Below are 72,089 nucleotides of genomic sequence, written 5' to 3'. Positions count from 1 at the left end.
ATTCTTTTTTTGTTTTCCTAGAACTGTTATCTCTACACAGATACTGTGGGAGTCCTGGACAGGACAGAAGGAGAGATTCCTGTCTCCGCTCATCAGGGAGCATGGAACACTCCTGAGCTCAATAGGAGGAAGTGATATTATTTGCAGATTTCTTTTTTTTAATGTTTATTTATTTTTTTAATATATGAAATTTATTGTCAAATTGGTTTCCATACAACACCCAGTGCTCATCCCAAAAGATGCCCTCTTCAATGCCCATCACCTACCCTTCCCTCCCTCCCACCCCCCCATCAACCCTCAGTTTGTTCTCAGTTTTTAAGAGTCTCTTATACTTTGGCTCTCTCCCACTCTAACCTCATTTTTTTTTCCTTCCCCTCCCCCATGGGTTTCTGTTAAGTTTCTCAGCGTCCACATAAGAGTGAAAACATATGGTATCTGTCTTTCTCTGTATGGCTTATTTCACTTAGCATCACACTCTCCAGTTCTATCCACTTTGCTACAAAGGGCCATATTTCATTCTTTCTCATTGCCACATAGTACTCCATTGTGTATATAAACCACAATTTCTTTATCCATTCATCAGTTGATGGACATTTAGGCTTTTTCCACAATTTGGCTATTGTTGAGAGTTATTTGCAGATTTCTTTCTCCCAGTGGTTTCAGTTGTACTAAGGTAAAACTGCTTGACAGAGTAAAATCTTTCTGCAATTGTGACATGAAGAGTCCAATTTGTGTTGCGAGAATCCTTTCCTCAAATGTGTATGTAGCTTTGATCAGAATTATTTCTACTATTGAACATAACGACAATAACATTTAATGAACACTGTTTGACATAGGGCTAAGTGCTTTACAAAGATTATTAGTATATTATAATTAATCCTCACAAAAACATCATGACATTGCACTCTTAATAGCCTCATCTAATAGGTGAAGAAACTACAGTGTTGACAGTTTAGGCCAGTCGATAAAGTTAAGGGGCAGAGCTGGAATTTAAACCTAGGGCATGTTTTCAAAGTGCTTATTGCTGATACTGATTCCATGCCTCAGGTTACAGAAGCTTTGAAGTCTTTGCTCAGAAGCAAATACAGCTCCATGTCTCCTAGAAGAGACCTAAAAGGATCTGAAAATCCTGACAGTTTTCCTTTGTCTTCCTTGCTTTTTATTATTCCTGTTGCTTGCAACATATGCCTTAGCAGCTTCTTAACTTCCCTAGTGGGATAGTTGGCAGTTTGGTCGTAGAACAGCTTAAGACGTGGGGGGATGCCTGCCAAGGTCCTTTTAGTTCTGAATGTCTTTAACTCACCCACCCCACATAGCACACATTTGGGTTGTGATTCATACTTTAGTGTCAGCATTTAGCCTAATCTCGGTGTGATGCCCCTGACTTGTCACTTTGATATTCAATGGTTAATAGGTGGCATTGATAAGACATGTTTAAAAATCAAGTGTGTTGATGTCTTAACTTCTGTGGACAGTCCATGTTTCTCTTTTACAATGAGGTAAGGAACACCACTGATTATGACCTGATTGGTTAGTAATTCAATATTATACTCCTGCCATGTTTTGCTGGTTCCCCAAAGCACTTTTCTCTCTGCTTTGGCTAACAGTAACTTAATAGGTAGCACAACAATTAAATAGCAGAATTCAATTGCAGCTTTCAGTTTTATTTAAAAGACTTTTTTTATTCTCAATAAAAATTTACCTAATCACGTGAAAAAATGGAGGGAGTTTGAGAATTATATTTAAATAATTATTCTGATATTTTATTAGTGGTATATCCATAAAATAGATGGGAATTCACTGTTTATCTCAGTGAAAAAACTCTAGGATCAGTCCCCAACATGGCTCTGATTCCATTACCATATAACACTGATAACCTTGTGCATTAGTTGGTTCTATAACAGAAGACTGGGTGGCTAAAAGAACAGAAATTTATTTCTCATAGTTTTGGAGGCTGGGAAGTCCAAGATCAAAGTGCTGGCAGGTCTGGTGTCTGGTGAGGCTCTGCTTTGTGGTTTGTACTTGGCCATATTCTTTTTTTTTTTTTTTTTAATTTTTAAAAAATGTTTATTTTTAAAAACTTTTTTTTAATGTTTATTTATTTTTGAGACAGAGACAGAGCATGAACGGGGGAGGGTCAGAGAGAGAGGGCGACCCAGAATCTGAAGCAGGCTCCAGGCTCTGAGTTGTCAGTACAGAGCCCGATGTGGGGCTCGAGTTCGTGGACCGTGAGATCATGACCTGAGCCGAAGTTGGATGCTTAACCTACTGAGCCACCCAAGCACCCCTAATGTTTATTTATTTTTGAAGGATGGAGAGAGACAGAGTGTGAACAGGGGAGGGGCAGAGAGAGAGGAAGACAAAGAATTGGAGGCAGGCTCCAGTTGTCAGGCTCTGGGCTGTCAGCACAGAGCCCATTATGGGGCTCTAACTCACAAGCTGTGAGATCATGACCTGAGCCGAAGTCAGACGCCCAACCGACTGAGCCACCCAGGCACTCCTGTAGTGGGCCATATTCTTATACATATCCTCACATGGTGGAGAACAGGGAGGAAGCAAGCTCCCTCATGTTTCTTCTTGTAAGGGCACTTACCCCATCATGAAGGTTCCATCCTCATGACTTAATCACCTCCCAACGGCCCCACCTCCTGAGACTTTCCCATTGGGGGTTAGGACTTCAACATAAGAATTTAGAAGGGAACACAAACATACAACCCTGGTTAATTCATCTGGTTAATAATTATTAGTAATAATGATGGCTAACATGTATCAAATGCCTGTGTCCCAGGTGGTGGGCCAAAGATTTAACAAGTACTATCTTACTTAATCTTTAAATAAGATTAAACGATGAGATAAATACTAAATCCTTGTTAGGGGTCCCTAGTTCGTTGAGCATATGACTTTGGCTCAGGTCATGACCTCTTAGTTCGGGAGTTCAAGTCCTGCATCGGGCTTGCTGCTGTCACCATGGAGCCCGCTTTGGACCTCTGTCCACCTCTGCCCCCCTGCGCCTCTCCCACTCACACTCTCGCTTTCTCAAAAATAAATAAACATTAAAAAAATATAAAAGTAAAAATTCCTTGTTAGAAGGAAAAATTATAATTAATACATAGAGTGTATTAATACATATTAATGAATAGTATTGAATGAGTGAATAGTAAAGAACTTAAAATGAAAATCAGCCTCACCTGCTATTTCTTTCTACTCTACGTTCCACTCTCTCTCTCCAGGGGCAACCTCTTTTAATTGTTTCTAATTCTTTGGTTATTTATCTTAAAACTTTAGGCATATGATAATTATTATGTGTAACAAATTTCATGGGCTCTAAATTGTATTATTTCATTTATATGAAATGTCCAGAATAAGCAAATCCATAGGGACAGAGAGCAGATTAGTGGTTACCAGGGGCTGGGGGAGGGGGAGATTGGAGCGTGACTGCCTGACTACCTAATGGATATGGGGTTTCTTTTCCGGGTGATGAAAATTAGATAGTGTGATGGTTGCACAACATTGTGAATGTACTCAAAGCTATGAACTGTATAACTAAAACGGCTAAAATAGTGAAATTTAGGTTATGTGAATGTTGCCTCAAAATATTAGGTGGCACTTGGGGTGCCTGGGTGGCTCAACATTTGTCTTCAGCTCAGGTCATGATCTCGTGGTTAGTGGGTTCAAGCTCTGCATCAGGCCCTCTGCTGACAGCTCAGAGCCTGGAGTCTGCTTTGGATTCTGTGTCTCACTCTCTCTCTGACCCTCGCCCACTCTCTCTCTGTCTCTGAAAAATGAATAAATGTTAAAAATTTTTTTAAAAAAATAGGTGGCTCTCTGATTAGAAAGTCAGCTACATTATCCTTTAAATTATCAATGTTTAATATTTATATTATTATTTTTAATTTTTATCATCTTCCTTTTACAGTTGAAAAAATTGAGGCAAAAAGAGGTTAACTTTCCCAACATTACACAAATAGTAAACCTGAATTTGACCCCAAGTAGTGTAACTGCAACAGCCTGTACAAATAGCCACTATTCAATACTTCTTTCCAAGATGGCAGTTTGGGTGGCTGAAAGTATATAAGTGGAAAGGAAATCAGATTGAGATTGACTGTTGATTGCTCTTGCAGATGTGTAGAGATGGAAAACTTTCTCATACATGGAACTTTTACCTACAAAATGTTATTCTTTCATACCAGCAGGATCACCCTAATATCATTAGACTGAAAACAGGAGCACTGTAAACAGAAGCCCACCAGTAGATTGAAGAAATGCTATTAAATCGAGTTAGGGATTTATTAAAGTAGAATCAATAACGTTTGGTGCATGAAGGGTTACAGTAGCTTCCTTCTAACATCTGTTTAAAGAAGTCATTTGAGAATTAAGCAGTTACAGGTTACTATTACATTTATACATGTCCTTAACTGCAAATAGTATGGGATAACTGCGTTCTGTTGGTTATCTTAGCAACCAATCAAAGATGTACAATTGATTGGTGGTATTGACTAAATGTGTCTAATAAGTAGCTGGAAGTAAGGTGTCTCTGTTCTGTTTTCAAAAGTGATAGAAATAGCCTCACCTTTTATAATGGCCAAGGAAGGGTGTGGGAAAAGAGAACCATCCTTTCCTTCTAAGACCAGAGAAACAGAACTAGGAAATGGGTCCAATATCACCAAAGTCCCAGAGTACTTAAGCAAGGAGTGGAAGCAGTCTCAGAAAGGGAGTGTGTTTTTCAAAAATGTTCCTGTACCTTAGCCCTGTTTTTCTCTCGGTTTCAATGTTTTGTTAAACAGTCAGTAATTTGACAAGCAAATATTTATTAAGTATTAAATAGACTCCTACAGTGAAATCACTGAGCTCAGTTTTTTGGGAACAACACAGGTGTAGAACATGTATCTACCCTTGAGAAGTTTATAGTCAATCAGATTGGCAGATGCAATGTACATACAACATGAAACTTCTAGGGTCTTTTATTCAATGTAGAATTTAACTGAGATCTATAATCTGTAATGCAGGTGACAAATGCTAAGAGAATCTAGAAACACTTTTTTTTTCTTTTGCTATTAGCAGAGAAGATAGTTTCTTGTTTTTCCTTCCAAGTTAAAATACGTCCCCTTACTAGATTCCTTCTCCTGTATCAGTACACCATTTGAGAGGAAATTGTGTCATAGTTTTTAGGACTATGAGTATGCATGGGGTTTGGGCCCAATTTCTGTCTTACACTAGATCTTGACCATTAAATTACTTAGTTTCATTAATAATTACTAAATTACTTCATTAAATGTGAGATTTCTTATTTGTGAAACAAAATAATGAGAGTTACCTCATGGAGTTTTTGTGAGGATTAGAGGAGATAATGTAAAGCACTTAGCACATTGCCTAATACATGATAAACATTCAGTGATAGCTTTTACTGTGGTTAATAATGAGTACATCGAAGAAATTCGTAAAAATGGATTACTCCTAAATCTAACTTCAAAACTCAGCAATTGATATCATTTTGTTGTATTCTAGTTTCTGACTATATATTTGTATATAGTCATGTATATAAATTGTTTCTTAAAAACATGATTGTAATTTCTCCATTAGCTCAAAATGTTGATCTTGCCAATGGCAAAATTTCATCTAATGTACTTCCTCAGCCCTTTGTGTACAATGGGAATTGAATAATTATTTGTTGACAAAATAAGTCCTCTCTTTAAATTTTTTTTTAATGTTTATTTCTTGAGAGAGAGAGACAGAGAGATAGAACATGAGCAGGGGAGGGGCAGAGAGAGAGGGAGACACAGAATCCAAAGCAGTCTCTAGGCTCCGAGCTGTCAGCACTGAACCCAATGTAGGGCTTGAACTCGGGAACCACAAGATCATGACCTGAGCCGAAGTCAGATGCTTAACTGACTGAGCAACCCAGGAGCACCAATAATCCTCTCTTGACTCTGTCATGTTTAGTTTCCTTTAGCTCTCCCCTGCTTTCACAGATAAACATCCTGAGGTGCACCTGTGATTGATTTCTGGTCTTACTAAGTTTGTCATGAATTCCTTATCCCTAATTCTTTTTCAAAAAGATTAAGTTTACTTATTTTCAGAGAGACAGAGGCAATGTGAGCAGGGGAAGGGCAGAGAGAGAGACAGAGAGAGAGAGAGAGAGAGAGACAGAGAGAGAGAGAGACAGAGAGACAGAGAGAGAGAGAGAGAGAGAGAGAGAGAGAGAGACAGAGAGAGACAGAGAGAGAGAGAGAATCCCAAGCAGGCTCTGCACTATCAGAGAAACTGTGAGATCATGACCTAAGCTGAAACCAAGAGTCAGATGCTTAACCGACTGAGCCATCCAGGTGCCCCTCCTTGCCCCTAATTCTGAAGGACAAGTTCAGTCCTTACCTTCTTATTTCCTTGGAGCAATGTGGGTGCTGTGTTAACTCCTCCCTCCTGGAAATATACACTCTGGGTTTTATTGTCACGTCTCCTTCCTCCAATCTTAACCTTCTCCAGGGTCTTCTCTACTTTTACAGTCAAGTGACTGTAATGGGATAAATTGCGTGCCCCTCTAAATTGTTGTGTTGAAATCCTAACCCATAGTACCCCGGAATGTGACTGTATTTGGAGATAGTCTTTAATGAAGTAATTAAGTTAAAATGAGGTCATTAGGATGGGCCCTAATCCTACTTGACTGGTGTTCTTATAAGAACAGGCAAGGGGCTGCCTGGGTGGCTGAGTCGGTTAAATGTCCAACTTCACCTCAGGTCATGGTCTCATGGTTTGTGGGTTTGAGTACTGCGTCGGGCTCTGTGGTGACAGCTCAGGGCCTGGAGCCTACTTCAGATTCTGTGTCTCCCCCTCTCTCTGCCCATCCTATGCATATGCTCTGTCTCTCTCTCTCAATAATAAATAAACAACAACAACAAAAAAGAACAGGCAAGCACAGAAGGAAGTCCACGTGAAGACAGAGGGAGAAGACAGCCATGTGTAAGTCAAGCAGAGAGAACTTGGAAGAAATCAGTCTTGCTGCCACCTTGTTCTTGGACTTCTAACTTCTAGAACTGTAAGAAAATAGATTTCTGTTATATAAGTCACCTAGTCTGTTGTACTTGGTTGGTTATGGCAGCTTTAGCAGACTAATGCAGTGACCTTCCACACAGTGAATCTGATTGTGTCACTCCCCAGCTTAAAGCTTTAACTATTCTCTATTAAGCTATAGCTCAGTACCAGTGTTCTTTCAATAAATTACTCAGCGTTGCTGACCCGGGGCTTCCCAGTCTCACTACACACATACATCTTAGTGCTCCAACCATCCTGCAGTGTTCTAGATACTCAGTGTTCCTTTTATCCGACACACTCCTGCTCCTCATGCTTCCACGTGTTCTCTTGGCTAGCTCTGTGGATCCTTCAGTCTTAGCTTGGAGAAGGCTTCTTCCCAAGCCCTGCTGTGTTCTCCTAGCCCTTCATTTACTTCCATCTAGCACTTACCATACCGCTACAGTTGCCTGGCTACCTGTTAATATAATAGGATGTAAACTTCAGGAAAGCAGGGAAAAACATGCTCTTCACTTGTATCTCCAGAGACTGTTTGAGTTCCTGGCATACAGTAGGGTCTCAAGATTTGCTGAATGAATAGATGAGAACTTATTGCTTAGCAGAAAGTTATTTTCCTAATTCTTATGGCTAGCTTAATAACATGGGGTATGAATACAAATATTAAAGTTAGCTTAATTCCAGGGTGCCTGGGTGGCTCAGTTGTGTTGAGCGTCTGACTTTGGCTCAGGTCATGATCTTGCTGTCCTGTCCATGGGTTTAGGCCCTGCATCAGGCTCTGTGCTGACAGCTAAGAGCCTGAAGCCTGCTTCGGATTCTGTGTCTCCCCCTCTCTCTCTCTCTGCCTCTCCCCTGCTCATGCTCTGTGTCTCTCTGAAAATCAATAAACATTAAAAAAAATTTTTTTTTAAAGTTACCTTAATTCTGCAGATCTGTCTTGAAAATTGTCTATTACAGAAGATACTTATTCTTTCAGCAAGTGACTCTTTCAGCAACTTGGCATTAGAAGTTTGGCACCGCATGCCTTTCAGAGGTGAAGTATAAATTTGCCACTTTGCCTGTTTCTGTTGGTAAATTTCTTAGCCTCAGACCTCTTCATTCTGTGAGGTACCAGCAACTGCAAGAAAAATTAAGAGTAGATACCATATATGTCTAAAATATTGTTTTATTATATTTCCTTCCTCCTCCCACCATTTCTTCCTTCCTGTTTTCCTTCCTTCCTTTTTTTTCTTCCTTCCTTCCCTCTCCATTCCTCTCCCTTTATCTGTTTTATGTAGAATCCAGTCAAAAAAGATTCTGATATAAATGTGTTATTTTGGATGTGACCAACTCACCTTCTAAAACTACATAAATGGGGGCACATTAAGGAAATGAGTCCAAAAATGTTTGGTTTTCATATGGCAAATTTAACTGGTATTTTGAGCACCTGAGGAATCAACAACCAGTGTTTTTTTAAAAAAAATTGTTTTAACGTTTATTTATTTTTGAGACAGAGAGAGACAGAGCATGAATGGGGGAGGGTCAGAGAGAGGGAGACACAGAATCCGAAACAGGCTCCAGGCTCTGAGCTGTCAGCACAGAGCTGACGCGGGGCTCGAACTCACGGACCGTGAGATCATGACCTGAAGTCGGCCGCCCAACCGACTGAGTCACCCAGGTGCCCCTCAACAACCAGTGTTTTTATTGGTGAAAGAGTGGGTTGATTTGCACTTAAAAAAACCCTGGAAGGGTGCTTTTGTGAACACCAATTTTGTAAAAGTCCTTGAAGCCCAGGTAACGTGACTCTTTCAGCAACTTGGCATTAGAAGTTTGGCACCGCATGCCTTTCAGAGGTGAAGAGGGCTCCGCATTAGGAATAACTGCCTGGGTTTAAAGAAATCGTTTTGGTTCTGGCAGTGGGCCCAAATGAGACGTAATTTCATCCACTATTGATTAACATGTTTATAGTTAAAACTGGTTTTCTGTAACAAGCAGCAGAAATTCAGCTCAGGGTTTTTGGATGGAATATATGTGCATATATTTAAACCTCCAGGCACAGTCAACATTTAAATTTTTTTAAGCATCCCACACATTGAGGATATTCATAAGCATCTAATAAAAGGGAATCAAAATTAGAATTAGCAAAAATATACAGACCACTGACATATTTTACATTAAAAAAAAAATAGAGACCCCAAGTAAACTCCATAGTATCACAGGTTACTTTACACTTTTTTGAATTAGCAATAAAAAAAGGGAAAGTAAATAAAGAGTATCAGGAAAAATCAAACTGTTCTCTTTAATTGGAAATTAAAAGACAAAAGCCAAAACACCAACCTCTAAAATCTCTTTAAAAATACTCTTCTATTTATGAAAAAAATCTGGCTAGCTGAATTTTCTTTGATTTATTTTCTTGACCATGCTTGACTTATGATACCTATAAAACCTGACACGTGCTTTGGTGTTGGTTGTGTTCCCAAAGCAGAATTGTATCAGGGCGCGATGCTATGGCGCTCTGTAGTTACTATTATCAAATGCTGAATCTCATTTTAGCTATGATAAAAGGCCCCTAGTATTAAAACACTGGGTTTATAGATGATAGATGAAAAATGTATTTTTCAAACCATGGCCTTTGTGGTAGAACATGACTTGCTTACTATGGAAATATCTCCAGCTGCCTAGAAACGTTGCCTAGCAACCCCTGGAAACACAGAAAATCTAATATCATCCCTGAGTTGCTTGTGGGTAAAGGGATTATTAAAAATATCAGTTAGAAAAAAGGACTACCAAGTTTGTTCTTGGGCACCACAACAACTAATACTTCTGCGTTTAATAGTGCCTCTGTGCCCCTCTCCCACAGAATTTCAAGCACTTTGTGTGTGTTCCCCATGAATGCTCTTGTTTCTAAGTCTCAACAGTGCAGAAAGGAGGGTCATTTGAAAGGTCACGCCCTTGCCATCAGAGGATTCAGTTCTCCTTCCCCTAGCTCTCGAACCCCTTGCTGCTCTCTGCTTCAGTGAACAGCAAGCTTTAGTCGCTGCCTATTCCCACAGCCTCCAGCTTCCTTCAGACCAGGCGATTTCTGGGTGGACTACAAGTGATTTGTAGTTGGCTGCTGCCTTGACTCTGTTCTGCTGCTCAGCCAAGGCTGGGGGCAGTTTGTTCCTGGAGGAGCACCCTACGATCCTGCCCTCTGGTCCACTGCCCTTGCTTCTGCCTACACATTCCACTTAAGTGATGGCATGAAGCTTGGGGAGGCTCTTGCCTTTACAGCAGGAAGATATGTGTTCTGTGTTGTAAGCAGAGTAAAATGCCTGACTGGGCTCTGGCTTTACTCTGTTCAAAGTCCCCATTCTGTCCATAGGATTGGAAGATTTAGTTTGATAAATGTATTGATGGATTTTTGTGTGTGACAGTAAATGAATTCTTCTGAAATTCATTTGAACAAATGAGTTGTATACAAACTGAAACTGAGTATGGCTTTGAGTATGAATATTTTCTCCTGGGCAACTTTCAAAAGCCCTTCTCCATGAGAATTTAGTGTCCTTTTTTTTTTTTTGGACAGAAAGAGTGTGTGAGCAGGGGAGAGGGGCAGAGAGAGAGAGAGAGAGAGAGAGAGGGAATCTTAAGCAGGCTTCATGCTCTCTGTGCTATCATTTGATTTTTTATAACTGTCTCTGAGAGGGATAGTGTTATGTCCATTTTATATCCATAGAAACTGATGCTTGGGAAGTAAGATGATTTGTTCAAGCTAGTAAGGGAAAGAGGTGTTCTTGAACCCAGTTTTCTGGTTTTCAGTTCAGTGTGCTTGTCAATAGGCACTTAAGACAAGGCTTGTCTATAGGAGAAAGTGCATAAGTGAACAGTGTGAATGAAGGTCCTTGCATTGAGAGGGCTGTACTGAAATCACGTGTATGATTTGGGGGGGGGGGAATCACAAGTTCTGTGGACATGAATTTCTTCATTTGTTGTGTCAGGAATTAAGCCAAATCATGTTTAAATTTTAAAATTCTTTAAAAAATGTTTTTTAATGTTTATTTTTTGAGAGAAAGAGCAAGAGCAGGGGAGGGGCAAAGAGAGAGCGAGAGAGAGAGAGGGAGGGAAACAGAGAGTATGAAGTAGGCTCCAGGCTCTGAGCTGTCAGAACAGAGCCTGATGTGGGGTTTGAACTCACGAACCGTGAGATGATGACTCAAACCAAAGCTGGATGCTTAACCGACTGAGCCACCTAGATGCCCCTAAATTTAAAAATTCTTAATAAAGAATGAAAATAGCTTGGATAAAGCCACAAACTAGTTTCCATTGCTGTGAAAAACTTCCAAAGAATTAGTGATGGTGCATGGATGATTAATTGAGGAGGCAATTCCTGGTTTCAGGATCAGTCTTCATTTAATTTCTCTTCTGCTGGAAAACTAATTTTACTTTTTCGGCAAAAGCCTGAAAGAGTGGGAATATCAGTCCCAATGTTCTATTAATTTGATGTTGAGTGCTTACCATTGTCTTACCCCGAGCTAAGCACCTCACATACATTACTGGGTTAACCATTTCACTAACCCTGAGGAGGGGTTGGTATTCATTTTACAGATGGCAAAGTTGTTCAGTTTGCCCAGAGTTACACAGAAGAAAGCTTCAGAACCAAGCTGAAGCCAGGCTGACCTGCTGCCATTCTGGGCTTTTTAATCACAGTACTTCACTGTCTCCAGCACATGGCTGTGAGGGGGACACTGTAACTGACCCATTAACAAAGAGGCCTTCATTTTAAGAATTCATTTGGGCTCAGTTTCTTTGCAGTTAGGATAGATTATGCATGAATTTACATGTATTTGACTGTATATCATCAGGACCTAAACAATATTATATTCCTTCCTTTCTCTTCCCAAACTTCCCCTAACTGAAGTGGACTTTCTCCCTGGACATACACACCCTTACATATATGCTATTAATAAGTAACACCTTGACACGGGCCCATGCATAGACGACAAAGATTATATTTTATTCCTCTACTGGTTACCTGAACTAGGAGCCTGCTTATATCAGTTTTGGCTCATTCAAAGATGACTCATTTTAGTTTCAGGAAATCCTTAAGCCAAATGACTTTTACTAGATCACCAGAGCCCAGGGTTTCTAACAATATGGCCCATGGACCTCTACATCACAGTCACTTGAAGATGTTTTTATTAGTTGGATTTCTGAGTACTACACCTAAACGTAACGAGTCATAACCTTTGAGAAGGTGGAACCCTGGAAAATGAATTTTTTGGTTAAAATTTATGTTTATTTTTTGTTTTTTTTTAAACAAGTTTTTAATTACAGTTAGTTAACCTAGTTTGGTATTAGTTTCAGGTGTACAATATAGTGATTCAGCAATTCCATACATCACCAGGTGCTCATCATAGCAGGTGCACTCCTTAGTCCCCATCACCTATTTCACCCATCCCCGTACCCACCTCCTTTCTGGTAACCATTGGTTTGTTCACTCTAATTAAGAGTATGTTTCTTGGTTTCTCTCTCTCTTTCTCTCTCTTTGCTTATTTGTTTCTTAAATTCCACATATGAGTGAAATCATAGGGTATTTATCTTTCTCCGACTGACTTATTTCACTTAGCAGTATACTCTCTGGCTCCATCCATGTTGCTGCAAATGGCAAGATTTCATTCTTTTTATGGTTGAATAATATTATGGCTGAATATACACACACACACACACACACACACACACACACACACACTACACACTACACACTACATCTTCTTTATCCATTCATCAATCAGTGGACACTTGGGCTGCTTCCATAATTTGGCTATTGTAAATAATGCTGCAGTAAACATAGGAGTGATTTTGTCTTTTGAATTAGTGTTTTTGCATTCTTTGGGTAAATACCCAGCTTGTGATTATTGGATTGTAGGGTAGTTCTATTTTTAACTTTTTGAGGAAACTTCATATTGTTTTCCAGAGGGGCTGTACTAGTTTGCATTTCCACCAACTGTGCAATAGGGTTCTTCTTTCTCCACATCCTTGCCAACATCTGTTGTTCCCTGTGTTGTTGATTTTAGATATCCTGACAGGTGCTATCTCATTGTAGTTTTGATTTGCATGGAAACTGTATTCTTAACAAACTGCTGCCCAGGGGACTCCTGAGCACACTGAAGCTTGAGAATTCCTGAGGGGCAGGCATCTTAGGCCTTTCAAAAAATTTATTGCATACATGATGCCTGCTCATGCCTGCTCCCTTACTTCTCCATTTCACATCTTACCTCCTTTCTACCTAGAGGGAAAATCTTAAGGGCCTCCTGACTCTTTCCTTCATTTATCTCTTGCTTTCTGCTGCTACCACTTCTTGCAGCCTCCTTCCTTCCTCTCATGTTAGGAAGAACCACAGTTATTCAGAGAAGAGTTATTGCTTCCTTGAATATTTGCAAAGTTTACACAGTACTTATGTATCTTTCAACTTGGTAATTGTCCAATACAGTCATTGAAGAGGTGCTGTGCATACTTCACACGCCGCTGAATTTCAATTTCACGGAAATCATCAGTCATTCTCCCTTCTGGGCTGGTTGTTTGCATCTCTGTCACCGAAAGTCACCAGACCTTGAATGTGAACACTCAAGGAAGAAGGTGTTCCGTCAATGTTGCTAGATGGAGTACAGGTCTGTCAAATTGGCCTCTCAATCTTTTTCTACTCATTTCTTTTCTTCCCCTTTTACTCTCCAACTCCCATAGGTACTATCCTTACTCATCCATGAATAACTCCTTTCTTGCATGCTTTCTCCAACCCTTCTGATATCCATGGTAACCAGGCCAGATCTAGAACATACGCCACAAAGAGGTCTGCTTATGAGAGCCCTTGGAAGGACTAGAATTTCTATAGTCTTATAATCTCTGTGTGTGACTGTTTACATAGAAAGAAGGAGGCAACTTATGATGTACAGGGCCCTGCTCTTCTGCCACCATTTTGGTTTAATCATTTCATCTCTGGTTTCACTCAAAATGCTCATGCCTTGGGGCGCCTGGGTGGCGCAGTCGGTTAAGCGTCTGACTTCAGCCAGGTCACGATCTCGCGGTCAGTGAGTTCGAGGCCCGCGTCAGGCTCTGGGCTGATGGCTCGGAGCCTGGAGCCTGTTTCCGATTCTGTGTCTCCCTCTCTCTCTGCCCCTCCCCCGTTCATGCTCTGTCTCTCTCTGTCCCCCCCCAAAAAAAAACAAAAAAAACCAAAACGTTGGAAAAAAAAATGCTCATGCCTTGTAGGGTTCAGCTGGCTATTCAAAAACACTGGGGTATTAGTCTCTTTCTATCTGTTCAACAACGTAAATAGCATGTCGTAGAGTGTGTTCTTACAGTTCCTTTAGACTCTTCTGGTAGGTGGGGGTGGTATAGGGAAGGGTACTGAGAGCAACTTGGACACGTTGATTTTTTTTCTTCCTCTGGAGCATCCCAGTGAGGAGTCACTTAGGAGAGAAATTTGATTAATTTAACTTAATTTTATAGTTATTCCATCTCGAAACACTTATTAATATAGGGTTCTGTGGAACATAATCCTGTGGAATTCTCTGGGAGATGTAGCTGAAGAACCAAGGGATTTTGTTATTTAACTGGTAGATTAACCATCATTGTTGTTTCTTTGGATCTACTACTGGGCATTTGCATGTCTGTCAGAAGACAGATAGAAGAAGAAAGTTTAAACCAACATGGCTTACAAATGGCTAACAAGCTTTTACAATTCCCTTCTTAATCCAGGATCCATTTTTTACCTCATCCTGACAATGTAGGTCATCTATCGTGTTGTATTACCTTTCCAACCATCACCCTTCCTGTGTTTCTGAACACTTTTTCTGCTCTAGCCACCTGCTGTTTCATGTTTTCTCTCCTTTATGACCTTACTTATGCTATTACCATGTTTAGAATGGCCTTTGTTTTCATCTGTCTCTTTATAAACCTTTTCCTGACTGACACCTCCCCTTCTTCTGCTTGCTTAGCCAGTGAATTCATTGAATGCATGCCAATTGAATGCTTATTGTGTGAAAGACTAGGTTGGGCCCTCATGATACAGTAATAATGAAGATAGACCTGGTCTCTGTTATTACAGAGATGTGATTCTCTATCTTCTGAATCCCACCTCACTTTGCTTATACTGCCCTTACAGCAAGTGCTTTGCTTCTTTTCATAATTTTTATTTTGAAACAATTTCAAATTTATAGAAAAAGTTAAATAGTATAATTGGCTCAAGTATATCCTTCACCTAGAAACTTCATTTTAATTTCCCTTATGACAATGGGATACGATCAAAGACTATATTTGTCATGTTTCTCAAATCTTCAACCATTTGAGAACAGTTCTTCAGTCTTTCTATGACTTTCTTTTTTTTTTTTTTTTTTAAATTTTTTTCAACATTTTTTATTTATTTTTGGGACAGAGAGAGACAGAGCATGAACGGGGGAGGGGCAGAGAGAGAGGGAGACACAGAATCGGAAACAGGCTCCAGGCTCCGAGCCATCAGCCCAGAGCCTGACGCGGGGCTCGAACTCACGGACCGCGAGATCGTGACCTGGCTGAAGTCGGACGCTTAACCGACTGCGCCACCCAGGCGCCCCAAGTCTTTCTATGACTTTCTATGATCTTGAAGAGTTTAGAAGATTATAAGCCAATTTGGGTGTATTTGATATTTCTTTATGATAAAACCCAAAATTTTGGGCCAGAATTTCACAGAAGTGATGTTGTGTTCTCATTTTATCTTATCTGGTGACAGTTGCTGTCTACTTGTCTTATTGCTCTTGTTAACTTTTGATCCTTTAATAAAGATGATGTCTTCCAGGTTTTTCCACTGTAAAGTTGCCTTTCCCTTTGTAATAAGATATTCTGTGGAGAGACACCCATCCCACATTTAAATATCTACCAGTTTTAACATCTATTGATGTGTCTTGCCAGAGATAATTATTACTCTAATGGTGGGCAAATGGTGCACAAATAATCAATTAATTTTCTAATTTCACTGTTTACTAGTTGGCATTCTATAGTATGTAAGTTTGTGTGTCTGTGCATATGCATGTATTTATATTAGTGTATACTCAGAGGATTACATTTTATTCAATGAGTTATAACTCATTATAATCATTATTTATTTTGGATCTCAAATTGTTTGTTTGTTTTAATGGAGGAGTGACATTTAAAAGTCAAATCTATGCTTTGTGTACTTTATTGTGGCTCAGATGTTGTTGATCCTAGGCCCTCTTAGTGGACAGAGGGAGGAAACCTATACAAGTGTATATATATATACACACACATGTGCCCATATGTATTATATATATGCATACATATATATACCCCCTACACACATATACACACATTTACAACTCTATAGATTTCTCTTTATTTCTAGATATAAATTAAAACCTGTGTGTCCCCTGATTCCTTCAATTCCAATCTAATACTGTAGGGATTATTCCTGCTTCCCCCTTTTCATATTGTACCTTCTCTGACAATGAAAGGCTTGGCCCCCATTATCCTCCATATATTTACTTATTTACTAAATTTCCCAATCTTCTGACCTTAGTGGGCTCCCATCCTGCTCTGAGTGTCTGCTTGTGTGGACCTTGGCTGTCACTGGACTGCCTTCTAGCCTTCCTGCCAGGCTCACAGCTTGAGCTCATCACATGGGACAAGGAGAGGGGGTAAAAAAAAAGAAGTGCTTTTAAAAAAAAGTGACATCTTGAAAAATTGTAAATTTTATCTCTACCTATCTCTTTTTCATACATAGATAGAGATATAGATACAGATATAGATATATGTAAACTTGTTACTTTCCTCTAAAGTCAATAAGTAAAAATGATGACTGTATTTGAGCAAACATGTTTTATAGACTTTTTTTTTTTTTCAACGATTTTTATTTATTTTTGGGACAGAGAGAGACATAGCATGAACGGGGGAGGGGCAGAGAGAGAGGGAGACACAGAATCGGAAACAGGCTCCAGGCTCTGAGCCATCAGCTCAGAGCCTGACGCGGGGCTTGAACTCACGGACCGCGAGATCGTGACCTGGCTGAAGTCGGACGCTTAACCGACTGTGCCACCCAGGCGCCCCTAGACTTTTTTTTTTTTTTTTTTTTGATAAAAAAGGGTTAGTTTGCCTTTTTGGCTTAAAACCAAAGAACACTACTTAGTATCATTTGCACACATGTTTTATTCCTACCCCAGGACTCTAAGCTCCTTGAGGTCAGAGGCTGGCTTCTGTCTGTTATTAAGTCAGTGGAACACCTTGCACAGTGTCTAGAGTGGGACATGTGTTTGATTTGTTTAAAAAAAAAATTTTTTTTTAATGTTTATTTTTGAGAGAGACAGCGACAGAATGCAAGTGGGTTAGGGGCAGAGAGAGGGAGACACAGAATCCAAAGCAGGCTCCAGGCTCTGAGCCGTCAGCACAGATCCTGATGTGGGGCTCGAACCCACAGAACTGTGAGGTCATGACCTGAGCCAAAGTCAGGCGCTCAACCGACTGAGCCACCCAGGTGCCCCATGACTTGTTAAATTAATTACTTTCCTTCTCTCGGAACTGATCAGCTATTTTGCAGCATTGAATGAACTTATCATCCCAACATTGCATACAGGTTGCTTCAGTCTACACAAATATCTCACCTGCAATGTCTTAGGAACTGTGTGGGGAATGCAGAGGTCAGAAGTTTATGCACTAGAAAATCTTTTATAAACTGAAGAATGCCTGGAAAGGAAAGGAAAACAGGAAAAATTGGTGTGGATGTAACAAAGGAGGCATGGTAGAGACACTTCGTTACATAAAATTATTGGGGATATTTACTTTTTCTAGCATATGAAATTCTATGCAGTGAATAGATTCTGTTTAAAATAAAAATAATCAATTAAGGGAGATAGGTGCAAAATTTTTATATTTGAAATTGTAACATGGAATAATAGTACATTGTAAAAGGTAAGTTTTAAGCTTAAGAATAGACTTGTTTGAGGTATAATTTCACACTGTTGGCATCATGACTGGTGTGTGGTAGTCCTTACCAGACTTTGAGTACCCGCTTATACTATGTTCAAGTTAACAACAACTTTAAGCTACCACTTGGTTGTGGGACTGTGGCTGCAAATCAGTTGTAATTCTTATTGCCACTGCCATCTGAAGATGAATTCAGGAAGGGTCTATTTTCACCCCTCTCCTGGCCTAATACATTAGACTTTGGATCCACTTAATTTAGTCTAGTTGGGATAGATTAAAGAAATGATGACTGATATCTGGTAACATATCAGCCAAGGTTGAAATGCAGTTTTCAGTTCATTAAACTCCACAGAAAAGGTCAACCTTAATAATATTATAATCTACTAAGATAGGTTCTCAAGTCTTCTGGTAGGCTAGCTTGTGACAGAGATGTGCACATTTGAGAAAAGATGACCTCATTATGCTTAAAAATCGTGTGTGTGTGTGTGTGTGTGTGTGTAGCGAGAGAGAGAGAGTCAACTTGAGATTTACTTGAAAAGACTCATTTAGAAACAAGTTTAGCCTAAACAAAATATACATTGATTTTCTTCTTTTTACTGGCATTAGTGGGACTCTCTGGAATTGAAGATGGCGGCTGATCTGGTCTGTAGGATTGTCAAAGATGCATTTAACTCATGGTGTTCATGGCATTATGGGAGTAGGCAACACATTTCAAGTCCTACTTACAAGCATAAGCTTTCTCAGAAAGTTATATATGTGAAATGTCTCTCTACAATATAATAGCACTTCCCAATCTCTCCCAATTCAGCCTTTTCAGTTACCATGGGAACTCACATCTTAAACAGTGGTGATCACTGTCCACTAAAGGGGAGAAGTAAGCTGTAGGTTTGTCCTCAGTTGTCTTTTGTAGTGGTCCTAAATTTTCTCCTGGATTCTTTTTTTTTTCTTTTTGCCTTTTGAAGTCTTTTATTTTTTGTGTTTTTTTTCCAAGTTTTTATTTAAATTCCAGATAGATAACATATAGTGTAATATTAGTTTCAGGTGTAGAATTTAGTAATTCATCACTTATGTATATCACCCAGTGCTCATCACAAGTGCCCTCCTTAATACCCATCACCCATTTAGCCCACTCTCCCCCATCTACCTCCCCTCCAACAGCCTTTTCCTGGGTTCTTAACATGCTGGGATACAAAACCTGGACTGTTGAGCATTTAAAATTCTCTATCTGGATTAGTCCCCAAGAAAAAGTATTCACTTCAATGTATAGTATTCATACATTAAAGATATGATTAAAAACTAGGTTAATTTAGTTGTGAAAAAAATGTTCTTTTAGTGTGAAACAGATGTAGATTGTAATCTTGGCTCTGCTACTTTCTAAGCAAGTTTCTTTACCTGTCTAAGTCTCAGTTTTCTTGTCAATCAATTCAGGATATTAATACCACAAAGAGTGGATGTAAAGATCATATGTGATAATATCTACAAAATGTTTTACACAATGCGTGATATAGAATAAGCATTTAGAAGTAATAGCAATTATTATAATTATATACATGTTTGTGGAAGAAAAGCAATGTCAATTTTTATTTTCGGCTCATACCCCATTCTCCAAATGAGACTGTGAGTGTTTAACTCAAAGTATTATACAAGTTATTACAGGGCAAATAATAAGCTGATATACAAAGATACAGGAAGTGAGTGGTATCAACTAATCAGTTTAAAAGGGGCCAGGAGAGGAGAGGGATGCAGGGAAAGAGCGAAGTGGGTTTAGAATATGTACTGCTTTCCTTTTTCCTTGATTTTAGATGAACAGTAGAGCTGTCCCCTTTCAATTGAAGTGACCTCTTATGGGCCTCCTTTGAATCCTTCACAGGATTCACAGGGATTCTTCAGGATTACCATTTTAAAGCTAAAGTAATCCTAATTACTAAAGAATAAAACACAACTAAACAATCCTGAACAGAAGTCTTCCGTGTACTGTGAAGAATATCATGTTTTCATACTCAGATCACTCATTTCATTTAAAGTTCCTCTGAGTTTGGGTCCTGGGATATCTGGCTCAAAGGATCAAGCAAAATCAAACTGATGCTTTCAACATGCTTTCTCTTACTGCTTTTAAAAAAGTACCTTCCTCTGGTTATAAATAAGAGATCATTTATAATTGTAATAATATTAAGAACATGGTTGGAGTATGCAATTTTGGTCAAACTGATGCCTGATAACTGAAAAAACTATCAGAGCATTTCCTTATGGTGTCACAGTTTAAAATTTACACACTAAAAAGTCTATTGAGTAGAAATCTTAGACACAGTAGATGATAATGTTAAAAACAAATAATTTAAGTTATTGAAAGAGGCTATGAATCAATGTACTCTAACCAAGGCCATACTTGTTAGTAGGTCTGCTGGTGGCTCAAGAGGGATTTTGAATATGCCCATATATTCTCACAAGGCCAGACATTTCGTATGTCCTCCACATCTCCATGTTTCCGTTTAAACCACACATCCAGCTCCTCAGAATAGGGTGTGTCTTACAGAGATCACACAAGGAAAGGTGTAATTGACCAAAAAGTATGTTGTGTCTCTTCCTGGGCATCCTGTAGCTCTTGTAACATCTCATGTCCTTTTACTAAAGAAAGAAATATTTCATTGTGATCAATACTAGTGTACTCATTCACATAATAGAAGTAGATAGCATTCAGATATAAAATGTGTATCTCTGGAATTGTAAAGGGAGAAGGAAAATCAGAGAAATACAGTGTCTTGAAATTCAAGAGGAGAAACTATTTTGAGAAGGAGGTGGTAGTCAATAATACTAAGTACAGTCTTGGAAAGTGAAAGTCAAGAAAGGAAAGTGAAGGTCAAGAAAAAGCTACTAGATTTGGTGAAGTCATTGGTGACCTTGAGGAATTTCAGAAGAAAAATGGTTTGGAAAGTCTGAAATTATTTTCTTAATGTTTATTTATTTTTTTTGTTTGTTTTTGAGAGAGAGTGAGAGAGCGAGAGAGCGAGGGAGAGGTAGAGAAAGAGAGGAAGACACAGAATCTGAAGCAGGCTCCATCCTTTGTAGCTGTAAACACAGAACCTGATGTGGGCTTCAAACTCATGAACTGTGATATCATTATCTGAGTTGAAGTCAGATGCTCAACTGACTGAGCCACCCAGGTGCCCCTAGAAAGTCTGAGTTTTAAAAAATGAATGTGGAGTGTTAGTGGTGGGTTATGACAGAAATTTGAAGGTGTATGAGTCAGAACAGAAGCACTGTAAGTAGAATATCCTTTAAATAACTTTGTGAAAGGAAGGCTACATTAAATATGTTGCTGGAAAGATCCGTAGTAGCATCAAGAAAAGGCAATTACACCTGTGTATCTTTGAATACATGGGGGCTCATACCTGTGAAAGAAGAGGTTGCAGATTTTGAGAAGGGAATGTTTGGATATAAGAACTAGATCCTCTGGGAGTAAGGAATGAATTTCATTTTATACTTCCTAAACATTGAAAATAGTATCAGCATTTATTGGAATGGTGATATGATATAGGCTTTGTAAAATGATATCAGTTATGCAGAAGTCTTTTTCCCACAATTTATGACTAGAAATCAATGCTGACAGTCTTGAGTATGACCTATTCTACAAAGTTTTCTGGTTAGAAACACTTTTTTAAGCAGAATGTAGGCTAATAGAAAGGACTTGTCAAAGTTTTAGGTTATATTAGTTCACTGAGGTTGGGATGGTTATGGATAGTTTACATCAACTTGTCACACGCTGGTACCCAAATATAGTAAACACTCCCATCAGAGCACAGAACTTAAAAATGGTGCCATAAATGGCAATTCTAGGTTGTCAGTGAGGAGTGATTGCTGCTCCCAACATCCCGGTTCTACTCTCTCATTCTAAAGGGCAAATGAGTTCTGAGAGTATTTATGTTCTATTCAGATTAACTAATTGAGATTTTGGCCTTTTTCTCTAGTTGCCTATTCCTTTACTTAAAATTAATTTGTTACAAGGCACGGTGAGTTAATTAGTATGATTAGCTCCCTCATCTCTATGCTTGCATTTTTAAGAACCTTAAAGGCAAGGTACTGCTTACACAGATGATTATTTGCAGGTAGTTAATTCTTGAGTTATTGTCTTGGGATGGGCATTATCATATTATTACCATGTCTTTCATATTTCCTGATTCTTTTGGAAGAAGTGTCTCATTTTTACATCTCATTTTAGAACTTTCATTGTCAGTAAACATTAACAGTAAGCTTCTGATCTGTCAACAACATTTTTGTGAAACCCTGCAGAGATGATTGGCATAGGAAGAACCTGAAGCCACCTCTTCCCATGGCCACAACAGATTTACAGCTACATATGGAATAATTTCCTCTGAAGAAAATCTTGAAAAATAGATGGAAAGCACTTCCACAACAAAGGATAAAAGGGCTGCATTGAGATGGGTAGGAGAGGCAGAAACCCCCATGGCCCACATGGTGACCCACAACTGGGAGGGATCTTAAAAATATGGAATTTTTCTCTGAGGAGCAAGGGGTTTCTGCACACATAAGGCACCCCGACCCTTGGGTCCTGCACTGGAGAGGTAAGCCACCAAAAGGTAAAACCAATGGAGGTGATGTCCAGGAGACCATAGAACTTGAGGGAGTAGAGAACCTGCTCTAACAGAGCTCCCATGCAGACTCAGTCACCCTAGGTCCAGTGCAAAATCATCAGTCTAAAAATGCCAGACCATGTGTGAAGTTGACTCACTTACTAATCTTAAAGTGGGTGCTAAAGAGAGGCAGGAATCTGTTGGGACTCTCTCCAGGCATGGAAGCACTGTTAGGTGCCATTTTTGCCATCTCATGCTACCTTGCCAATGCTGGCAGGTGCCATTTGGCAATCTCCCTTTAACCTGCTAGCACAGGCAGGAGCTCTCTACCCCTTGTGCTGCAGCCATGTCACAGCTGGCGAGGCACCCTACCCCTTCCAGGCTGTGATTGTGACACCCCAGGAGCTGGAAGGCACATGCAACCCACACAGGGGAGGCCCTGGAGCACTTGGCTCCAGTGGGCAGTGAAGATTGCACTTCTCAACCCCACAGGTCATCTCCTACATAAGGCCACTTTTTCAAGACTCGGAGAGGAAAGTATTTTGCCTAACACATAGAAATGAATACAGAGAATCAGGCAAAAGGAAGAGTAGAGGAATATGTTCCAAATGAAGAATAAGATAAAATGTCAGAGAAAGACCTTATGAAACAGAAGTAAGTAGTCTACCTGATAGTTCAAAGTAAATGTCCTATAGATGCTTTCCAAACTAGGGAGAAGAATGGATGCATATAGTGAGAACTTCAACAAAGAAATAGAAAATATAAGAAAGTACCAAATAGAAGTCATAGAGCTGAAGAATATAATAACTAAACTGGCAAATATGCTGGAAGAGTTCAATAGATGACTAGATGTAGATGAAGCAGAAGAATGAATCATCAAGCTGGAAAACAAAATAATAGAACTTACCCAGACAGAACGGCAAAAAGAAAAGAATTAAAGAAATTGGAGTACCTTAAGGACATGGGACAACATCAAGCAGGAATACATCCGCATTATAGGGATCCCAGAGGGAGAAGAGAGAGACAAAGGGACAGAAAACTTATTTGAAGAAATAATGGCTGAAAACTTCCCTAATCTGGGGATGAAAACAGGCATCCAGGTTCTGGAAGCCCAGAGAGTTCCAAATAATATGAACCCAAAGAGTTCCAAAGAAAGACACATATAATAAAATGTCAGAAGTTAAAGATAATCTTCAAAGCTGCAAACAAACATAAAACTTGTTACATACAAGGGAAGTCCTCTAAGGCTTGAAAGTCAGCAGATTTTCAACAGAAACTTTCAAGGCCAGAAAGTAGTGGCATGATATATTCAAAGTACTGAAAGGAAAAAGCTTTCGACCAAGAATACTTACATCAGCAAGTTTATAGAGAATGGAAGGAAGAATTTTGTAGATAAACAAGAGATAAAGAAGTTCATCACCATTAAACCTCTTTAAGGTGAAAAGAAATGATACTAAATAATGACAAGAAAACATACCAAAATAAAATTATCACTGGAAAAGGTAAATATGGAATAAAAGTAGTAGATTAATCACTTATAAAGTTACTATGAAGGTTAAAAGACAAAAATAGTAGGGGCGCCTGGGTGGCGCAGTCGGTTAAGCGTCCGACTTCAGCCAGGTCACGATCTCGCGGTCCGTGAGTTCGAGCCCCGCGTCAGGCTCTGAGCTGATGGCTCAGAGCCTGGAGCCTGTTTCCGATTCTGTGTCTCCCTCTCTCTCTGCCCCTCCCCCGTTCATGCTCTGTCTCTCTCTGTCCCAAAAATAAATAAAAAACGTTGAAAAAAAAAAATTAAAAAAAAAAAAAGACAAAAATAGTAAAATTACTAAAACTACAATAATTAGTTAAAAGGTACTTAAAAAGATGTAAAATATGACATCAAATGTATAAAACATGGTGGAGGAATAAAAAGTTAGAGTTTTGGAATGTATTCGAATTTAAATTGCTATCAGTTAAAATTGACCATTATATATATGATATTATATGTGAACCTCACAGTAACCACAGCAAAAATTTACAGTAAATACACAAAAGAAAATGGGAAAGTAATCTAAACATAGCACTAAAGAAAGTTATCAAACCACAAAGGTAGACATCAGGAGAGGAAAGGAACAGAGAGGAACTACATAAACAGCCAGAAAAAAAATTAATAAAATGGCAATAAGCACATATCAGTAATTACTTTAAATGTAAATAGACTAAAATCTCCAATCAAAATTGGAGAATGGACTGAATGGACTAAAAAAAAAACCCAACAAAACTCATCTATATGTTGGCCACAAAAGACTCACTTCAGAAGTAAGGACATACCCAGACGGAAATTGAAGAGATTGGAAAAGATATATATAAATGGAAACAAAAAGAGAATTGGAGTAACTCTACTCATATCACTCAAAATAAAATAAAGACTGTAATAAAAGGCAAAGAGGGATAGTCTAATCAATAAATGGTGTTGGGAAAACTGGACAGCAACATGCAAAAGAATGACGCTGGGCTACTATCTTATACCATATATAAAAATCAACTCAAAATGGGTTAAAAACTTGAATGTGAGATCTCGAACAATAAAACTCGTAATAGAAAAAAAGGTGGCAAGTTCCTTGATGTCCATCGTAGTCCTGGTTTTTGAATCTTACTCCAAAGGCAAGGGCAACAAAAGCAAAAATAAGTGAATAGGACTACATTGAACTAAAAAACTTCTGCACAGTGAAGGAAAATATCAAGATAAAAAGGAAACCTACTGAATGGAAAATGATATTTGCAAATGATATCTCTGATAAGGGGTTAATATTTAGCATTTCTAAAGAGTTCATATAACTCAATAACAAAAAAACCAATCTGATTAAAATACAAGCAGATGATCTGAATAGACATTTTTCCAAAGATGACCAACAGATGACCAACAGGCATGTGAAATGATGCTCCATTTCACTAATCATTAGGGACCTGTAAATCAAAACCATAGTGAGGTACCACCTCTCAGCTGTTACTGTTATCAAAAAGACAAGAATTGGAGAGGATGAGTAGAAAAGGGAGCCTGTGTGCACTGTTAAATGAGTGTAAATTGGTACAACCACAATGGAAAACAGTACAGAGGTTCCTCAAAAAATTAAAAATAGAGCTACGATATGATTCAGCAATTCCACTTGTGGGTATCCATCAGAAGAAAACAAAAACACTAATTCAAAAAGATATGCACATTCATGTTTTTTTGCAGCATTATTTACAATAGCCAAAATACAAAAATAATCATAGTGTTCATCAATAGGTGAATGGATAAAGAAGATGTGGTACCCCCCCACACACACACACAACCAATGGGATAGTACTCAGCCATGAAAAAAGAATGAAATCTTGCCATTTGCAACAACATGAATGGGCCTTGAAGGTATTATGCTAAGTGAAATAAGTCAGACAGAGGAAGACAAATACTGCATAATTTCACTTATAAGTGGAATCTAGAAAACAAAACAAGCAAACAAACAAAAAACCAAAACCAAATGCAGACTTACAGATACAGAGAACAGAGTGATGGTTGCCACAAGGGAGGAGGCTGGGGGCAAAACTGGTGAAAGGGATCAAGAAGTACAAACTTCCAGTTATAAAATAAATAAGTCATGGAGATATAATGTATACCGTAGAGAATACAGTCAATAATATTGTGTTAACTCTGTATGGTGACAAGTGGTAACTAGACTTATGGTGGTGATTATTTCACAATGTATGTAAGTGTTGAATCACTATGTTGTACACATGAAACTAATATATGGTTGTATGTTAGTTACACTTGAATAAAAAAAAGCCCCCAACATTTGTGTTATATACTATCAAAATATGAGATTACAAATTCCAAAGGATTTGATTTCCTATACATAGGCTTAGGGAAGTAGTGGCAGTCAGCGTTTTCATTCATGATGTTGCAATCATAATGAATAATCGATGAATGTACTTGTGCCTGTTGAAATTTGATGCCAAGCAGAAAAGTGCACCACTAGGTGACACTCTGATCTTAAAACATGAACCAACTAATGACAATTACAAAAATGACAATGAAACTGACATCAATAGATTATTTATGGTACAATGGAGGAAGTTAGTGTGAATTTAATATTGTAAATCTGGGACATCAATTTTTAGGCTCAGTGAGGATTTTTGTTCACAAATAATTTTTTTTAGATGCTATACAGATGCTTTGTATTAGTTGACAATACTAAATCATTCTCCATATCAGCAAATTTGGAAATACTACTAACTTTCATGAAGGAGAAAGGTACAGTTTGATTAGTCTAGGACAGGGAGCCATCAATTTAGCATTGATATCAACTTTTACTACCACACTGGGAAGGGTATTTAAATGTTCTTTTCTGGCTTGATTACCCATAAAGAGATAATAAGCTTCTCTGCCTCTCAGGAATGTTATAAGGAAGAGTTGGTTAAAATGTGCAGTGTCCTGATGACTATAACTATTAAATATTGTGTAAAGCAATGCAATAATAGTAAAATCAATAAAATGCTTGAATGGAGTTGTTTGGTGATCAAGCCTACAAATTAAAATATCAGTAGTGTGTGGTAGATAAAAGTTGTCTCTGTACAGAGTGTTTCCATACAAAGAAGGCAAAGAAAATTTCCCTGAATTGTTGATATTTGGCTTTAAATATAGTTACTGTTTCATAAAAACCTACTTGAGGATCAGACTAATCTAATTGACCTAGGATTTGTGGTGGGAGAGCTGTGAGGGGCTCTCTTCACCCAGAAGACTTCTGTGGAGGAAATCCTTGATATTAATCATCAACAAAGCCTAAGCTAATTAATGTATGTGCTTGGAAGTCTGTACCTTTCATAAGCATCTCAGAGAAATCCGTGACACAAAGAAAGGTTATACCCACTGATTATGGATGATAGTGGCAATAGCTAGCCTCTTATCCAAGGGCCTAATTTTAGGCAAAATGCAGTAAAATGTACATCAAAAACACTGTAAAGTGTAGGAAAGTGACAAAAGTTCCACCTCAGATCTGAATAGGAATTTTGGTCATCATATGAATTGCATATGTGGTTCTATATAAAAAAAGGTGCCAAGAATTCTTCTTTTTAAAAACTATTTTTAGAATCATATCTTCCTTCAAGTGCTGCCTTTTTTGTTTCTGCCTATTCACTCTCAGAATTGTAGTCCATTTTCCTCTAGCTTTTCAGGAAGCAAGAGCTTGTGTATGACCTTTGAACCAAGTCTCCCTGCCTATCATAGTCATAATGTATTCTTCTATTATATATGGGCCAGTGGGAGAACTGCAGTTAGAATAATTCTTCTTGGCCTGGAAAGATTTCCAGGGAGAATGAATGAAGAGAGAAGATATGAATATTGAGGAATAGGCAGAACTCGCGAACTCAGTTAAAATGAAGAGACATTGTCTCCTGGAGGCCTGTGTTGGGACAGTCACAATGCAGTATGGGTAAATGAATTGGCTACATTCCCAGCCTAAAGGGAATCAGAACTTTCTCCAGTTATGGCTGGATCATGTATTGAGACACATCTAAGGGAAAATTCATACTTTCTGATTCACTGACACTGAAAAAATGAAAGCTTCCATATTATGGTAACTAAGAAATTTTGGTTGTCATCTCTATTCACATTTGAGTAAGATACTGCTCTATGACTGCCTTTAGGTTGTGCAGCAAGTTAGTTTGAGGGCCCAAACTGCTGCTTCTGACTCTCTCCTGCTCAGGTGGAACAACTTTCTTGTGCTTCTTATTAGGTGACTCAGCTTTCCCTCTCCTGGGCTTTTCTTCTATTATGAGCTCCAACACAGAAGAGAATTACTGGATCTGTGTGGTCCTTGGCACCTAATTATTTTCCTGTCTCTCATGCTGTTCTGATATATCTGGGTTTCCTAACATGTTTAATCACAGTTTTACTGTGAATTTAATTTACTTACATCTTACTGTTTTTTAATCAACCAAAGATTTAAAATGTAGATAATAATAGCATGTACGTACTGTACTTCAGATTATAATTTAAGAGAGTATATTCACCTATATGATTAAATTATCATTACTCTTAATGAAAATGACAATAACAGAAACACATACTTAACTTGAATTGACTACATGCCAGGTACTATACTAAGCACTTTACATGTATTTACTAATGTGATCACTACAAGAAACATATGAAGAAGATACTATTAGGGATAGAATTTAGATATAATCCAGTATTACTTTAAAAAAGAGAAGCAAACACCTAGATATATATTTAGGAATAGCACCTTTAGTTTGAGCTGCTGTATTTCCTTATTTAGACTCTCAAGTTAAGGTCCTCTGGGTTTGCAACTGTCAGTTTATAGCTGACGATTATCTCACCTGGTTTGTCACAACCAGAAAGTGACATAAATTGCAAACAGTTTATTAAAAAATCAGGCTTTAGGAAGCAAACTTCAACACCTGGAATGGCATTTGTCTAATGAGTAAGGAAAAGAGGACTTGAGAGTCTTGATGAGAAAAAAATAAATTAAGTGCAAAAGTAAATACAGTTAGCTCTGAAATAGGAAAAATCTACCTTGTAGTTAGTAGCCTTGGAAATGTCTAATAAGTATCACAGGATAACCTGTGAAAAAAGTGTGACACATTCTCTGACCCCCTGAAAAGTGTGTGTGTGTGTGTGTGTGTGTATGTGTGTGTGTGTGTGTATACATACACACTTTTTTGTATATACATGTATATATGCATACATGTATATATGTATATATACACATACATACACACACACATATGTACATATACACACATATACATATATATACACACATATATACATACATACATATATATACATATGTATATACATATGTATATATACTAGAAGTTCTCTGGCATTTATATATATATATAAAGAAGGGAATGGGCGTATAGAATGAAAAGGGAGGGGTACAGGTAGAAAAGGCTTAAGCTTAGTTATAAGGCTACCAGAATGCCAGAGAACTTCTAGTATAGCATTAATCTCTACTGTAGACTAATTGTAGGGGAAGGAAAGGAGGGAACTCAACATAATATTTGAATATAGTAATAGTTCCTGGATGTTCAAGAGCTATGGTAGTACTCAAGAGCCACAGTATTCAATTAATCAGAACTCTTTTTTTTTGAGTGATGTTTTCACTTTATTTCACCTATTTTATTTTATTTTATTTTTTTTGAGAGAGAGAGAGAGCGAGCTTATGTGTACTGGGGAGATGGGAAGATATGGAGAGAGAGAGAGAGAGAGAGAGAATCCCAAGCAGGTTCCATGCTCATTGTAGAGCCTGATGTGGGGCTTGATGTCACTACCCTGGGATCATGACCTGAGCTGAAATCAAGAGTCAGATGCTCAACAAACTGAGCCACCCAGGCGTCCCTATTTCACTACTTTTAAAAGAAGGTAAAGAAATCAGAGAGAGCTGAGATAAAAAACACGAGATTTATTCATGAATTCATTTGTTCAACCTACTTTTTCTGCCACACATTGTGTTTGGTATTGGTGATATAGCAACAAACCCTTAGGGAACTTACATAGTATGTGGAGTTCATGGAGTTGCCATGAACTGAAATGGAAAAACTACAAGAGGGGAATGTTTGATTTGAAGTGGGGAGAAAATTAGGAGCCCAGTTTTGAGGATGCTTAGTTTGAAATTTCACTTAGATGTCTAAGTGGAGATGTTGACCAGAAAGTCAGATATATGAATCTTGAGTTTAGGGGAAAGCCTATACAGAAGATATAAACCTGGGAGTTTTTGTATTCATTAGTGCTGTTTACCAAATATTTCCATTTCCCCTTCTAATATGGCTTTATGTTAGACTAGTATTTTTCTGCTTATGGTGATCATATGACTTTCTCTGACCAATTGAAATAGAGTCGAAGTATGGGTGATATGTGTTACTTCTGGATTGAAGCTATAACAGTCAATGTACAATTTGCCACAGCAACTGGAAATGCTCCAATGGTAGCTGCTTTATCAACTAGTGTCCCAAAGAGAGGACAATGTGGAGCAGACTCCCAGGCAAACCTCAATCAATGGGTAATATGAATAAGAAAGTTTATTAAGCTACTGACATTTGTGAGGCTGCGGTTGTTACCACAGCATAACCTACCTTATTCCGACTTGAATGGGAATCATGATAGGTAGGTGTAGATAGATATAGAGAGATAACAGGAAAGGGAATTTCCACGCAAGTAAGCCTGGGAGCACTCCAGCCTTAAAAGGAGGAAGCAGCCAAAAGACTGAGAAGAAGCATTTGGGAAGTGTGGTGTCCTGGAAGTCAAAGTGATTCCCATTGTAAATATCATTGGAGAGTTTGGCAAGAAAAATTTTGAGGGAACAATCTGCCAAAACATAATCTGGGTTTACATGAAAGCAGGAAGAAGGAAATTGAATAGAGCAAGTATATTCCTCTGTTGCAAGTTGTTGGGTGGGGTGACAGGTGGAGAGGGAAAGTAGGATCATGAGTGCTTTTTAAAAAAGATAGAAATACTGCATGACGAGTACAGATGGGAAAAATTAATGATGTAGGAGGGAGGAAAGATTATGGGAGTGCTATACTTAGAACAGAAAAAATGGCATGAGATCTAGTGCTCAAATAGAAGGGTCAGCTTTGTTGGGAAACTGGTGGTTATGAATTTAAAGTGAGATCAGTCAGCACAATGATGTGTTTTTCTTCATACTCATTCAGCTGTGTGGTTGCATGTGTAGACTAGATGAATAATTGGATTCAACCAGGCCTGGAAATGACTGCCTTGATTACCATTTTAAAGTATATTAGTTGTTCTCAGTGTTTGTGGGAAATCAAATAAGAGGAATGGGTTTTAATAAAAGCAAACCCAGCCAACTAACCAACTGCTTTTGTCTCCACCCCCATCCTGAGATATTTGAGAGAAGACATTCATGGCCATTTAGAACCAAAGAAACAACAACAGCAGCCATGAAATTTCATTCCTGAAGAAGGTTGGGTGATATCTCTTTCAGCTGATCTTCAGTAAGAGAGCAAATATTCTGTTACAGATCCTTAAGAAAAGTGAGAAATTAGAGTCGACAATCCAAATACCAGCTGATGCTAATTGTTTTCCAATAGGAAATAGGTCTTTGTGTTTTAGTTACTTTTATTCCTTGCATATTAATCATTTTGTGTCAGTAGGCCTCTAAGAGGGCATTAAATAATGAGATAGTAATACAAGCAAGGGGTTTTGAGCTCAACTCCACCTAAGTTATTTGCACATGTTTTATATGGCATCTGTATGGGAACTCCATAATGAGTGAGATTAAGGCAATGAAGTGAGAAAATGAAAAATTCATCCAGGAGGCAAATGTCCATGGCCAAATTTCCAGTGTTCATATACATATATAACAACTTAGCATCAATGAGTTGGTTGCAGTAGTTATAACAGGCCTTTGCAGGGAATTTTAGGTTAGAAGAGGATTTGAGTTTATTATAAAGTGGAGTGTTACGATGTTTTCTTCAACTTGTTGGGGTTTCTGAGCCAGTCCCTCTGATGAGGGGAGGAGACATGACTGAAATTAGGATATCTGGGAATAGTTGGCTATTCCAGCACAGAGGCCAGCTGTGCCACACCTGTTCAGAGCAATGGGCTATTTATATGAGACGATACCAGGCAGAGAATGCTGGGAGAACATTGTTGAAACCATGCAAAGCCAAATGTTTCAAATGTGTCTTTGAGAATGGCTCACTTAATAATGATGATAAAACATGCTTACGATAGGATGTTAAGTGAAATAAACTAGGTAGCAATTTTATGTATAATATGCTTTCAACTGTTTTTTAAAAGGCATGTAAAAAAAGCCTGGAAGGAGATGTATGTTAACAGGGTTTGTCTTTGCGTGATTGAAGCCTGGAGCATTAACTATATTGGGACAAATATTGGTCAGACACTTAGGAGTATTAAAAGTAAAAATTATTTCTGTGTTTATTTCCTTTTTGATTGCATATTTTGTTTGTATTATAATCTGTACACATGCAGTCTGCTAATAGTGATTTAATATATGGTTATTGCCTCCAGTACTGTATTAATGACAGCAGGATATAAGTATTTAGATATAAATACCGTGAGTTCTGTTCAGAAACCTGAAGATATATGTTTGTATAACATGTAACATATTTATTGAACAAGTGTTATGTGTCACATACTCAACTAGGCATTGGATATATCAGACAATAACTAACCTCATGAACTTTGCAGTCTAATGGAAGGTATATTAGTTTCTATGGCTGCATAAGAAATTACAATACACTTAGAGGCTTAAAACACTTTTATTATCTAACAGTTTCTGTAGTCAGGATAGTGGCACAGATGAGCAGGATCTATCAGCCAGGCTGTGTTCTCATATAGATGCTGACCTGGGAAAGAATCTTCTTTCAAGCTCACCTGATTTGTTGACAGAATGATTTCCTTGCAGCTGTATGATTGAGGGTGCTAGTATCTAACTTTCTGTTAGCTGGAGGCCAGCTCAATTCTTAGAGGCTGCCCTCAACTCTTTGCCATGTGGGCCTCCCAACATAGACAGTTCTTCTGAGCCAGCTAAGGAGAGAGAATCTCTAGAGTGAGTCTGCTAGCAAGATGGAGTTGTATATAATGTAACATAATTATAGGAGTGCCATCTCATCCTCTTTGCATGTCCTGGTGGTTAGAAGAAAGCCACAGTTCCTATAAATAGTTAGCCACTGCTGTTTGCTATTGGGAGCTTATTCTGCTGGGAACACCTTGTAGAATCCATTCAGAATTGACTGTAGCTGATGTTCAAGGTCAGGCATGGTTTGCCATATGGGGGGAGAACCCTCACTTCAAAGGGTGTAGATGACTCATTTCAGAATGACCTAGTAGGTTCTTAAAGGCATGTCTCCTGGGGGCAGCAGAGAAGCCCAGGGTGGAAAGACATAGCTACCTAGAGCAGCTGAAGTCAGGTGTTGTCAGGTTACAGATGTGCAATGCTGGTTACCACAGTGATGGCTGGAGTTAAAAATGTGGGTCCGCAGGGTGTGAGTTGGGGACAAGTGTTTGATGCACACAGCCAGTGAGAGGCAGAGCTGGTGGTTCAGCCTTCCAGACTTCACTGTCCCCAGCTGCCGTATCACCATCTCCTGCACTTTAACAAATACCTTTTTCATATGCACTGCATTTCTTTTTTGCACTGAAATTCTCCATTTAATTTTCATTGCTTTTAGTAAAACTGTTTACAGCAATGCCTCTCAGAATTTAATGTGCATACAAATCACCTGGGGATCTTGGTAAATGCAGATTTTGACTCAGAACATTGAGATATGGACTTCTAGTCTGCATTTCTAAAAGGCTCCCAGGGGATGTGGATGCTGCTGGTCTGGAGACCACACTGTGAGGAGCAAGGTCATAAGGTAAGAACCTAAATGAAAAGGGATGATTAGGTTGTATATTTGAATGAAATGAATAAAAGACAGGTGTTGTGATGCACCTTGAAGCTGCTGACTCAACTTCCAGCAGAGCCTTTGTCAAACTTACTTGCTTTCTTTGTGGCCTGAAGGTTTATAAGACCCTCTAAATGTATTTTGAATGATGATTTGAATAATACTGTTATATAAAACCTTTTCCCAAAGCAGTTCAAAGTGCTTTTTATAATGTTAGCCATCTGGTCATTGCTTTCTGAGGGTACTAATCTCCTTCTAGGAAAACACTAATAATATACTAGTAATGTGAAAAATCAAATACATACTCCCCACAGAACGTCATTTTCTTGCTCTGCAAGTACATTCTCATTACAAACTGCATTCCCTAAACCAAAATAGCAATATTATGAGGGTGCACTGGGCCTATTGTAGTTTTGTCTCTACTTCCTAACGGGACAAATAGGGAATTTCAAAGTCCTGCATCATCTGCTAAGAAGTTTTGTTCTGGGGACGCTGTATTTACTATTGACTGATTCAGTTTGATTAGATTTTCATTCATAGTATCCGCAATTTCAAAGAAGAAATAAATGAAGTAATCTCAGAGATCCTATCATACATTTATGTAGTTCTGTAAAGGATGTGATTAACTTTTGCAGTATGGTTTATGAAGAAGCACTTTGAAAGGAAATACGTAAAAGCGTACTTCCAAGGTTTTCAGCTAAATTGAGATTTGATGTTGTAATATGATAGAGCAGATAAGGCATGGACTTGAAACACAGAGCCTTAACAAAGCCATCATAGGGATGATGGTTTTTAAAAATTACTTTGATACTTTTTCTTCTCTGGGGCTTATTACGTGTTCACTTAGTGTTTAATATGCATCTATTGAGCATCCATGGTGAGCACTGACCTATCCCTAGGCTTGCAGTGGGAGACAAAATAGTTACCGACCTCATGGAAGTTACACCTGAGGGGAAGGCAGGCATAAAACAAATAGCTACACAAATACATATATGATTACTCACTGTGGTAAGTGCTACGAAAGGCAGTCCCTGGGTAGAGTCATAAGGGCAAAAGAGAGTTCATCACATTTGAAGAATTAAAAAAGCCAAGTACTGCTAGAGCGTAGTCAATGAAAGAAGCAGTGAATACTTACATAATGTGTGCAAGGTACCAGGCATGGTGCTGAAGCCTTACAGGCCACAACACATTAAGGCCTTACTACTACCTTATAAAGTCAGTACCACTATCCTCATTTCCTATATCAGAGGCACAGAGAGGGTTAAGCGAGTTGCCCAGTGTTTCATGGGTGGAGTGTTTGAACCCAGAAGGTCTTCATCACTGCCCAGCATTGCCTCAGTGCAGATAAAAGGGGGCAGGGCCCAGCTTGGCAGCTTGATGTTCCCCTCTCTTGATATAATGTGCAGCTTCAACGTTTTGATCACCATGTGAAAGAACAGGAGGTTAACTGACTTATTCAAATACAAATAACAGTGACATAAAATAATAATGGTTTGCTATATCATAAGATATAGCCCTGGTAAGTAAACTCTAAAAATGCATAGCCATCTTATCATTTCTAAAAAATTCTCCATGAGGGGTGACGTGAAGAGGCAAATAGCCATAAACTATATTCACATCTCGGCATGGATGATTCAGGTCTTCATTTTCTGACTATGATATTAATATGCCCTTTCTGTAATTCATGGAAGATATATTAACTAATAATCCAACGAGGAGACCTATATCTCCTTTGTATTTTCTATGGCAGGACAATGCAGCAAGAATGTAGATGTCATGGTAGGATAGGAAAAAAATGGAAGTTTATATGATTACTTTTTGTCATTCTGAGTAGATCAGCTTTGTTATGGATTTATTTTAAGTTTTAAATAATGAATCACTATAAACTTAAAAACACTTACTAAAATTTTCATTTAATTTTCTATTTATTTCATATACATTTCCCAATGTAGAAACCAAGCCCTGGGATATATTATTGCGGTCATAGTTCTGTAAGTGACAACGCAGTGGAAGAGAACACAGCAGACACCAGGCCATTTCTTATCATACCAAGTCATCCAGAAGGCTCCAAGCAGTTGGAGTGTCTGATGAGAAACTTGGAAAAGGATAGATAAGGCATTCTTAAGTCATAGTCTATGCTTTTCAGGGCTTTGCTTTTTGTGGCTGAGTTTTAACAAATGTCATGGTTCATTGTGGCAGAAAGAAAGGAGAAAACATAAGTAAATCACAAGCCGGGTAATATGTCTTCGAGAAGCTAAAAGTTGCCCATTTGGAGTTTTGATTATCATAAAGTGATGGGAGTCTTGGAGTAATGTCACTTGAATTTTCCCCTTTAAGGATGGGAAACAAGGCTGAGGCATCAAATGAATTTCCTGAGGTCATGTATCAAGCTGGTAGCAGCAGAGCAAAAGCTAGAGTTCAGCACTCCTGACTCAGGCTGTGCACTTGGGGCAGGCATGTGTATGAGACATTGTGCTTTAGGGTTTCCTCTGACAAGGGCATGGAATTAGAAATACAGTATGCATTTTTTAAGGGGTACACACACCCAGAGAACACAGATATTCCAAAACTTGTGTACATGGTTTATGAAGCAAAGATAAATCAGTAAAGATATGATACTGGGATAACATATGAACAATACCCTAATATTGGTCTTAAAAATAATAGAACATCTTAACCTTGATGACACCCATGGTCCTTCTCTTTGACCTAACCAGTCTTTCTAAAGGCTAAAACACCTTACAAATAGTTTTCACATGTGAAAAATATTAGGGTCATTTCATTAATTCATTATGTCCTGATTTACTCTTGGCCATTAGATGTCTCCTCTTTTCTGTGAGAACCCAGAATGATCCTCTACTGGTGTACTCCTGTGTGAAGCCCACTCAGGGCCCCGCTAGAGCTATGACAAACAAGAGACTGAGGTAGCAAGGTTTGTGCAGGATTCAGGGAATAAGGGTATCTGCTTTTTATTATTGCGTTGAGTCTGAAATTATAAGCAATGTCAGCGATAAAATCTTTTCCTTGATGAGGTTGACTGCAATGCTCCCTCCACCTGTGTGTACTACTGCTCTGGGGAACTATGAACAAACTAAATCCAAGGGCAGGGAAGGGGGGCGGAATTTTCACCTGGATAATAACATTTGCTTCTCTTCTAATCTTCAGACCTTCATGCAGAATATCCATGAAAATCAAGTAAACAGTGAATTGTACTAATATGAGAAATAATTAAGATTGTCTGCTACAAGTCAAATGTTAATGAAAAGAGTAAATTGTAACTAAAAAGCTTTCCTTTATACAATAGAAAAGTAGATATATAATGGAAAACAATCACTTGCAAAGTAATAGAAATTATAAAATATCTAGAAATAAATTTTATCCCAAATGCATAGATATATATGAAAAAAACTATAAAACTACTGAATTACCATATTTAAAAAAATTTTTTTTAATGTTTATTTATTTATTTATTTATTTTTTCAACGTTTTTTATTTATTTTTGGGACAGAGAGAGACAGAGCATGAACGGGGGAGGGGCAGAGAGAGAGGGAGACACAGAATTGGAAACAGGCTCCAGGCTCCGAGCCATCAGCCCAGAGCCTGACACGGGGCTCGAACTCACGGACCGCGAGATTGTGACCTGGCTGAAGTCGGACGCTTAACCGACTGCGCCACCCAGGCGCCCCAATGTTTATTTATTTTTGAGAGAGAGAGACAGAGACAGAGTGCAAGCCGGGGAGGGGCAGAGAGAAATGGAGACACAGAATCCAAAGCAGGCTCCAGGCTCTGAGTTGTCGGCACAGAGCTCGACATGGGGCTCGAACTCATGAATGGTGAGATCATGACCTGAGCTGAAGTCAGACGCTTAATCCACTGAACCACCCAGGCACCCTGGGCATACCATATTCTTGGTTGAAAAGATATTTCTTTCTTCTAATTTAGTCTATCAGTTTAATGAAATTCCAATAAAAGTCCAATAGAATTTAAAAGATTTCCTTTTAATTTGACCTTGGATATGATAATAACCTCTTTGGACTTTAGTGTAAGACGAAAGTGATCAATGTTTAAGACATTTCGGAATTATGAATAATGGCCTTAAAATGCTCATATATTTTAACTCAGTAATTTCACTTGTAAGAGTTTATATTAGGTAAGTAATTGGGAGAGGACCATAAATCTCCATGTCTAAGAATGTTTGTTAAAGTTTTATAAAAAAAAAAATTGGCAAAAGACAATGAGGTATTTAGCTTAAGCACATTTTGGCATGAACATAAAGTGAAGTATTACATAATTATTAAAACCTCTATTTCAAATACTAATTAATGGAAAAAATAAATGTAAAATTACATTAAGTATTTCCATTAAAGTACACACATACATATGCAAAGAACATCTGTAGGTCAAGAAAATATATAGAAATGTTTCTAGTAGCTATCTCAGGATGGCGATATTGTAAGGTGTGGGTTCAAATCTCATGTGCCAGCTGTGAGATCCTGGATTAATGGTACTGTTACTTGAAGTCTTAATTTCCTCATATGTAAAAGGAATAAAATGTTTTTGTGAAGGTTGAAGTAGTTAATATATGTGAAGCTTAGCATTTACCAGGTGCTCACTAAATGGTGTTTAATATCAATAATACTATAGATTTCTGTATTTTATAAGCCTACTTTTATTACTTAAAAGCCTGAGCTATATTTGATGTATAGCATTATGTAAGTTTAAGGTATACAGTGTATTAATTTGATGCATTTATATATTGCAGTATGATTAACACTGTAGCATTGGTTAACACCTTTAACATGTCACCTAATTATCATTTCATTTCATTGCAAGAAGATGTAATATCTAGTCTCTTAGCAACTTTGAAATATATAATACAGTATTATTGACTATAATCACAATGGTGTGCGTTAAATCTCCAGAACTTACTCATTTTCTAACTGCAAGTTTGTACCCTTTGACCAACATCTACCCATCACCCCCTGCTCCCTAGCCACCATTCTACCCTCTGTTTCTAGGAGTTTGGCTTTTCTAGATTCCACATATAAGTGAGATGATACAGTTTTATCTTTTTCTGTCTGATTTATTTCTTTTGCATAATGCCTTCCAGGTCTGTCCATGCTGTCACATTTAAACATTGCAGATTTATTAATTTCATGATCAGAAACGAATGATGAATATTACACATTTTCAAAAGAGAACATTCAGAAAGTTGAGGCAAAATGAAAAACCAATTGCGAGAAGAATTGGGAAATGAGCAGAAAACACAAAATAGACCCCATGATGTAGGAGCCTTAAGTATACCAATTTAAAAGGGAAATAATATTTATTGAGTTATTTTTCTGTGCTTTGGGTATTGTGTATGTATAATTCAGTTTAGTTTTTGATATCACCCCGTGAGACAGGTACTATTCTTATCATCATTCTACAGATGAAGAAACTGAGGTACAGAAAATTTAATGCATCCAAGGGTGTAGAGCAGCAGAGTGGGGCTATGAAGCAGTTTATATCAGTTTAACTACTGGTATAGTTAACTACTGATATAGTTGACTACTGATAGTACAGGTAGACTACTTTCTCAAGGATGAATTCTGCGTGATTCATGTAGTATAAGAGCAAATGAATTGCTTAGGATAAGCATAACAATTCTTTTTTTTTTTTTTTAACGTTTATTTATTTTTGAGACAGAGAGAGACAGAGCATGAACGGGGGAGGGGCAGAGAGAGAGGGAGACACAGAATCCGAAACAGGCTCCAGGCTCTGAGCCATCAGCCCAGAGCCTGATGCGGGGCTCGAACTCACGGACCGAGAGATCCTGACCTGAGCCGAAGTCGGACGCTTAACCGACTGAGCCACCCAGGCGCCCCTAAGCACAACAATTCTTGATTCTGAGACAAGAAATACATTTCTCCTGAAAGGCCTCATGCAGTTGACCCTGCTCAATTCCATGATGAACATCCTCAAAAATACCTTACAGCAGACATACTGACAAGTTTCATAGGACTGTTTATTATAATGTCCTTCAATGTGATCCTCTGGCCTTGCATTTAAGCCCAATTCACTATCAAACAAACAAACAAACAAACAAACAAACAAACAAGGCTTTTTGTTTTAGAAGAGTCCATAAGAGGAGAGTGGACTGGACTGATTGATGGAGGGATACTGACACACTGAGATATCATTAAAATAATTCTCTTTTGTACTGAAAAATCTTCAAAATAACTTAGAGGAGTTAAAAATGTTATGGCTTTTCCATATACTTGAAACTCAAACAGGACTTTAAAGGGGCAAGAAATCTCCCAAGACATAGGAATAAGATCACAATTAGTTTCTACTATTCTTCAACAATTTTGTTATGAGAAAGATTCAAAATGTAAGATGTTGACTGAAATAACTTATAAAAAATTGCATGTAGTTGTGAACTTGGAAATTATCTTGTTGATTTGCAATTGGAGAAATGATATTCATTAATTTGGGATAGCATATTGAATAATTAATTCAGTTGTCATACATAGAGTTTAGGTCTTTGTCACAAGTTGTCACTCTCCAGAAGCAGACCTTGAGATGGAGTTTGGGTTCAAGATGTGAAAGCAATGGGGATGTAGCAGGATTGTTCACATTGGGGCAAAATGGCCTGGCATTTATACACATGCCTTGCTCAGCTTCTGGATGTGAGTTGCCCTGGGAAGGGTGTGATCTGGGGAGAAGCAGCTCTCCCAGCTGAGGCCGATCCTGAGGGAGCTGGCCCTGGGCGCACTCTGTTGACTGCATGTCCCGCAACTGGGCATCAAATCTTCCCTTTAAAGAGGATCTGAGTAATTAATTTCCATCCCCATACACATATGATAAAGAGTTCTCTAGCCTATTTAAAGAGATAATGGAACATTAGATTTTTGCATAAGTTTTGAATCTGAGTTAGGAAGTGACCTTGAAAAATTTGGGCCTTATTATGTCTGCTTTATAACTGTAGCCGATAATCTATTTCTTTAATCTCTTGATACACATTCAAGCTGAATGAAGAATCTTGCTTGTTGTAGCTACCTAGAAGAATGTGGTTGATTTGTAGTGTGATTAGCAGGTGTCTCAGTCTGCTTGGGCTGCCATAACAAAACGCCATAGACTGAGTGGCTTAAACAACATAAACTTATTTCTTACATTTCTAGAGGTTGGGAAGTCTAAGATCTAGGTTTTGGTGAGGTAGTCTTCACTCTGCGGCCTCTTCTCTTGTCTTGTATGTAGCCGCCTTATCTTGCTGTGTGCTTATGGTGTCTTTCCTCAAAGTATATGCATGAGAATGAGAGAGAGAGAGAGATTACTCCCTTCCTCTTTTTTTTTTTTTTTTTTTTTAACGTTTATTTATTTTTTGGGACAGAGAGAGACAGAGCATGAACCGGGGAGGGGCAGAGAGAGAGGGAGACACAGAATCGGAAGCAGGCTCCAGGCTCCGGGCCATCAGCCCAGAGCCTGACGCGGGGCTCGAACCCACGGACCGCGAGATCGTGACCTGAGCTGAAGTCGGACGCTTAACCGACCCAGCCACCCAGGCGCCCCACTCCCTTCCTCTTTTTATAAGGCCACCAGTCCTTTTGAATTAGGACCCCACCCTTATCCTTAATAACCTCCTAAAGACCTTATCTCCAAATACAGTCACGGTGGAGATTAGGGCTTCAACATATCAATATAGGAGGGACACAATTCAGTCCATAACAGTTGGTAAGCATTAGAAGAGCAATGCTTAGAACAGGGTAAGCAAACTTTTTTGGACCATGGGCCAATAAACAGCCACTGGCCCATTTTGTGTGGCCCATGAGCTTGGAATGATTTTCCTGTTTCTAAAAGATTACAAACAGATAACACCCCCAAAGAATAGTGTGATGGGCACTGTATTTGACTCACATAGCTTAAAATATTTACTGTCTTGGGGCGCCTGGGTGGCTCAGTCGGTTAAGCGTCAGACTTCGGCTCAGGTCCTGATCTCGCGGTCCGTGAGTTCGAGCCCCGCGTCGGGCTCTGTGCTGACAGCTCAGAGCCTGGAGCCTGCTTCAGATTCTGTGTCTCCCCCTCTCTCTGACCCTCCCCCATTCATGCTCTGTCTCTCTCTGTCTCAAAAATAAATAAAACATTAAAAAAAATTAAAAAAAATATTTACTGTCTTATTCTTTACAGAAAGTCTGCCAATCCCTGGCCTAGAATCATGACCAGACTTACTTTCAGATATTCTGGACCTAGTTTCTGCAGCTCAGAAAGTGAGAACTAGAACTTATTTTTATTGCATTCATTAAAAGGAAGGGGTTACTCTGTATTGAACAGGAATTATTTCGTAATTGGACAATCAGAGTGAGAGAGTCAACCCAGATGAGGCCTTTTAAATTGGTTTTCAAGTCACTTAGGGCTTTTTGTTCTCTCTGTTCTGGAGAATGATATGACAGATATGATATGATGTGATATGATATCATTTGATGTGATAGAGACAGCTTGGAAGGTCTGGTTAGGGAGAATGCTCAAACCAAATTGGGTTCCTAGGAGATTGGTAATAATGAGTGACAGGAATGTCAATGAGTGATGGAAGTTTAGATGATACTAGAGTAGGGAGCATAGATGGTAGTCTAGTTAGGACCCCAAGAAAAGAGGGAAGACACGAGATGAGAAACTATTGATTGTGCCATGGCTAATAATTTCAGAAACCCAGATATTTCTTCGTGCTTTGGGTCAACTATTTTGGTGAAATTTTGCTTTGTTCCTTTGAGTCAGTGAAAAGTTACTGGAAAATTATAGGCCATTCACATTCAAAAGGCTTTACCTTGTTGGCCACAAATGGTCTGTGCTACACCAGTCTTCAGGATGTCCAGTCTCTAACACTTTGCTATCCTGGAAGAAATAAATAATATTTAAAGGATAATTGGGATTCTCTAATACAGAAAAAGAGTAATAGTCCAAATGATTGGATAAGATAATCTGTGACTGATGGTATAGTTGTAGACTGGGCCACGAAATCAAGGATGAATTCATCTATAAATTCAAGGCATACTCAACAGAGGCATAATTTCAAATCTAGTATGTTTAAAGTATACATCTTTTAAAATTTTTCAGTTATAATTCCTATTTATTTTTTAGGTTATGAAAGCAACCGGGAATTTGAGACATTGACTACAACTTAGCTGAACAAGAACTTCAGTCTTGTAAAAATGTTATTTTCTTCATGGTAGAATTGACATTGTTACAGATTTGAGTTTCATACGGTTTCACTGAACTTAAACTTGTTTAAGCTGAAATTCCCGTTGCCTGACAACCCCATAAGTGCATGCTGGGTGTTGACTATTTGGAGAGAACTCCTTACTTGATCATTTGGTTCAGTGACCTGTGTTATATATATTTTTTCTCTTCTCATGCCTTATTACCCATTTAAAATACTTTCATTAGAACAGAGAACTGTGTACATTTTGTTCTTGGGTTTTTACTCAGCTAGACTCAACTACCTCCTCCTAGAGAAAATTTCACACAAAGGAAAATGAAAACTAGCAGAAGTTTTATTTATAAACTGATATATATATATATATATACACATATATATATGTGTGTATATATATATATATATATATATATATATATATATTTTTTTTTTTTTTTTTTTTTTTTTTTTACCAGCTGGATTGCAAGGGCATTCACACAAAACGTACACATTTCTACATTAGCTATGCCAAAGTGAAGGTGCCAGAAAAGAAGCCAGCATAAACTTTCAAAATAGGGGAAAATTTACTGAATATTAAAGGTCATCTGGCAGCCTGAAGAGTTGCATAGAAAAGGTCAGGTCCTATAAGATGCAGAATGTAGAGGGTACATGCAGCTGTCCAGGTGTTTTGCCTTTAAGGATGGCAGACAGCAGACAAGGTTAAAGTAAAAGACAATATATCTTGAATGTTTTGCCAGAAGAACAAACTTACCCCTATTATGCTTGTTGAACATAATAGGACTGGAAAGAGCTTTTCTAACTGGAATGTGGTCAACCATGGTGGGAGAGGAAAATGTGGTGCTCACAGTGGACGCTGCCATGCATCCTCAGCTGTTTTCTTCTAACTAAAGGAAATGGCAGGTTATGAGTTCTACAACAAACAAAATCACAGGAGGGTAAAGGCTTATCATTAGCAGAAATGTCTGGTCAGTGGGAATGCAAGCTGGTGCAGCCACTCTGGAAAACAGTTTGGGGGTTCCTCAAAAAACTAAAAATAGAACTACCCTATGACCCAACAATTCCACTGCTAGGCATTTATCCACGGGATACAGGTGTGCTGTTTCGAAGGGACACATGCCCCCCGCCCCCATGTTTATAGCAGCACTATCAACAATAGCCAAAGTATGGAAAGAGCCCAAATGTCCATCGATGGATGAATGGATAAAGAAGATGTGGTATATATATATATACAATGGAGTATTACTCGGCAATCAAAAAGAATGAAATCTTGCCATTTGCAACGACGTGGATGGAACTGGAGGGTATTATGCTAAGTGAAATTAGAGAAAGACAAAAATCATATGACTTCAGAGAAAGACAAATATATGACTTCACTCATATGAGGACTTTAGGAGACAAAACAGATGAACATAAGGGAAGGGAAACAAAAATAATATAAAAACAAGGATGGGGACAAAACAGGAGAGATTCATAAATATGGAGAACAAACTGAGGGTTGCTGGAGGGGTTGTGGGAGGGGGGATGGGCTAAATGGGTAAGGGGAATTAAGGAATCTACTCCTGAAATCATTTTCATTATATGCTAACTAATTTGGATGTAAATTAAAAAAAAAAAAAAAGAAATGTCTGGTCAGGGGTTTTGGTTCTTAAAAAAAATTAGAGTATAATTTTAAAATATTGTATCCTGTGTTGGCTCAGATAAATTTTTGGTTAAGTCTTCCTTTTTTTTTTTTTTTTTTTTACGTAAGCAATTCTCAATTTTCCATGATATTGTGGTCAGGGAAAACATGGGTAACAAATCCAAGGACAGGAAATTTTTAGTCCTTAATAGGCCCCATTAATTCTGTATCCTCCAGCATTAACCTATGACCTTCACCTGGTGATGACTGTTTCATTTCTTTCTTACTTCTTTGTTCATTAAAGATTCTTGTGGATAATGAAATAGAAGAACAGGGACAGAAGGCCTCCATGATTAATCCACAAACTGGGTAAACAGTCCTCGCAACTGAGAATTTATTAGGTAGTGAAATACTGTATTTTAAGTACTGACTATCCAATTTTTAAGTCCTAACCTTGTTTTAGAGCCTCAGCCTTTAATTTTTCTAGCAAGTTGGTACTTGGACAATATAAACTCTTAGTCCTACCCAAGGAGAGGCTATTATTTCAAATCATGCAATACATTTCATGAAAGTACACATTAGTTTTAGTTTTTTAAGGGAAACAACTAGTGCCATTCCCCCCCTCCTTCATTAGGGAGATAATTACTGAGGTATCTTTTATGTCTAATGTACTGTCTACAAAATAGGTAATGAAGTTTCAGTGCCTACCAACTTGCAGAAGAGTACCTGCCACGCCTTGCGTGGGGTTTGTATGCATTTACATGCATTTAACAATTAAAAAAAGGAAAGACTCCACCAAAAAATTGGTAGAACTGATGCATGAATTTAGTAAATTTTCAAAAAAACTAACATACAGAAATCTGTTACATTTCTATACACCAATAATGAAGCAGCAGAAAGAAAAATCAAGGAAGCAATCCCAATTAATTACATCAAACCCATAAGATACCCAGGAATAAATCTAAAAAGGTGAAAGACCTGTATTTTGAAAACTATAAAATGATGAAAGAAACTGAAGATGACACACAAAAAAATGGAAAAACATTCATGCTCATGGATTGGAAGAACAAATATTTTTAAAATGTCTATACTACCCAAAACAATCTGTATATTAAATGCAATCCCTATTAAAATACCAACAGCATTTTTCACAGAGCTAGAACAAACAATCCTAAAATTTGTGTGGAATCAGAAAAAAACCCTTATAGCCACAGCAACCTTGAAAAAAAAAAGCTGGAGGCATCATAATTCTGGACTTCAAGTTATATTACAAAGCTGTAATCATCAACACAGTATGGTACTGGCATAAAAAAACAGACTCCTAGAACAATGGAACAGAATAGAAAACCCAGAAAGCGACCCACAACTATATGATCAACTAATCTTTGACACAGCAGCAAAGAATATCCAATGGGAAAAAAGAGTCTCTCCAACAAACGGCTTTGGGAAAACTTGAAGCAACATGGAAACAAACTGGACCACTTTCTTATACCATACACAAAAATAAATTCAAAATGAATTAAAGACCTAAATGTGAGACAGGGAACCAGTAAAATCTTAGAGGAAAACCATTAAAATCCTAGAATCCTAACTTCTTTGACATCAGTTGAAGTAGCTTCTTATTAGATATGTCTCCTGAGGCAAGAGAAACAAAAAAATAAACTAATGGGACTTCAGCAAATAAAAAGCTTCTGCACAGTGAAGGAAATAAGCTACAAAACTTAAAGGTAACTACAGAAAGGAGAAGTTATTTGCAAATGACATATGAAGGGTTAGTATCCAAAATCTAAAAAGAACTTACCAAACTCAACAGCTAAAAACAAATAATCCAGTAAAAAATGGGAAGAGCTATGAAAAGATATTTTTCCAAAGAAGATATACAGATGTCCAACAGACATCTGAAAAGATGCTCAACATCCCTCATTATCAGGGCCATACACATCAAAACTACAATGAAATACCACCTCACACCTGTCAGAATGGCTAAAATTAGCAACACGGGAAACAAAAGATGTTGGTGAGGTTGTGGAGAAAGGGGAACCCTCTTACACTGTTGGTGGGAATGCAAACTGGTGCAGCCACTCTGGAAAACAGTGTAGAGTTTCCTCAAAAAATTAAAAATAGTACTACATCATGATCCAGCAATTGTACCACTAGGTATTTACCCAAAGGATATAAAAATACTAATTTAAAGGGATACATGCATCTTGATGTTCATAATGGCATTATCAATAATAGCCAAATAATGGAAAGAGTCCAAATGTCCATCAGCTGATGAATGGATAAAGAAGATATGGCACACACACACACACACGCAAACACACACACAATGGAATATTACTCAGCCATCAAAAGAATGAAATCTTGCCATTTGCAGTGACGTGGATGGAGCTAGAGAGTATTGTGCTAAGTGAAGTAAGAGAAAAGCAAATACATATGATATCCCTCATATGTGGAATTTAAGAAACAAAAAAAATGAGCAAAGGGGAAAAAAGAGAGAGAGAGGCAAACCAAGAAACAGACTCTTAACTATAGAGAACAAACTGATGGTTATCTGAAGGCATGTGAGTGGGGAGATGAGTTAAACAGGTGATGGGGATCAAGGAGTGCACTTGTGATGAGCTCTGGGTGTTGTCTGGAGGTATTGAATCACTAAATTGTACACCTGAAACTAATATTATACTGTAAGTTAACTAACTGGAAATTGAATAAAAAGCTAAAAAATATGAAGCGAAATAAGCACAGTAAAAAAAACCCAGTTACTGCTATGGCTAAAAAAAGCAATAAAAAAGGAAGCAGTGGTGATTATGTCTAAATTTTTGTGGAATTTAAACAGCTTAGCTATAAAATGATAAAAATGAAGTGTCCTGGGAGCACTAGTTAAAAATATTAATTGGTAATAAGAATTTTTATTTATTAGTACTGCCTTTTAGAGTAGTTTGTTCTAGACTCTTCAGTATGACAGGTCCTACAATATGTCATCCTCATCTTTTAGACCATGAGCAAATGTCTGCTGCCACCTACAAATGAGTTTTTTCAACTTTATTTTTTTTTTAAATTTTTTTTTCAACGTTTTTTATTTATTTTTGGGACAGAGAGAGACAGAGCATGAACGGGGGAGGGGCAGAGAAAGAGGGAGACACAGAATCGGAAACAGGCTCCAGGCTCCGAGCCATCAGCCCAGAGCCTGACGCGGGGCTCGAACTCACGGACCGCGAGATCGTGACCTGGCTGAAGTCGGACGCTTAACCGACTGCGCCACCCAGGCGCCCCTGAGTTTTTTCAACTTTAGTTGAGATTCTCCTGAAAGCGACTTCTAGGGTTCTTGGTACTTGTGTACAGAATAGTGCACCAACTTAATGATTGTGTGTTCTAAATCCAGCTGATTTGAAACTCATTGTTGTATGAAAAACTGCATTGGATGGACTCCTATGTTTGTAGCTGCTCCTGCCTATTTTGGTACAATTATAATCATGAGTTCTGGGTCCTTTTGAGCTGGTGTCTTTACGATTTGAATTTTAAGTGTACTAAACTGGACTTCCACTTTCTTAAAAAATTTTTTTTAATTCTTTATTTTTGAGAGAGAGAGAGAGAGACAGTGTGCAGGTGGGGAAGGAACAGAGAGAAAGGGAGACACAGAATCCGAAGCAGGATCCAAGCTCTGAGCTGTCAGCACAGAGCCCAACATGGGGCTTGAACTCATGAACCACAAGATCATGACCTTAGCCGAAGTCAGACGCTTAACTGACTGAGCCACCCAGGTGCCCCTGTGCTTCTACTTTCTGATGAAATAGTTATGCCAACTAGAATCAGTTTACATTAGACAGTCCATAGAGAATGTGTTGTTATCCTGCAAAAAAATTATACTTGCCTTAACATCAGAAGTATGTTCTCCACTAAGGTGACTGTCAAAATTTTGGAATAAAAATAAAATGTAGAAGTGAATGAATATAGTTTCTCAGATCTTTGAGCCTGAGTGACATTTACAGAGCCTACTCCCCATTTCAAGAAGTTGAGGAGGGGAATTCAACTGCTCCAAACTAATAGTAATACTCCCTTAGCATTTATAATCCTTGGCACTTGCTACTCAAAGATCAAGGACATTTAAATTGGCATTATTTTGGTTTCTAAATTAAAGAGGAAGTAATTTATGAATTTCTTCTTGGACTTTTTTTTTCTTTCAAAAACCACATAGAAAGGTAGAAAGAATTCTATAATGAACCCCCATATACATCTCATCCAATTAAAACCGTATTAAACCCATGGGTGAGTTTGTTTTACCCATCCTGGGTTATTTTGAAGCAAATTCCAGACATAAATTAATTTCTTTTTTTTTTTCATTTTTTTTTAACGTTTATTCATTATTGAGACAGAGAGAGACAGAGCATGAATGGGGGAAGGTCAGAGAGAGAGGGAGACACAGAATCTGAAACAGGCTCCAGGCTCTGAGCTGTCAGCACAGAGCCCGACGTGGGGCTCGAACTCACGGACCATGAGATCAGGACCTGAGCCGAAGTCGGACGCCCAACCGACTGAGCCACCCAGGCGCCCCAATTTCATTTTTTTAAGTACTGAAATATGTATGTCTAAAAACCCCTTCCTATTTTAATATGAAAGAGGAGCGACAGGTTATCAGTTCTAAAAAAAAAAAACCTAAGGAAGTGTTTATCATTAACATGTTTTTATTTCTCTTAGGTAAATGTAAATGCACATTAGTGGGATTCCTGAATTTTATGGTTAGCATATGTATAACTTTGTAAGAAACTTACAGATCTTTTCTAAGTGAATGTAGCATTTTGCATATTCACCAGCAATGTTGAAAAGTCCCATTTGCTTCACATATAGGTCAATCCATTAGTATTGTACAGAAATGCAACACATTTTTGTATTTTACCTTGTACCCTAAAACTTTGCTAAATTTATTAGTTCTAACAGTTTTTTTGGTGGTCTTTAGGGTTTTCTATACATAATATCATGCCATCTTCAAAGAGTGACAATTTTCATCTTCCTTTTCAATTTGGATGCCTTTTATTTCTTTTTCTGCTTAATTGCTGTGGCTAGGACTTCCAATACCGTGTTGAATAAAAGTGGGGAGAGTGGGCATTTTTGTCTTGTTCCTGATCAGAGAGGAAAAGCTTTTGGCTTTTCACCATTGAGTATGATTTAGCTGTAGACTTGTCATGTATGGCCTTTATTATGTTGAGGTATGTTCCCTTTATACCCACTTTATTGAGAGTTTTTATCATGAATGGTTCTTGAATTTTGTCACATGCTTTTCCCACGTCTGTTGAGATCCTCATGATTTTTATTCTTCATTTTGTTAATGTGGTGTATCACATTGGTTGATTTTCAAATGTTGTACCATCCTTGCATCCCTGGAACAAATCCTTCTTGGTGTAGGATGCTTTTACTCTATTGGTTGTTTGCATTCTTAAATTTGTTCTAAGTAAGAATTGTGCACAAAACAAGCATATTATTTTCACACAAAAACTGGCACCACAATAAAAATATTTAACACTTTTGCCATGAAACTCAAAAGATATTTGAAAAACTTCTCAAGATGCTTACTTTAAGTCACTGGATTCTTTAATATTTGTAGTCCATGCTTGCTCAATTATAATTTATAAGGTATATTACAATTATATTGCTCATTATACTATCCATTATGCTTATTATATATTTAAAACTTTTCTGAAAATTTTATGTTCTCCAAAAAATAACTTTTAAGTAACTTACGTAGCTCTCAGCAGTACTACCATAAAACCAAAATTGTGTTTTCAAATAGCAAGTACTCAAGCCACACCATTTCTGATTACAGATATAATGAGCATTCAGTTTTACAAATGGCTCTCTTTCACTCCTTGCTCCTATTTTAATATGCCAACCATCACTGATATCCCAGAGTTTTCCTGTAACAGATTCATCCACAGCTTTGGGCAATAATTCTTCCTGTTTACAGTTTCCAAAGTACTTTCCTGGACACAACTTCTGTCTCAGGTGAAGAGGCTAAATATTAATCTGAAGTCCGGGCACTTTCTACTGGGGTTTTGAAAAAAGCCCATGACACCAAAGTCAAAAGTGTTTTGACCAACAGTGGAATATATATGTATCTACTGAGATTAGTCTGTGAAATACCAGGGTGTAATATGTTGACAGTAACATCTGTGCCTTCTAAACCATGGGCTAGTTCTCTGGCTAAAAAAAAAAATGTTAGCCAGTTTGCTCCAACTATAAGAAAAGGTTTTTTTTTTTTTTTTAATGTTCATTTATTTTTGAGAGAGAGAGAGAGAGAGAGAGAGAGAGAGAGAAAAGAGGGGAGGGGCAGAGAGAGAGAGACAGAGGTCCCAAATGGGCTTTGCAATCACGGCAGAGAGCCTGATTGGGCTGAAACTGAAATTGACCGATGCTTAACTGACTTCAGCCACCCAGGCACCCCAACAAAGTTTTTATTTAGTTTTGTTGACACTTCAAGTCTTCGTAGTTGATGTCTCCATATTTATAAGGTTTGGAAAAAACTACCACAATTCTTCTTGGAGCTGACCTTTTGAGGAATCCAAGAAGATTTGTGAGTAGGAAGTGCCCCAGATGGTTCACTGCAAACTGTGTCTCAAACTCATCTTTGGTCTTCATATACGAGCAATGGAAGATCCCTGCATTGTTGATTTAAGACGTCCAGTCGAGGCTCTTCCTGGAGCATCCCCTGACAGAAAACATGCACCGAGCACAGCCAGGCCAGGTCCAGCTCCTTGACCACCAGCTCCCAAGCCTCATGACCTTGCCAGCACTGACTAGGAGCCTGGTTTGGCAGAGCTCTTGGTGGAGTTGACCTGCCGCCTCCTGGGCTTGCTGGTGTAGATGCAAGTTTGCCTCTGCTCACGACCACCCATGCCCCTAGGCACAGCATTTAGCCACATGATCAGCACAGCCTTCCAGTGCATGAGGTCAGAGTCCTTGCCTCTGTGCAGCCACTGGACATTGGGCCCCACCCAGTGTGGCCAGGAGGGCTGCTACTATAGCCACTGGGCCGAGGGGGCACCGGTCCCAGAGCAGGACTTCCTCTTTCAGTGTATTGTGGACCTGGGTTTGTTTCTACCTGGTGAAGATTTTTGGATTATGTTTATCGGGGATATTGGCCTGAAATTTTCTTCTCTTGTGGTGTCCTTGTCTGGCTCAGGTATGAGAGTAATTCTGACTGCATAAAATGAGTTTGGAAATATTCCCCCTGGTTCTGTTTTTTAGGAAGTTTGAGGATTGGTGTTAGTTTTTCTTTAAATGTTTGGTAGAACTCATTAGTGAATCCATCTTGTCCTGGCTTTCTGTTTGTTGAGATGTTTTTGATTACTGATTTAATCTCTTGACTAGTAATCAGTCTATTCAGATTTTCTATTTCTTTATGTGATAGTCTTGGTAGATTGTATGTTTCTAGGAATTTATCCGTGTCTTCTAGGTTGTCAGATTTGTTGACATATAATTGTTGTTGGGAATATTTCTTGTGTTGAAATTTTCTGATATTGATGTAACCATGCTAGTGTTTTCCTGATACATCTTTTTTCATACTTTGGCCTTAAATTTTCTATGTTTAACTTTTTTATATTTCTTTTTGTTTTGTTTATTTATTTTGAGAGAGAGAGAGAGAGAGAGAGAGAGAGAGAGAGAATATGAATATGAGTTGGGGAAGGGCAGAGAGAGAGGGAGAGAGAGAATCCCAAGCAGGCTTCTGCTGTCATCAAGGAGAGCCTCACTTGGGGCTTGATCCCACCAACCCTTAGATCGTAACCTGAACCAAAATCAAGAGTCAGAGGCTCAACCAACTGAGCCCCCCAGGTACCCCTAACGTATATTTCTTATGACCAACATATAGTTGACTTCTGTTTTCATGCAATCTGACAATCTTTGCATTTTGATTAGAGTGTTTAGGGCACTTAAAATTAATATAATTATTAATACAATGAGTATATATCTACTAATTTGTGATTTTTTTATTTGTCCCATCTGGTTTTGTTCATTTCCCCCCTTTTTATGCCCTCATTTGAACTGAATATTTTAAATGATTCTTTTTTTCTTCACCATTGTCTCAGTTATGCTGCTTGTTTATTTTTCCTGTGGTTGATCTAGGGCATACAATGTATATCTTTATCTTAGCATAGCCAACCTTCAAATATTGTTATGCCCTCAATATAAAGAACCTCACAAGAGTATATTTCCATTTACTCCCTCATCTCTCTCGTACTATTAATTGTCTTACATTTTACTTCTACATATGCTGTAAACTCCACAGTACGTTGTTATTAACTTTGCTTTTAAGAGTCAGTTGTCTTTTAAGGTGACTAAAAATGACAGATAAATTTTGAGAATATTTGCTCACATACTTAGCATTTCAGATTCTCTTTATTTCTTTTTGTAGGTTTAAATTTCTAAATAGCATTCTTCTCCTTTAGCCTAAATAATTTTGTTAATATTTCTTGTAGTGCATGTCTGCTGGCAATGAAATCCATCAACTTTTGTTTGTTGGAAGTGTTTTGTCTTTCCTTTTGAAAGATATTTTTCCTGTTTTTTGTTTTGTTTTGTTGTTTTTTGCTTTTTTTGTTTTTTGCTTTCAGCACTTTAAAAATATTACTTTATTAATTTATGGCTTCTAGAGTTTCTTATGGGACATTTTCAGTCAATCTTAACTATATTCCTCTGGATACAATGTGCCTTTTTTATGACTACATTTAATATTTTTTCTTTATTACGGATTTTGAGCAATTTGAGTGTGATCTTCTTTGGTGTGGTTTACGATTTATGATTCTTTTTCCTAGAAAATGTTGAACAGCTTGGATCTATGAATGTATGTCAGAACCATATATGAAATGGTTTGAGATCTTACCCAACTTGCAAACTAGTAGAGTTCCAAGGAGTACTTTATTATTCACAGCACAGGTATTAGGTAGAGTATGAGCATTCTCCTTAGTTCCAGTTCTCACACTGGTGATGTGATGCAGTCCAGGAGACATCTGAATGTTCAAGTGAGTAGTGTTATAGACAAGGTTCCTAAGCTTAGGGAACCCACATCTTTATAATGAGCAGGAAGCATGCCTTTCCTTTGCACTAGAGAGTGATAATATCTCTACCTTCTAAGACTGTAAGCAAACCTACCTTTTTGTCTAGAGGGAAACAGTCTATCTTCTAAGGTTGTTTGCTATGCCAACATCTTTCAAAACAATTCAGAACAAAGATAGCATCTCTGGTTGTAATGTAGGAATGTGAGAGACCCAGGGACAATTATTTCCCTATGATATATAGTTTTAATCAATTTTGGAAATTTTCCAGATAATGTTTTTTAAAATATTTTTTTCTGATGCCCTATTCCTTTTAGAACTACAATTAGATAAATTTTAGAATGCCTGATGTTTCTCCACATGTCATTTTGGCTGTGTTATTTATTTTCAGTCTGTTTGTACTCTGTGATTTATTTTGGGTAGTTCCTATTTCTATCTTTTCAAGTTTACCAGTCTTTTCTTCTGCAATATCTAATATATTATCAGTCTCTTGCACTGTAGTTTTTATTGTGGAGATTTTTTTGTAATCTCTAAAATTTCTATTTGGCTGTATTTTATATCTTATATTTATGTCTCCATAATATGCATGTTTCTCTCTACCTTCTGGAACATTTAGAATATATTTATAGTAAGGGTTTTAAGACTTTTATCAGTTAATTCCATCATTTCTGTCATTTATGACTATTTCAATTGGTTGATTTTTTTTTTCCCCTGGTTATTGCTCAGATGTTTCTGCTTCTTTCTTGCCTCATAATTTTTGATTGGATGCTAAACATTGTGAATTTTACATTTGGAGTCCTAGATATTATTTCATCCCTTTAGGTAGTGTTGGACTTTTTTTTCTGACGTGCAGTTATTTGGAATCAATTTGGCCTTTCTTTGGCTTGATTTTAAGTTGGTTAGAATGGGTCAAGAGCAGTGTTTAGTCTAGGATTATTTTCACCTCACTAGTTAATGTGATACCCTCAAGGGAATTTTGTCTGATGCCAATGTATTATGAGGTCTTTCCACTGTGGCTGGTGGGAATATAAACAATTCCTGGCCCTAGTGAATTTTGGTTTGTTACTTTCCATTGGTTCTTTTACCACCCTCATCTTCTTATTCATATATATATATATGTGTGTATGTATGTATGTTCATATATGTGTGTGTGTGTGTGTGTGTGTTTAGATTCAAGGGAATTGGATCACTCTGTGTATTTCTGAGTTTCTCTCTCTCTGTAGCTTCTTTCTCTATGACTGTGCCTCAGAAGCTGTAACTGCCTTGGCTTCTCTGGACTCTGATCGCTATCTCTTCAACTCATAAAGGCTGTAGGGCTTTATCTGGGTTCTCCCTCCCTGCAGGACATGAACAATTAGGCAGTGACCTGGGGGCAATGGTAGGGCTAACCTCATTTGTTTCTTCACTCTTAAAGATAACTACTCTTCACTATCTATTGTCTAATATCTAAAAATTACTATTTTATATAGTTAATCTGCTTGTTTATGTTAGAAGGGAAAATCAAATCCTTTTTACTTTATTATGTTTGGAAGCAGAAGTTTGTCATTCCTTCTTAATTTATTAGCTCGGATAATTCTAAAAGAGTAAACTCCTTTCATCAACTTGGTTATCCTGAGTATAGTCTATATATAAAAGGTTAGATTCTTTACTCATTTACGAAATGACACGTTTCTTAGTACATCCTAAAGGACAGAAGTGGGTTTTTTAAGTATTATGTATTCATAATAATAGCTTTGATGTTTTAATATTGATGTTATTATTATCATGGATGTTCAAATTATCTCTTCTTTCACCAGTGCTAGACTCTTCAGTTTGATGTTTGTATCCTTTTGACACAATTTAATAGTCTTTGAATACTATCTTGCTTTTCTGTTATGACAAAATCCAATGTAGATGCTAAGAGACTCCTTGATTCCTTCAATCATATCTCCATGAATTTTATCTAGTCTGGAACTACTCATATAAGAACAATTTGGAGATGGACAAAACTGCCATCATTATAGATAATTATCCCACATGTTCTGAAAGTGACAGTACATTACAATCTATCAAGTTCTGAAAAATGGCTGGGATATTACACAAATCAAAGGGCATCATTAGGTAATGAAATCATACAACTTCGGGTAATTCAGATATGGGTTTTTTTTGGACAAAAGGAATAAGAAAAATGGAACTCAAGATAAAACTGAATGGAAAGATGATTATAGAGGGCCTGGGAAGAGTGGCAGAAACATAGTTTGAAGGAATGAAATTAAAAGCAGAGATATATAATGCAAAGGGTATGTTTAAAATGGTAGGCAGATGGGGCACCTGGGTGGCTCATTTGGTTAAAACATCCAACTTAGGCTGAAGTCGTTCATGATCTCACAGTTCGTGAGTTCAAGCCCTGCATCAGGCTCTGTGTTGACAGCTTGGAGCCTTGAAGCCCGCTTCAGATTCTGTGTCTCCCTCTCTCTTTTCCATACTCCTCTCACACACACTCTGTCTCTGTCTCTTTCTCTCAAAAATAATAAATAAACATTAAACAAAATAAAATGGTGGGTAGAAGGCAGAGCCTGAGGGTCCCCAAGGCACTGGAGCTCTTAGCAGGAGGAAGCCATAACTGTACTTGGGAAACCTCATTATATTCATGATGGCACCATAATAAGTGGATTTGGGTAAATGAGGCTGATGATGAGTGACATGAAGTTACATTAATCTGACCCATGTTTCTTTATTATAGACCTCCAACCAATACAGAGACAGAACATTCTTCTTTGATAATCAAGGTGTTCTCTGAATGGTGTTAGAATTTTGTTCCTCTAATTTCCCCTTTTATAATGTGCTGTTCAGTCCTTTTATGATAGCACACTCTTTCTTCACACAAGGTACCACATAATTAATAAGGTTAAATGGCTAGAATCACAATTTTGTCACATTTCCTTGAATTTATACCTTTATACTTAGGCTTTTGGATGCACTTGAAACTGTCAATCTGAGATTGAGAGTCTCTTGGATGGTGTTGTTGGTAGAGATGACGTCTTATCATTTAAGTTTGATTCTTTTTTTTTTTTTTTTAAATCAGGTATAATTGACATAAAATGATTTCAGTTTCAAGTGTACAACATAATGACTTAATATTTGTGTATACTGTAAAATGATCAACTCAGGAAGTCTAGTTAACATCCATCATCATACATAATTAGTTTTTCTTCTTGTGATGAGTCCATTTAAGATCCGGTCTCCTAGCTACTTTTAAATATGCAATACGGTATTGTTAGGTATAGTCACCATACTATACCTTACATCCCCATGATTTATTCATTTTATAACTGAAAATGTATAAATTTTGGCCCCCTTCACCTGTTTTGTCCACTCCCCATCCCCACCACTGGTCTGTGGTCTATATCTGTGAGCTCACTTTTTGTTTTGTTTTGTTTTGTTTTGTTTTTTCTTTAGATTCCACATATAAGTGAGATCACATGGTATTTTTCTTTTTTTGTCTGACTTATTTCACTTGGCATAAGGCTCCCAAGGTCCATTCATGTTATCACAAATGGCAGGATTTCTTTTTTATTTTTATGGCTGACTGATATTCCTTTATCAGTCAGCCATAAAATATATATATATATATATATATATATATATATATGTATATATATATATGTATATATGTATGTATATATATGTGTATGTGTGTGTATATATATATATATATATATATATATATATATATACACACACATACCACCATTTCATTCATTCATTCATCAATCAGTGGACACTTAGTTCTATTTTTATTTTTTTTGAGGAACTTCTGTAATGTTGCAGTTTAATTCTTCCTAATTGCACTCTCTGGTGGTAACTTAAACTTCAGATTAGGGATTGACACTTTCTGTTCTATATACCTTCATTATAGATATTTATAGGGTTTCTGAGAGTCAAATAAATAAATATTTATAGAGTATATACTGTTTCAACCTAATTCTGATACAAGCCTAAATGGAATCCATGTTGTAAACATCAATTATGTTTTATTGATTTTATTTTATTATAACACTTAGCTTTGTTCATAATTTCCTGATTGTGTTTTGATTTTTATGTATTACCTTTGCCAAATAGGTATACTATATGGTATAATTTCACTCTTTATATTTTATTTTTTCTCAGTATTGGAAAATTAATTGAAAAAGGAAAGCTAAAGTAGCTAAGAAGGCATTTTATGTGTTTTTTTTTGTGTATTAATTTTCTTTTTGGCTATTATATTGCTTAATACTTCAAGCGTTCTTCCATAAACAGACAATGATTATAAAGTAAGCCCATTTAACAACATGAATTTAAAATTCTGAGCCAAAGGTTGACTCCCCTTATTTTTAGCCATATATTTTTTAAATCACATTACATTCCTACATTTCTATTATTTGAATATATGGCTTTTCCTCCCATTTATGCTTTCCTTTGAGGATAGAAGTCTTCAATTATAACAATTTAGGTGCATAGAATGCCTACTCATGGTACATATTATGGTAAGCATTTATAAAGATTATTTTATTTAATTCTTGCAGCAACCTCATAAAGATAGGTATTTTTATGATACTTAACAGATGTGAACATTTAGGATTAAAGCACTCTTGTAACTTTCCCAAAAATACACATTTGGTGTCAAACCTGGGCTCTCTGATATCAGAATTCATAATGTTATTGACTATGCTTGTGATAGGAATATTAGTGGGAGTGATAACACTTGTAGTTAAGCACTTATGGATTAAGTGTATAGATAGATAAGTGGATAAATAGAGCTGTATTTAGATATAGAGAGCAAGAGAGAGAGAAAGAGAGAGAGAGATTATCATTATGCTTTTAAATGAGTCTTGGAACTTGCTGTTTGTAGCATTTACTTGGGGCACTGCATCAGTTTCTGATTTATGAATTCGGATACATGACATTATCTCCCATTTGATTATACTTTCATTTGAGGACAGGAGTCTTACTTTACTTGTAATATCTTAGGTGCCTACTCCTTCTTACTTTTAAAAGTTTCATTGAAAGCTGCTTGTAATGCTGAGGAAAGCCTGATGTACATAGACACTGAAATCCTCCACATTCACAGAGAGACTGTATTTAAAAAAATAAATATATTAGTGAATTTGTAAAAAATGAAATGTTGCCATTTCTTTTAAATCATGGCTAATCTGGAAAATTGTTATATAACCATGCCTTTTAAATATTCAGTTTTTATATATCATCTATCATATTAACATCAACATAAAAATCAGCCTAGAAAGATATACAGCAGGTTATTAACAGTGGTTATTGCTAAGTGGAGGGACTAGGATGTTTTCACTTTCTTTTCTTTTTTTTTCCTAAGTAAACACAATGGATATGTATTGGTATGGTTGTAGGAAGAAAAAACAATAGAAGTTATTCTATATTTTATTTTATTTATTTATTTTTAAGTTTTTAAATTTACTTTGAGAGAGGGTAAGTACAAGGCTGGGAGGAGGAGCAGAGAGAAGGAGAGACAGAATCCCATGCAGGCTCCGTGCCATCAGCGCACAGCCCATGTGGGCTCGAACTCAAGAACTGTGAGATCCTGACCTGAGCTGAGATCAAGAGTCGAACACTTAATTGACTGTGGCACCCAGGCACCCTGAAGTTATTCTTTATTTTAAAGAACCATCCACATTATACATGATCCTTCACTCTGGCAGAGAAATTCAGGGCTGACCCTGTAGAGGTCATGGTTGGGGCTGGGACCATTTGGTGAGTGCAGTACTTGCTTAAGTGCAAGACTTAAAGGCAGGCCAGAAAACTCAGTAATGAAGATAATAAATAAATAAATAAATAAATAAATACATACATACATACATTCATTTTATTAAATATATTATTTATTTTATATTTAAATATATTATTTATAAATGTATATAATGGAAGTATAGCTGACGCACAGTATTACATGAGTTTCAGGCGTACAGCATAGCGATTCAACAAGTCTGCATGTTATGCTACTGTCACCACTAGCATAGTGACTCAGATGACAATATTTTAAAAATCAAAATTAACACAGAAAACTACAATGTACAAAGTATAAATATGTTAAATAAAGGCAGGTTCACACAGGGCTGGCATTAGGGTGAGGTGGGTGGGTTGAATTGTGCAATTGTGGTATGGGACCCGGTGTTTATGATGCATGTTTATCTTTCTGTGAATTGTGTTTCTTTAGGGCAAGAAAATTATACACTTAATTTCCAGGAGTCATTCTTGGGCTGGACATGGCTCTACAATGTTTATTAATGTACCAAAAATAATATTCACTGAGTTTCCTGTAGTTCTGCCCTTGGTAGACTGGAGGTGTTTTAGAAACTGACTGTGGAGTAACTTGGCTGCTTATTTCTTAGCATATATAAAATACTGTTCCTCAAGCAATTTTTCAGTGAACAAATCACTTTGTAATAGCTTTGTACAAAATCATTTTTTGTGAAAGGAGAGAATAAGGGGCACTAAAAAAAAGCATTTTGAAAGAGATACACGTGACTGAGCAGTACATGTTGAAGTGGTCTTCAGGGAGTTCATGTTTTGTTTGTCTCTTTAGTGCTTTTAAATGGAGATGACAAAATAGACCCCATTCTCCATTTTCTGAGGTAAACATATTTAGTGGTTTTTGAGCAACAGAGGATTCTGATCTTTAAGAAGAAATCAATATGGTGCTCCTGTAGAAACTGCTTTCTGATGCAAAGAGAAGAACCCTAAATAGCTAGAGTTTTCATTTGGAAGGAAGACAGGTGGAGGGAAAAAATCATAAAAGAAGGTGAGAATGCATGTTTCAAGGATAATCTTTAGATTCATTTTTAAAATCTTAACTGTATGAAAATTTCCCCAGTCACATCACCATGGAGGTATCTATATTCTTGAACAGGTATAGGTTATTTAGAAGTTATCATTTTCTTTCTTTTTATTCAGAGTTTATTCTTTTCTGAGCAGAACACCAAAATGATGTCTTTTCTGATGTTATTTGACACATGAGAAAAACTACAAAGTGAAAAATACTGCAAGTTCCCCTTGCCAAATAACAACAAAGAATTTTTGATTAAGATACGTATACAACCTAAGTGTCCATCAATGGATGAATGGATAAAGAAGATGTTACATATACGTACAATGGAGTACTAAGCCACAAAAAAAGAAGGGAGTCTTGAAATTTGCGACAACATGTATAGACCTTGGGGGCACTAAAGTAAGTGAAAATGTCAGACGAAGACAAATACTGTATGATTTCACTTGTATGTGAAATCTAAAAAACAAAACAAGTGGCCAAACAAAATAAAACTCATAGATGCAGAGAACAGAATGGGGGGCGCTGGCTATCAGAGGGGAAGGAGGTTAAAGGATGGGTAAAAAGGGTGAAGGGGGTCAATGGTGTGATGGATGGTAACTATTATGGTGATCACTTTGTAATGCATGCAAGTATCAAATTATTATGTTGTACACCTGAAACTAATAAAATGTTATATACCAGTTTTACCTCAGTTAAAAAAGAATTTTTGGTTAGAAATCCCTTTCCTATAATAAAATGAAAACCTGGATTTATTTTAATAATAATTTTTACAACTCAGTACTCCCGTGATAATCTGTCAGCAACATGAGACTGCCAGTTTAGTAATTCAAAGGTTGTTTCTGTTAATTAGTTTTACAACTGGATGGCTTGACTCTCTTGCTGCCATACGAAAACTAGCAGAGATGAATATGTTATGCCTAACAAAATAAATAACTCTGCCGAATTTGAAAAATGGACTCAATTTGTCTTCTCTGTTTTCAGTGGCAGATGCGGGATGACAGCTAAATGAGTGATCAGTCCATTTAAGAGGAAAATGTATATCAATATTGCCATCCATTGCCATCGAACACACATACATAATTTGATAGGCTGGCATACTTCTGTAGGCAAGCGATATAAATGCCACTAAAATTATGGTAATCTTGATGTATGGTGAGGAACTTTGAGCCCTTGATCATTCATTTATCTAAGTACTAGAGATATTTACAAATAACTTCCGGGGAGAGTTTGGGCCTTGCCTTTGGACACTTTCTTACTCCCCTTCTATTCAAGACCTCTTTGGCAGGGTCTTCAACTATCCTCAGGCCAGGTGACTGTTAAAGCCACAGAGAAGGCATCACTTCCAGGTCCTTTCAGCCAATGTGAACACACACTCTCTCCTGTTCAACTTTCATTTACCCTGTACAGATTTATTGAAAGCTTGTGTCATGCAAGGATCTACACTGGGGGATAAGGCCATGTGAGTGAACAAAGGACTGTCAAATCTCATTTGAGAGAAAAGGAATTTATAGGAAAACATACAGACTGTGTATTCTTTGATAACAGTGATTCCAAGTCATTTTTGGAGTGGCAAACCCCTCTGAGAATCTGATAAATCTACATAGGCATTGTTCCCTGAAAAATTCTGATGTGTACAAACTGAACTGAATTTCGCATTCAGCTTTTTGTACATAATTTTTCAGTGAGGGTGAGATGTGAGGGTATGGACTCCAGTTCAAGAAATGCTGCTGTAGCTGTCCTCCTATCCATCTATTCAGGAGCAGACCACTTGGCCTTTAGGCCACCTGTCTTCTTGTGAAATTCTTTTTTTTTTTTTTATCTTATTTTTAAAAAATTAAAAAAAATTTCCAGTTTTATTGACATAGAACTGACATACAGCACTGTGTAAGTTTAAGCTGTGCAGCATAATGGTTTGATTTCCACGTATTGTGAAATGATTATCACAGTAGGTTTAGTTAACACCCGTCACCTCATACTGATACAATAAAAAGAGAATGTAAAAAAAGCAAAAATTTTTTTCCTTGTGATGAGAATTCTTAGGACTTACTCTCTTAACAGTGTTCCCATGTAGCCTACAGCAGTGTTAGCTATAGTCACCATGCTGTACATTATATCCCTAGTACTTATTTATCTTATAAGTGGAAATTTATACCTTTTGACCACCTTCCTCCAATTAATTCCCCCTCCCCCATTCCCCACCTTTTGTAACCATGAGTCTAATCTCCTTTTCTATGAGTTTTGTCTTTTTTAGATCCCACATATAAATGAGATCATATGTATTTGTTATCTCTGACTTATTTCACTTAGCATAATGCCCTCAAGGTCCATCCACATTTTTGCAAATGGCAGGATCTTCTTGTTTTTTGCTTTTTGCTTTTGTTTTTTTAAATGACTGAATACTTTATAGCTGAGTTACTCTATAATGTTTTGCTGGCATGGGATACCATAACTTTGAAGGACACTGACAACCCACACTGTGAAACTGATATTATGCCTACTGGACAGGTGTCTCTGAACACTGCTCACTGTAGTTAAACTGTTGTTTTATTAGGAGCACCGGATAAATGTTTCTTCAGAACTACTACAAACATTTGCTTTTTGGGCAACTGGATTGATTTGTAATTATAGACATGGTGAATAAAAGCCCTTAGGCTTACAGAAACTACTAAAATAACCCATTCACAGAAGTGATGAAATAGCTAGAATCAGGACAAAAACATCTGTCTGTCTTCTCCCTAGAAGAGCACTGGACATCTTCATCACAGAATTGGACCCTAGAGCCTAGATACTCTATGGAAGAGAGAATGTCCTGAGTAGTATCCAGGACTCCTGATGACCAGCAGTAGATCTGACAGTCAGGATTGTACTAGTGTCTTTATTGTCACAATAGTTTGGTTAAAAATGTTATCTTTTTGTACAAAAGATGTTGTTGGGATTGTTACTTTTGCTTTTAGAAAACCATAACAATGAAAAGTCATTGTGTGCATGTGTGTGTGCAATATATCAAATAGTAAACTAAGGTCTAAAATCCCATATTCCAGGGTTCTCAACTCTGGCTGCACCTGGACGGAATTACTGGGTTAAACATACACAGGGCTTGGCCCCACATCCAGGAGATTCTGATCTATATGCCATCTAACCATAGATTCTGCATCTATGGTTGAGAACCACTGTCTGGGTTAGCTGAAGAACCTGTCCAGAGCCACTTCAGGAATATATTGATTCTTTTAGATAAAAGAAGATCCTTGATATTCCATATATTGGTAATGAGTGGTAATTCACTGACCATGGAAAAATGTCTTGAAAATATTTTAGCCAGTATGTATGTGAGAGAAGAGAGGAATAGCTTGGTATGGTAGGAATATCATAGGATTTGAACCTGAGTTTGATTAATATTCGAATCTCCTTCTACCTAGCTAAGTAATCTTAGCCCCCTCTGAATTCAGCTACTTCTTCTGCAAAATGAAAATATTAGCACCTCATTTACTGAGTATCACTATCAAATGGGGGAGCTTTGTCAGCTACAAAGCAGTCTGCTAACACACAGAGAAGAAGGCCATGTGAAGACAGAGGCAGGGCCTGGAGCTATGCTGTCACAAACCACAGAACACCAGGAGCCATAGCACGGATGCAAGAGGCAAGGGAAGGGCTTTCTCCTCTAGAATGTGGCCCTGGAAAGCCTTGATTTTGGGCTTTAAGTTTCTCTTGTTTAAGGACACCTGGCTTGGAATAATTTGTTACGGCATTCCTAGGAAATGAACACACAGCTCAGTAGGAGAGCCTTTGGGAGGGGTGGTGGTCAGTGCAGGATGGCTGTTCCTGAAGGACAGGCTGCTTTGCGGTCTGACTCCTTACTTCTCCCAGTTTCTTCTTTTCCTCTGCTTTTGGACTCAGAGTTTTCCACCTGATTTCCATGGGAGCAGGCGTTAGCGCTCTTATGTTGCTGTTGTGGTTGGGGGCAAACCTGTAATGATGGGAGGAAACACAGGCACCATGTGCAGGATTTGTCTGTGAGGCCCAAATCACTTAAGACATGGAGTAATTTAAAAACACACAGGCATGAGAACTAACAAGTGCTGGTGAAGGTTGTTCTGTGCTTAACTGTAAAAATAAATAAGGCTGGTTTGCCATTGGGAGTATCATTGGCACACGAAGAATTAATATAATAATGTGCTTAAAAAGTGTCTTGTAATTGTGTTTGCACTATTGATTTGCTTAGTAAATTATTTTGGAAAGATGGTCCAAACTTCAGTCCCAACCTGGTTAACTTATGGGAGTCTAATTTAGTTGATTCTAAATTGTTGACATTTTATTGTACACAGATGCAAATCATATATTTGCTTATCTGCTTGCACTCAACTTTACTGTAGGTCATATAAATAGAATAAATTAAGAGAAAATACCTTGGGACAAAGAATTATGTGCTTATATATACTGATATGTGGCCAAACTGAAGAGTCATTTTTGCTAACCTGAAATTTTTAAATCCTTTTTTGTCTTTAGGGGAAATGTATAGCTCTAGTTACTAATTAGAATGCTCCTTACTATGTATTTTTAATGTTAAGTTATTCTGTTTTAGACGTGTTCCACATTATAAGTGATTACATTTTTTAAAAAAGCAGACATAATCCTAAGTAAATAATCAGAACATCCCTGGAAGAGTGAGGTCTTCCTTCTGTTTCACTGTGACATTCTGTGAACATTTAGGGGCTATCTCTAAAATGCAAATAATCCCTTGGGCAGTAGGTCCTTTCATCTGTAGGAAAAGGGAATTCTGAAGCTCTTTCCCATGTTTATACAGAACTTTTAATGTCTCTCTGTAAGGGGAAAAGTATAAATGACTTGTTAATAGCTTTATTATTATTATTACCTTTAAAATATATTATGACAATTCCTCTTTGCTTTTTTTAGTAAGGCAATTTTTGTCATCTGCTTTCTTGTTTTTATTCTTTCATTTTATTGTCCTTGATATTCCACTGCTTTTTTGACACCTGACAACTTTTTTTTTTTAGTTTGGTGCTTGCTGAATTAAAACTGAGCTCTATGAATTAAGATCATTGTTCATAGAATGGGTAATGGATGGTAGATAGATAGAAAAAGATGCATAGAGGTAGGATTTCTTTTTTGGTGATGTAAGGTTTTATTTGCGGGGGTCTTTTTTCCCCACTGAATCAGATAATATAGTCTCTGTTATGAGAGTTGCCCATTAGTCACTCTGTTTACTTTATGGATTCAATTTGGTAAGACAGAGATAACATGTAGTAGTGCTACCTCACTGAATGTGCTTTATGAAACATGAGCCCAACTATGTCTTAGCTGAGCTGTAGTGTGTGGATCAAGGTCCATTAATCAATCTAGAAAATATTAATTAAGCCTCAGACTTGTCACTTTGTTTAAATCAACAACACAAGATGAGGCTTAAATATGCAGAGGCTTGTAACTGGTGAGAGATTGTGAGACAAATGTCTTGTATCATTTGAAGTTAAAGTTCACCGGAAAACAGAGTAAAGTGACAGAGTAGATTAAAGGCTGGCTTTAGCGGAGGTGGGGGGGAGATTAGAAAATTTGATTTCTACAGATTTTTGGAAACAAGCTTTTGAATAGTTGTGAAATAAAGTTATAGCTTTCTTTTAGCTTTATATGGCTAAATTACAATGTAAGAGTTCTTGAAAAGTCTTATAAAGCAACAAGACCCTTGAGTACCTTACATATTTTTTTTTTCCCCAGGGAGGCCTAAAGACTCAATTGACCTTAATAAAGAACTCTACAGAGACAAACAATAGGAATATAGGAGGTAAGGGAGTGACTCCTGTTGGATATTCGCTTAAGGCTTCTAACTTGGATGGATGAATGATTTCAACTGTCTCTCATTCTGCCAGATGCCAAGGTTGTGCACATCTAGGAGAATGCCCCAGGCTGCAGTGAGGTAGATTGTCTTCAGATGGAGCAAGTCAGAGCAGCTTAATAGCTATATTTATATTTCAGACAGGCCAGACTCCTTATGTTGATTCCATCTGTGGTATTGGTCATTCTACTTCCTCTATCTTCAGTGGTCCATATGAGTGGTTCTCAAAGCATGGTTGCTAGATCAGCAGTATTAGCACAATTTGGGAATTTGTTAAAAATGCAAATTCCTGTGCCTCACCTCACATCTACTGAATGTGAAACTCTGGGGTGGACCCAGCAATCTGTGTTTTAACAAGCCCTTCAGGAAATATTGATCCATGCTAGTTTGAGACCCATGGATCTTAACTATCCTCTGCCTAATTTACTTTCAAGACTTGATCAGATCTTTCCCTTTTATTAGAAGATATTATGCATGTCATATACAGCATATATTATACATCATCTAACAAAATACCTTATGCATCAAAAGTACTTGATAAGTAGTTGTCCCGTGAGTGCTCAGTACTTCTGCAGAGTTTTTGAAAGAAAGGAGAATGTCTTAGTCCTACTGTCTAGCACACTGCTTGCCAACATGTTCCCAATTGCCTCTGTCTACCGCTAGAAGTGCTCTAGTGTTTTTGTGTGCAAAATTACAGGTGTTCCACAAATAGCAGTAAAATAAAACCTGCCCTAAGGGAGCCACAAGTAGAATGTGCCAGCCACCTACAAAACAGTTAAACTACAGTGTGTGCAAGTGATGTGTTTGTAAAGAGCATTCTTCCAGAATTTCTCAGTGGAATCAATCATAATTATTTTATATCCTTTTCCTCATAAATATCTGTGTTTCTCTCTGATCACATGTTCCAAATTTTGGTTCAGAAAATACAATGACTATAGTCATAATGAAGCTAATGAAATAAGGGCAATAGGTGTGTAGAGAAATTAAGATTTTAATATAATCAAATCTGTAAACTGAAGACAAGACACAAACCATTCAGGTGTTTTGGCTTGGATAGGAGTGGGGCAGTTGATTTATAGTTTGGAGGGCTGTGGGATCCTTTCAGCTTAATAACAATTTTTAAGGTAAAGTCAAATGTAGTTGGGTGATAAGAGTCTGGTTTGAAGTCCCAACACTTCCATGTATTTGGTATATAAACTTTAACTTATTTATTTTTCTGTGAACCACATATAAAATAAAAATATTAACATTCAGGTCAGACTCTAAGAATTTTCTAATATTCGGCCTTTTTGACCTATGAAAATGGAAATTTCACATGACTCAAACCAATATCTGGCTCAAAGAATTGTCATGAGGATTTAGTGAAGTCAATATGTAGAGTTTCTGGTACATAGTGGGTGCTCAATAAATATTAGATCTAGTCTCCTCATATGAAAGTGACTGACACACGGTGTTCGATAGATATTTTTAAAGAAAACAATCACAAGAGAGAGCCATCTTCACAATCTAAATACAAAGCCAGTCTTTGATATTGTCACTCTAACGGGCACTTCCATGCTAAGTAACTGTCTCCATACTGATTACTAAATTATTTTCCAGAATATTCATAGTTTGGAAGGGGTCTGTTTTTTTATCCAATATTTACTACTTTTGTGGGCATTAAAAATGCGATATTTTTATGCATATTTTCATTATTTAAAGTATTCATAATTTAGTGTTGGCATTTGTCTTGAAATGGATTTTGAATTGCATAAAACACTTAACTTCTATTGTGCTTTGGTTCAAGCAGGGAGAAAAACAACTTAAGGCAGTCAGCCTTTGGTATATTAAAAAACATTATTCATGCTTTTGTTTAGGCTCTCCTGCATATCACAAAGCCTGAGAAATGACTCGAGACTGGCTTTAACCCCTCAGTAACAGTTATGTTTCCACTGTGGAGCATCTTTGAGAGTCAGGGGATTGTCAAATGTATGTCAGTGGAATACATTCCACATTGATTGAAATTTGGTCTCCAAATACCGGCAAATAATGAATAGTCAGTTTTCAAGGAGAAGGCAAGAAGTAGTGATAATGCTATATAGAAAACACTATCAAAATATAGGACTAGCTGCATGTTTAGAAAATAAAGCACAAAAAGAATTTGACCTGTTGCAGGTTTTTGTTCTCAAAAAAAGAAAAAAAAAGAAAGAAAGAAAGAAAATAGTCATTGTAGCATTATTATCCTTGGGTGTCAGCATTGACCATGGGGGCTAGAAAACCTTTCCATCTTTAGTCTTTATCTTCAAGTCAGGGTTGTGTTAGATTTTCCACAGCTCAGAGACATCTAATGCTGGGTCAAAAGATCATGTAACTACTTAATGTTGCCAGCAGAAACCGTCCAGATGGTATCACGCCTGCCATTTGCTTAGGCAGTGGATCTTAAAACGGTTTCTGTCTTTTCATTTCTTTCCTTTCTCAACCAACATAAAAAAATTGTCGGAGGAAGATATGCAGTGTCCTTATGCCTATTTCTCTTCTGATTCATCCTTCTTCCCCAGATGGAAATTGCAAAAAAGTTTCTGTGATTGGGAAGCATAGCATCTTGGGATGTCATACTCTTTCTTTTTGAAAAATTTGTTTTGCTTCTAACCAGAAGAAGGTAGAAGGTACAGGTATGGTGGAAAGAACATAAAACCAGGTAGCTTCACTGATTCCTGATGGTTTCACTGATAAAATAAGGGGGTTTGGATTATCTTATGAATATATGAATAAATATTTCATGAAGCCTTTGCCTGCTCCAACAGTTCATATTAAAAGCTAACTCTCTTTTAAAGGAAAGAGAAACATTGCTCTTTTCAATGAACTTTCTTGCTGTGACTCTGGAGACATCACCTTTTTTTTTTTTTTTTTAGCAGCCAAGGATGTTCTCAGCATAAAATGTTTACAACCTGACTCTAACCAAGACACATGAGTAGACAGAGCACTAGATTTTATGTTCCTTTTGTACCCTCAGTACCTGATATATAAAAAAATATAAAATATATATAAATTTCTGCTGAACAAATTTTTGCTGAAGGGAAGTCAGAAAATCTGTGTCCTGTTGTTGGAATGAACTAACTGTGAAACTGTAGCCAGGTCACTAGAGCTCCCTGGGCTCTATGGTGAGGAGGTAATTCCAGGTGACCCCTGAGATCTTTCCTAGCTTTAAAGTCTGTGAACCTGGATTCCAAAACAAATTGCTCTCTGAAAGCACTGTTTATACTTTTCAGAAACTTTCACATTTTGAACACTTGTGTAACAGAAAACAGTTATGGTTAAGTATGAAAGTTTAAAGTGGTTGCAGTTGGAGCACCAATAAGGGTTAATTAGACTAACCAACTCTCACCTGGAATCTCACAGGACATGAGGACTATGCCACTTACTTTGTTTCCTTTTTGAGTAGCTGAGCTGGTACAGGGAAAGGAGTAAGAAAAGTAGGAAGAGGGGTAAACTGTAGTGGTGTTCAGCCTCGGGCAGCTGGAAAAACTAAGTGTGAAGGCAGAGCCTGGCCCAGGGTGGGACAAGAAGTCAGAGAAAAGAACAGGATACCTCTGATGGATTTGGCCAAAGACAAAGGCCTAGAGCCATGCATCACATGTGCCCATTGGCTGGTTACTTTTTCCTGTGGGTCAGTGGCCACTAATTCTTAGCAGTCATGGCCTAGTTGTTTATGCTTTCTCTGTTTGAGTCCCAGGTCTTTGGGAGAATTTTTCAGTTCTGTATGTTTCAATGTTTTCATCTTTAAATGGGTAATAATAATGGGGATTACATGACAATCCATGCAAAAATCTGTGTGCAATGCATGTTAGCCTATTAATATTAATAAACATCAATGCATTAGCTATTATTTTTATTACTGCTACCACCACTCATTCACTAGAAGAGAGACCAGCTCACTGCCTAAAGGGGAAATAAGAGGTGTGCTAAGAAGATAATTCCTGCTATGATCACTGAAAACCTCCTTATCTCTCTCTAAAAATAAAGCCCTCACCTCTTATGTGACTTTAATTCCATTTTTATAGAAACTCATTCTCTTGAGCAAAGCATTGCCCTCTTGCTGTGGTCCTCTCTTAAAGTGGAAATATTCACTGGGGACAGCATATTACGTCCCTAAAATCTCACTATGGAACAATATCTAGAATTTCTGTTCTGTATGACAGGAGGGAGAGAGAGAGGGAGAGAAAGAGGGAAAGAGAGAGAGAATGGGTTAGAATAATAAAGGGAAAAAGTGCTTGGTTCTAAAAGGGCAAAGGGAATGTGGAGGTGAGTAGGAAGACTAAGAGGAAAACAGGAACCATGAAGGACAGTTACCCCCTATTTCAGAGTTCTGTCCAGCAGAGTGTGCTCTACTCACCACTTGTGAAAATTTAGATACAGGATCATTTGTGGTTCTGACAAGGAGATCCTGGGAGCTTTAGGATTTTTATATCCAAAATTGAATCTTCATCTATAACATCACCATATTTTCAAAAAAAATTCTGCAAACTATGTTTTGGTGGTATCTCCAGTCTTCTATTTCTCGTTTATGTTTAACAGAGACACAATGGGGCTTGTTGGATATAGTTCTAATAGTAAAACAGGCTATAAAAGATAAAAAAGATGGAGACTAAAACATCATCCGGGGAACTCTGAAAAAGATCATATGATTATAGGATCCTGCAGAATTAAGAGAACTCTTGAGAATGATTAGTTCTAGTCATAGGAATTATAGAAATATGGATACTGGCTAAGAAAGAAGCTATGTAGAATATTTAGGAAGATGAGATCAGAATGGAAATTCTTTATATGAGAAATTGTATTAAAATAAAATTTAAATTGATTAAAATCAAAGTCAGTACATTATGAAGCTACATACAACCATTAACAATTTAAAAGCTAGCTCTTGGTGTAGAGGATAGTCATTGATCTCCCTTTCTTTAGCATCACCTTCACACTCAAGAAAGCATATGTTTTTCCATTTGTTAAACTCTTCATGGCTCCCTCTTAAACAGCTCTCGGTCCATTTCCTCCAGGAGACTTTTCTTCATACCACTGTACATGGGTATTCCTCTCACTTTTGATTCTCCTAAGCCCTTCCTGTTGGGGCCATTTCATGGATACTGACTTTTTATATCTATACCTGTCATTCTTGTGTATGACTTATCTCCTCATCAGTATTATAAAGTATTTGAGAGGAAGAATTACAAATATCTGTGTATCCCATACACTGTCTTTTTCTGTGATGTGGACAAAATAAATACTCAAGTAATATTTGTGGTTGAGTAATTTAGTTCTTGTAGGGAAGAAAATTTATGATTATGAACCCAATTTAAAAGGAATTTGTCTATTTGGAATTGGTGATTTGAAAGTAAGGAGTGTCACCATATTGACCAAACAATTGCTAGTGATTAATCAAAGTTCAAGTATATCAATGAAAAAAATTTCATTTTAAGGCAAAGTCAGTAAGGTAATATTAGAATCCATTGGTTTATGCATCATTATTATGCTTGCACTGTTTACTCTATTTTCTTTCAACTAAAAAATTCTATTGATGTCAATGGATTGGGATTTCCAAAATACAAAAAAATTATAGACATGATTATTTATTTTTAAGGGACATTTTAATAAAAA

General features: G+C 37.4%; 1 pseudogene; it reads right to left on the bottom strand.

Moving 5' to 3' along the window:
• Positions 1-40,448: 40,448 nt before the first annotated feature.
• LOC131517971 (retinol dehydrogenase 14-like) lies at positions 40,449-51,662 on the bottom strand (annotated as a pseudogene).
• Positions 51,663-72,089: the final 20,427 nt, after the last annotated feature.

Source organism: Neofelis nebulosa, chromosome 7 (genome assembly GCF_028018385.1).
Source record: "Neofelis nebulosa isolate mNeoNeb1 chromosome 7, mNeoNeb1.pri, whole genome shotgun sequence".
Classification (NCBI taxonomy): Eukaryota; Metazoa; Chordata; class Mammalia; order Carnivora; family Felidae; genus Neofelis; species Neofelis nebulosa.
Note: the sequence above shows the minus strand (reverse complement) of the source record. Positions and strands in the feature narration are given on the sequence as shown.